The 59,639-nt window shown below is 39.6% G+C and overlaps 3 protein-coding genes and 1 long non-coding RNA gene across 4 annotated transcripts; 1 reads left to right on the forward strand and 3 right to left on the reverse strand.

The window, feature by feature from the left end:
- Window positions 1-2,594: 2,594 nt before the first annotated feature.
- On the reverse strand, window positions 2,595-3,538 carry LOC127652474 (uncharacterized). The gene is made up of 3 exons (XR_007971721.1): window positions 3,236-3,538; window positions 3,116-3,162; window positions 2,595-3,022 (listed from the first exon to the last, which is right to left on the reverse strand). It is a non-coding gene; the product is annotated as an uncharacterized LOC127652474 (long non-coding RNA).
- Window positions 3,539-6,637: 3,099 nt separating this feature from the next.
- LOC127652451 (protein Tob2-like) lies at window positions 6,638-17,895 on the reverse strand. The gene is made up of 2 exons (XM_052138610.1): window positions 17,732-17,895; window positions 6,638-9,826 (listed from the first exon to the last, which is right to left on the reverse strand). The coding sequence occupies exon 2, from the start codon at window positions 9,508-9,510 to the stop codon at window positions 8,332-8,334; it is 1,179 nt and encodes a 392-aa protein (XP_051994570.1). The 5' UTR covers window positions 9,511-9,826; window positions 17,732-17,895; the 3' UTR covers window positions 6,638-8,331.
- Window positions 17,896-21,904: 4,009 nt separating this feature from the next.
- LOC127652460 (cold shock domain-containing protein C2-like) lies at window positions 21,905-25,210 on the forward strand. Its single transcript, XM_052138621.1, has 3 exons — window positions 21,905-22,247; window positions 22,329-22,451; window positions 23,692-25,210. Exons 1-3 carry the CDS (start codon window positions 21,988-21,990, stop codon window positions 23,852-23,854), a joined length of 546 nt encoding a protein of 181 aa, XP_051994581.1. The 5' UTR covers window positions 21,905-21,987; the 3' UTR covers window positions 23,855-25,210.
- Window positions 25,211-25,854: 644 nt separating this feature from the next.
- On the reverse strand, window positions 25,855-39,203 carry LOC127652456 (phosphomannomutase 1). The gene is made up of 8 exons (XM_052138616.1): window positions 38,911-39,203; window positions 35,376-35,493; window positions 34,241-34,317; window positions 31,088-31,179; window positions 30,906-31,005; window positions 30,020-30,095; window positions 28,399-28,514; window positions 25,855-28,311 (listed from the first exon to the last, which is right to left on the reverse strand). Exons 1-8 carry the CDS (start codon window positions 38,992-38,994, stop codon window positions 28,189-28,191), a joined length of 786 nt encoding a protein of 261 aa, XP_051994576.1. The 5' UTR covers window positions 38,995-39,203; the 3' UTR covers window positions 25,855-28,188.
- Between the last annotated feature and the right edge of the window lie 20,436 nt (window positions 39,204-59,639).

Consider the following 59,639-nt stretch of genomic DNA (forward strand, 5'->3'; position numbering starts at 1 on the left):
TCTAGTCGCCAACAGTCGCGACAGCTCGTGTCTCCGGAAGTCGCTGTGCTCGCATTGAAAATGAATGGGATGGAGTCGCTGTCTCGCGCGATGTCACTGGCAGTGTGTACGCAGCTTAAGAGGTTCAAAGTTCAGTTTTGATCTCTTTTTCTGATCTTTACATATAATTAAACCCAAGTATTTGACTTCAGATTTGACTGGGATGTCACAAATATTAACATCAGTGGAATGTTTTACAGATAAAAGTTCACATTTGTGCATATTAAGAACTAAACCAGAAGCAGATGAAAAAACTAATAGAAATAGAGTTGTGTCATCAGCCCATTGGCTTATTAATATTGATCGATTTGCTACAGAGAAAACTTTCAAATGACTATTTTGAATGTGGATGGCTGATAATTGCACAGGAAGCAGAAAAAGGTGAGATTGGACAGCCTTGCCGGATGCCTATCTCTACATTAAACCTAATTTGATTGAAGCATTGGTGTTATTATACAAAGCTTGAATTGCGTTAATAAAATTGGGGCCAAAACCAAAAATATTCAGGGACTTGAGAATAAAAGGAAATCTAAAATATCAAGAACAAGTCTAATATTATTATAAGTCTGTCTGTCATGAAACCTGACTGACATTCATCGATTATATCATCCACAACACATTTCATCTTTTTAGCAGAAATCATGGCTAATATTTTGTAGTCGTTGTTTAGGAGGCTAATAGGTCGCCAGTTTTCTAACTGAGCATGGTTCTTTGGAGGTTTAGGGATCAAATGTATAACGTCCCGAGTCACAGAGGGTGGGACAGAACCCTTATGAAGACTTTCTAAATAAACTTTGAGGATCAAATGTCTTATAAAACTCTGAGGTCAGACCATCATTTCCAGCAGATTTATTTAGTTTCAACTTGTCAATCACCTCAAAGATATCTTTCATTTGATTGGAGATTCACACAGAAGCTTGACATTATTATCAATTTTGGGAATATGGTCCATGTCAAGGGAGTTAAAAAATAAATGCAAGGTATGTTACTCATTTTTATTGGTACTTGCGCTGACAGGACGACAGACATCAGCGTCGTTATTTTCCTTACTCATCAGTTTAAGGCATGCGCAGTGTTAGGGATGGGCAGATCGATCCTAAAAGTATCGATACATTCGATACTGATGTTATATCGAAAATATCGATCATCACACAAAAATATTGATTCTAAATATTTTTGTATTTTTTTACTTTAGGGATATTATTATTTGGTTACCATGAACAATAATCATAATCTTCAAAGTGAAATAAAATGGATTAGGCGATATTAGCAAATACTTGTGCAGGATGGGAACTGTTTCTTCTTCCGCTCATTTTAATATTCATAAATGCTGAAAGACACAAGCAGACACGCGCTTGTGACGTCACAAGACTCCTATCAGTTTTAGGATTTGCCCTCCTGAATTAACTGATGACACGTGTGACCCGGAACTTTTCCAATCTGATAACGCGATGCCGCAGTACCGTTGAGTGACTTGTGTTTTATTATTATTATTGTTTACATGTACAGAGATTCTCTGTAAACGCGCTCGCAGATGCACTGGCGAGACAGACAGTTCGACTGAGCTGATCCACCAATCACAACGTTCATTTCAGACGCGATCGGATATTAACCAATCACATCTTCCGTTTCAAAAAGGGGCGGGACATCTCCAGCGTCTGACACACAAGCATCGCTGCAGAAACTCTCATTTGCATGTTTATTTCCCTGCTAAACGTGAATATATTTATATACATTTAATGTAACTTATGCAAGTAAACTTTGTGAAATACCGCATGTTATTGCACCACTGATAGTTTTTGATGCTCTTGTTTTATTTTTGAGCCCTTTACTGCTGTCCATGGTGCATTTTTCTTGTGATATCAAATAATTTATATTTCTAAGTAGGAAAACAGTTTCAGTGTACACAGAAAAGCACATAATATTACACAAATAAATAAATAAACATTCGTTTTTATGTAGACTATGGTAATACATGTTATAGTGAATATTACTAAACTCATGAATTAACAGTTTATTGTGTATTATGAATTAATTTAATACAATAATAATCAAGTATTAACAATTTTCATAGTAGCATAATAAAAGTAACAATAATGGCACCTATTAATTTAAATACATATTTAACATGTGATTATACCATTGAACCCATTGATTTACTACAGTGATATTGTAGTGGTAACCATGGTTACACTAGAGTTACTGTAGTGAAGTGGTTAATGTTTGTGAGGGTAAACAAAACAGAAGTCTAATCGCTTTCTGTTTAGGCATAAAAAATAATAAACATAATAATAATTACAATGATTAATGACTAAAATTATTATTTTAAGTGACCCATTTTATCCAAAGTAACAGAAGTATCGCTATCGACGATATTGGACTTGAAATTATTGGCATCGGATCAAAAAGTAAATAAGCGGTATCACCCATCCCTAGAGCGAGGACAGGGGCGTCACCCCGCGTCATCAGTTTAAGGCATGCGCAGTAATGGATCGAGTACATTCTACAGTACACATACACGAGCGTTTATTTCATTCAATACGTGATATTCACACTTACTATAATCATAATAATCAATAAACAACATGTGAAATACATTTAAAACCACTGAAAAATGCCTTTTATAACGTCAATGAGGTGTACACGCAGTGCATTGTGGGACAGCATGTGACGTCACTGTGCTGGGATTTTCAGATTAAACAACACATGGATGAAACGTTGCAGCATGGTTGCACAAAGGTTCCCAGAATTTATTGCCTCTCTAAAATCACACAATAAATAACAATCGTATCTAAAATCATCTAAACCTCTTCACTGATACATGTGGACATGCTGGATATGTCTTATATCAGTTTATCGTTATAAACATTATTAACAGTGTTTTTAGAAGTCTTCTTTCAGCTGTTTTTCTTACGAACGATTGACTTGAAGATACGCCGAGGTTTAAACTTCCTGTTGCATTTCTCCGGCTGTGTGTGGAAATCTAGAGAGAGATTAAAAAGATCATAATTACAGTAATACAATAACTGTTATTTATTTCTGTGCTTTAGCAATCATTTAAATGACTATTAAAGACCTCTCCTCTGGATCACAGCTGTCAGTATCGTGTCCTCCTCTTCCTCCCTGATAAACAACAACATTCATCAAATATTCATCAATATAAACACATCTGTAGTGTTATCAGCTGACCTCTGACCTCTGCCTGTCCTGCTCCAGGCTGCTGATGATGTCATTCCTCTGTTGGATGATTGACAGCAGGTTTGACATGAGCTGTTGTTCTCGTCGTCTGTCGTCAGCGCTCCACTCGCGCTCTGAAGAACATCGTCATTTAACAAACATCAACACAAGACGTTTGCTCTGTTGACTCAAACTCAGATTACAATCTCAGATAGAGTTCATTCTCCGCCCGTATCAGACACATAAAAACACGATTATTATTGTTTATCGTCACCTGGTTTATTGAGAAGACATCTGAGTTCAAACTCAACGTCACACTGCTGCTCCTCGAGACGCTGCTGCTTCACCCTGAACACACACACATTATTCTCGTTCATCGATGTACAGCACTCTTTTCAAGACACGATATTCCAGGACATTTTATGTGCCCAGTGGTTGTAATATTGGAGAAACACACACGAGAGGTGATGTATATTGTGGTACTCGGCATTGAAAGAGGTCTCATCAAAAACTTTAAATAAATGAAAGCAGAATTGTCCATTTGAAGCCAGAGTAACATCAAGCTCCTGCAAGAACCGGTCAGAGCGAGATTCGAACCGGGGTCTCCCGCATGGGAAACAGACACACTAACGAAGAGGCTAAACGTTACAGTCGCTAGTGCACCTCTTGAGGACAGAGGAGTGATGTTTACACATACCGCACAGCTATTATGTACCAGCTGCTTCCCGTTACACTCGCAGCACATTATTATTATTATTATTATTATATTCTCCCCAATGTGTAACGCTAAATTCCCAATGCGCTCTAAGTCCTCGTAGTGGTGTAGTGACTCGCCTCAATCTGGGTGGTGGAGGACGAATCTTAGTTGCCTCCGTGTCTGAGACCGTCAATCCGCGCATCTTATCACGCGACTTGTTTAGCGTGTTTCCGTGGAGATGTAGCGCGTGTGGAGGCTTCACGCTATTCTCCGTGGCATCCACGCACAACTCACCACACGCCCCACTGAGAGCGAGAACCACATTATAGCGACCACGAGGAGGTTACCCCATGCGACTCTACCCTCCCTAGCAACCGGGCCAATTTGGTTACCCCATGCGACTCTACCCTCCCTAGCAACCGGGCCAATTTGGTTACCCCATGCGACTCTACCCTCCCTAGCAACCGGGCCAATTTGGTTACCCCACGTGACTCTACCCTCCCTAGCAACCGGGCCAATTTGGTTACCCCATGTGACTCTACCCTCCCTAGCAACCGGGCCAATTTGGTTACCCCATGTGACTCTACCCTCCCTAGCAACCGGGCCAATTTGGTTACCCCATGTGACTCTACCCTCCCTAGCAACCGGGCCAATTTGGTTACCCCATGTGACTCTACCCTCCCTAGCAACCGGGCCAATTTGGTTACCCCATGTGACTCTACCCTCCCTAGCATTTTTTCAGCATATTTCCGTTCATTCAGGTACGAGGGAACCGTCTGAACACGTTTAACCACTGATCAAACTTCACTTGACAAAGTTTTAACTGTGTCACACATTAACACAATCTGACATGTGGGGGATATCGTGTTTACTTGCTACTATATAAAACAAACTTTTAAATACCTTAGAAAGATACAGTGCCAATAGTGTCGGCAATTAACGGAAAATCGGGGCAAAAATGCCACAGAAATTGACAAAAATATCCCGAAATTCAAAATATAGGGGCAAAAAAATTCCATGCAATGAGTTCTCATGTTTTATTAATAATATCTGATATAGTTACAATTAAATACATTATAAATGTTCTTTTGACTTTTCACTGAACATTATTGTTTTTCCCGCCATCCGGTTCCTCGCACCATCACGCTCACAGACGGGCTCTCCACTTCTATCAATCCGCATGAGTTCAGTGTTGTACTCCAGTGTTAAATTCAGTAACCGTTCACCCCTCTTGTTCAAAATAAACTGTTCTAGCGGGTAATACTCTCGCTCACGGTGCTGTACTGTATTACCCTGCCCTGTCTCACCCGCTGGAGGCCAAAAGTGTGCAAGGGATGTTATATAATGAAGGTTTGAGAAATCACAAAACATAATGTCACCAAAGCTACAACTGACTGAATAATAATCTCTCAATATGTTAATGACCATAATGTTAATCAAGACTTTATTATAACTGTAATACAATAATACATATACAGAACATCCACTTTTAGTGTTTGAGTCAATCATATTTCTCTAAACACTAACATTTTTATTTTTGTCTTAGTTTATTCAGTTGTAGGAGTTGATAACAGTTTGCTTAATCTCATTGAGGATACATTTCCTCCTGTATGATATTGCATTATGATAGTTTTGTATTTGATATTTGAGTTTCATTCTGTATTTTAGAGATGATTTAGAGACATTTAGAAAGTTACAAATGGATATTTATATTTAAATAAATGTATTATTAAAATGTTCTGTTGGTCCAAGAATCCTCTTGCTGTAATGCAGGTCTTTGGTATTGAGAAGCTGCTAGTTTAGGACCTGTGAGGAGTTTCTCAAACTAGAGACGGTGATTTTGTCTTTCTGTTGTGCATCTGTCCATCCACTTCCCTCTCTATCCTGGTTAGAGATTAGTTTTTCAAATAGTAATGCATGAATAGCCTTCATCTCTCTAAAATAATAGACTTTAGGAGAAAATAGAATTTCAGCAGAATGGGTTTCTATTTGCCTATTTCTAAAACCAAAATGTTACCTGGAAGTGTAAAGCAACTTGTAAGAACTGAACACCTCAGCAAATGTGGAAAAAACCCACTGTATTGTGATGTCCGCACGGTAGTGCAACGATTTTCAATTATTCTAATAATAAGAACATATTCCAAATTAGCACTTTACAATGCTTTTGTAAGGAATACGCGATTTCCAACGTCATATTTTGCAATTAATGATTGACAGTATTTTTGATTAATTTAATGCATCCTTGGTGAAAGGAATCATCAGTTTTTTCAAGAACATGTATACTATATATAATGTTCATAAAGTAACACAGTTTTTCAGCAAAATACTCATTTACTCTTACTCAAGTGAATTATTTCTTCAGTAGCAGTACTTTTACTCAAGTAATAAAAATCAGTTCCCTTTCCACCACTGAAGAAATCACCAAAATAAGGATTAGGACTAGTTCCAAATAATGCAAACAAAACCCAATACTGTACAATAGTACAACACTGGCTGCAGAAGAACAACAGGCAGCGTTTGTTAGGATGGGTATGAACATTTCGAGTGCAGAGAGTTTTGTACACAATGTTCAGGACACTTCAGTTTTTCAGTAGGACATGGAACATTTCTCCAGCTCATAAACACATTCTCCAATGACCCAAAAAATTACCAATCTTCAATTCAAAGATTTTTGTTGAAGGTAAAATACACATTTAACATTTTGTTAAACATTTTATTAGTCATTTCATCATATATATGTCATTCATATATATATTGTTATTTCTGAAAAAATAACTTCAGCACGTAAGAAACTAAACAAAAGATCTCAAACATAAGAAATATACACATATTCATGTCATTATAGTATACATCTCTTCATTTGTTTTACAAATGCCATAGATAACTCTTTTGAAAAAAAAAAAAAGAGGGGAAAAAAAATAGAAATATTGTAAATAAATTACAAACAAATGTACAAATACACCCAGTCATAGCATTTATAGAGATCTCCAAATCCCACCCACCCCAAATGAAATCAACAGAATTTGAAATGTAGTGACGTTCACATTTCAATGTTTGGGAGGGACATCACAGCAAGGTTAGGACATACATACTGTCTCACCCAACCACCAGCCCATTATAAACTTCCATTTTAATACAATCTTTAAACTACAGGACATAATTGGCTATTAAAGGGCGAGTAACGGACCTTTAGCATGTAGCAGTTTTTTTTTAGCATTGAGAGTTTCCAAAGATCTAGTGTGTAAAGTGCAGCATGGCCAAAGTTCCAAGGGGGATGTGAGGTCATAATGGATACCATAACAGGCTCCTCCTACCTTCAACAAGAAGATTCTAGAATACTAGCTTCAATCCTAGCACTCTAAAGAGACCATACATGCACTTCACAAAACACAGCCAATGTAGTCAGAATATGAGGTAACATTCGAAGTACTTGCTCTAAAGGAAACAAAAGTGTGACATTTTCACTGTAGAATCTCCTCCATACTACAGTTGACAACCTCTGGATTAAAGTAAAAAGAACAATGTAACAATTTAACACCGGTCTCAGTGCTGTAAAGCTAATCTGAGCCTCTCTGCATCAACACTTCCACCATTGTTTTGTCCCATCTCATCACACATTCAGCCGTTTATCAATATCTCCAGCACCTCCCAGTCACCTTCATGCACTGCTGGCCAAGAACCAGTAAGTATTAGAGAAGAAAAAACAATCAGACTCACAAACAACCCTCCATAAATCATTCTGCCTTGTGTCCTTCCTCTGAAATTAATTCACAAGATTTGTGAGAATGAAAACTTCAATCCAACTCTGCATTACAATGATGTGAGAAATGTCAAGTTTAAACACTGGTTGGTGTCATTAGAATTTGGCTCAGTTTATTCACAATGAAAAGCATGTGCTGCCTCTTATCAGCTCAAGAGCATGTGACTTGCGTTGGTTCGGAGAACGTGTCATAAAATTACCATAGATCCTTAATTATGACCAATTAGGTGTGACCGGACTGTTAATGGGACTGTAATCTTCACTTTCCATCAGCTCTATTCCCTTATATGCATCTAGCTTCCTATACTTTTCTGAAAAAATATTAGCTTTTATCCAGAGTTCATTAAATCATTAGTATTTAGAAAGCATAGACCTGAAGAGCATCAGACTATGGAGACAAAGATTTGGGCAATGGACACCCCAATCAAGAATCAATGAAAGCAACAATACCGGTGCAACAGGAGGCTGGTTACTCAAAGTTTAGAAAGTAATAACATCAAGGAACAAAAAATTACAAATGGAAAAGCAACAATCACAAGTAATACTCAATAAGTATTCATAATACTTTTTCACTATGGTAGTAACAACAATCTGTGAGGGGAAAAAAGGTCCTGAAAGGAAAGTGTTTCAGCATTGGGATCTTCAACTCTGAGACTCTTTAGTTGGCCAACACAACAGGCTGGAAAGCCTGGCCAGAATACTGCAAATTGTATCCTCCAAGCCCTTCCACAAATGGAGGTTTATCCATAAAGGAAATCCCACTGGTGCCTCCAATGATTCTCACAGCCTGGCCTGGTGGTGGGCTTGAGAATGGATCAAAGGAGGCATGTGTGGGCAGAGCCTGGAGTGGGGTCATAGGCATTACTTCTGCATCAAAGTAGAGGGGCCTCTGGGAAGGGGGAAACACAAACTCTTTGGCATTGGGAGACAGTTGGCTAGGGATGGGGTTAACCAGGGAGTGCACGGCTATGGAAAGGGGTTTGTGCTTGACCAGCCCTGGTGGGGAGATGGTGTTAGGGGAGTGTGTAACCAGCCTTTGTTGCGGAGTGACGACTACACCAGAACCTACAGAACTTCCACAGTTGTTCTTCTTCATCTTCGTAGAGCCGAATTTTGTTGCGGCGAAGCTGGCTGTGGTGAAGGTTAATACCTGAGCAGGGCAGGAGCTGGGTGGAGCTGCAGGGTGTGGGTATACAAGGGCTGCATTGGGTGGCGACGGGGTGGAAGGGTTGGAGGAATGAGCACTGAGATTGGTGGGAGTGCTGGGGGCAGCATAACCAAACAGCCCCTGGCAAGATGAGGTAGAGATTGGGGTCGGTGAGCTGGAGTGTGGCGGTAGCAAGACAGGCGATGCCTGGCCACCAATGGGCACAAACACCTGAGCCTCTGGGTTAAAGCCCAGACTTTTCAATTCCTCGAACTCAATGTCTCCTTTATTGGGTGCATCCGCATCATCAGACCTTTCACCGTCATCCCTTAAACCTGGCGAGTCCTGCATGTAGAGAACGTTCACTGCACCCTTCTCCCCAATCTGGTAGGACACTTCATAAGGGTCTATCCAAATGCTGAGCTCAGGGGGAACATTAGCATGGACTTCTTCAGTGTCCAGACCGCTCCTCTTGGCTGCTAATTCCACCACCGGGTCCCTATGACCCCCCAGGTTAAGACAGCGGAAGGCAGAACCACGTAAAGGTACCTCTGGATACCAGTGTCCTTCAAAACGGGACACTAATATACGTTCCAACTCCTCACCAAAGAGATCCGCCCTCCGGCGTGGAAGCTTGTTGTACAAGTATGACACGATGAAGTTCAACGCAACCTTGACCTCCAGATGCATGATTATGTCTGATTATGTCTTGAATTTTGCCTATGACAGTCTCAACATCTCTTGCAAAGTTTAAGGTGAATGTTTGTAATAGTCTCTGGCTTGTTATCAATTTGAAAGAAAGGACCTCTGATTTTGGTTCTTTGGTTCAAAAATTGCTTAAATGATTGTCAGAGACCAGTTGATCTTTAAAAAAATGTAATCTTCACCCCATCAACAACTTGAAGTCCATTTAAGTAGGCCAGCGACCAGAATCAGCCTTGACATGTGTGATGCTTGGCCTTGCAGTGTGGAAATGGTTCTCCAAGATACAATTTCTTCAATGCCCCTGGAAAACCAAAACAAAAGACTCATGTAAATGGAATAGAAATACAGAACATGGTCAAAATACGTTGCTACTGTGAATGTGTCAACAGATGCTGAGGCCAAGGTACCAATCCAAGATTATCGTCATGAAATCCCTCATCTGTTCTGCTTGCTAAAGCACCAATGATTACATAAACTAAGAGTTAGTGATGTTACGTTCGTGAACGAATCGTTCTTTTTGAACGAATCTTTTAGGTGAACGAATCATTCTCGTTCACGTTATCCACTGACTCATATTTCTCGTTCACTGAAATTCCTCCCTCCACCACTGCGCGCCGCTATTGCGCGCATGCGCAGCTCAATGAACCGTGTAGCTCTGTGGACCGTTTCATCTGTCAAAGACAAAGAGTGACTAAACCTCGAGCCAATAGCCTTCGAGTATGATACGAGGACGGAGCATGTGATTTGTTGAATCTAGTGAACGAATACGCCCTTTATTGAGTTGCTTTGAGTTTGAACGAGTCAAATGAACGGTTACATACATCTCGTTCGTGAATGAAAGAACCAGTTGTTCGAACGTCAAGATAATAATAACGATGAAGTTAACCGTGCAAGCTGATGGTTTAATTTAATAAAAGACAGCTTAAAATTTTCGTTTTTACTAAAATCTACAAACTACATCAGGTAATCTGCTAACTTCAAAATGAGTGGCACCAGAAAGAGAAGTGTATTATGGAATTATTTTAATGAGGTGTCTCCAACACAGGCTTTGTGTACAATTTGTAAAACACAGTTGTCCTTTAAAGGAGGATCTACAGCTAACCTTAACAGGCATCTAAAGGTAAAGCATCCAACTGTGCAGCTGACACAAAGGGAAACTGAACAAGCTGAGGATCCTGGAACATCCATCAGTACCAGTACTGCTCAACCTCCTCCTACCTCATCTGCCACTACCAGCACACCTCATACAACTGTCCCACACAGACGACAGGCAGGACAGACCACCCTAACACATTTTGTGGCTCGGCCAATTGACCCACTAAGACAAAAGAAAGTGGATGAGGACCTGGCAAGGATGATTGCATTGGATCTACAACCTTTTTCCATTGTGGAGGACAGAGGTTTCAAAGCATTTACAAAGGCCTTAAACCCCTCCTATATATTGCCCAGCAGGCAGACCCTGTCAAAAACAATCATTCCAGAAATGTTTTCAAAGGTTCAGTGAACAAATTATGGACAAAGTTGGCAAGGCATCGGCTGTCTGCCTCACAACCGACTGCTGGACATCTAGGGCCACATGTGGTTTCATGTCAGTTACATGCCACTTCATTGACAATTTTAAAATGGAGACATGTCTGTTAGATTGTTTTGAATTTACTGAAAGACACACTGCAGATAATCTGGCCGACAATCTTTTAAGAATTGCCAGAGAGTGGAACATAACGGACAAAATAGTAGCTTGTGTCTCTGACAATGCTCACAACATAACCCTAGCCATTCACAAAACCTCATGGAAGCATCTGCCATGTTTTGCCCACACAATTAATTTGATTGTGAGGGGTGGACTCCATGTAATCCAAAATACACTGAATAAGGTTAAAGCAATTGTGGAGTACATGCACCGAAGCACAGTGGCAGCTGAAAAACTCAAGGCAACTCAGCAGCAGATGGGCTTGCCAGAGTTAAAACTGAAACAGGACTGCCCAACACGATGGAACTCCACATTTTATATGTTACAGAGATTTCTTGATAACAAGGATGCCATCATCACCACACTTGCACTAGTAAATTCTCGACTGGAAATTCTGACACAGGATGAGTGGAAAGAAATGGAAGAGGCCTGTGAGGTTTTAAAATCATTTGAAGAAGTCACAATTGAAATCAGTGGTGAGAGGTATGTAACAATACTCTCAGAACAATCATTATTATAACAAATTTAATTTAATAATTTAATTTAATTTGACTCTTATTAGCATAACATTAAAAAACTATGTTTTGCAAGCAGCTTTTGCAGACTGTAAAATAAATAAATTATAAGTGGCATTGTTATTGCCACAGTAATGCAGGGAAATTAATATTATTCATTAATAATTATTATACTGTATTTATTAAATTCAAATGTTGTTTTTGCTCCCTATAGCTATGTGACTGCCTCAAAGGTGATCCTGCTTTCACGGAGTGTCCAAAAAATAAGCACAAGATACCTGAGATCGGGAGGGTTCAGAAAACCTATAATGGACATGCTTGAAGCAATTACCAAAGATATGGCTACCAGGTTCCACAAGGTGGAATTTCACCATCTGCTCTCAGAAGCGTCTGCACTGGACCCAAGATTTAAAAAAAAAGGCCTTTTCAGATGATCATACAGCAAATGAAGCCATCCAGAGACTCAAAAATGCCGCTGGGAGAGTGAGATCTTCCTCAGCACATCAACCAGAGCAGCAACAGGCAGCAGCAGCACCAGCACCGCAAGAAACACAAGAAAGCTTAGTGTGGGGTGATTTCGATGAACAAGTTGCAGGTCTTGTGACAAATACAAGTTCTTCAGCAGAGGCTGTTTTGGAAGTTCGGTCATATTCAGAGGAGCCCCTTCAACCAAGGTCCTCAAACCCACTACTCTGGTGGCAAAACCGGGCACTGATTTACCCCAGACTGACCCAAGTTATGCTGGGAAGTAGGGCCGCAACGACGCGTCGACGTCATCGATTACGTCGACTATGAAAATACGTCGACACGAAATGCGTCGACGCGTCACATTCATTATTTACGTTTAAATATCGAGTAATGGCGGCTTCTGCTCCAGCTCATGGTGAAAATGACAATCTGGCTTTATCACATAAAGCCAGACCACGATCATCCAAAGTATGGGAATACTTTAAACTACAGCCGAACAGAAAGGTGCTTTGTTTACTATGCAAAGCGAAAATGTCATACTATGGCAGCACAACTGCTATGAACGAGCATCTTAAAAGGAAACATCCTGTGACTCTGCGAACTCAAAACGACGAGCCAGCTGGGTAAGTAGTAGGCTTTATTACAGTGAGTTTTTGGAGTTGTTGTTGCGGTCATACCTTCTTTTTCAGCTATTACAGTTTGTGTGCTAGTTAATAGTGTTAATTGCTAACGGTGCAGATGTAATTTATTGGCCCATTCGGCGACAATAAAATGGACTTTCATTTATAACTTCAACTTAAATCTGTCAACGAAGCCTTCAGTGCATTTAAATTGCCCGTTTTTAAAAGTTGTGTATGCACATGTAGACTAGAGACATGCACTCCGCGGGACCCAACACAACAGAGTGCGGCACGGGATCTGATGGCCGAGTCTTGGCGCTGGTGATAATGCACTCGTGTGTGTGTGTGCTGGTTGCGGGAGAATAAAAGCGATTCGCGGGACTACCGCAAAATAGAAATCTATAAATTGAACATCTCAAAACAAATAAATTGTCATTCATCTGTTGCACAAAAGCAACAAGAACAACTAAAACAAAATAGATAGAAAAGATTTACAGGCCAGGGTCTATGTATAACATGTTTGCAGCGTTTAACAATGTAGCCAATCACAGACATATGTGTTGATTTCTTGAACGCAATGGCCAATCAGAAGCATTTAAGATGGAATCTCCTCACCGCTCAAAATGGACTTTTTGTTCAGTGCTGAATTCTGCATACTGGCAAATCGATATAATGAAAGATTCATTGTGCAGTCAGTTTCATTGATAATAACAGAGATGTCCGCGTTTTAGGAATTATTAAGGGAGAAATCCGTCCAGCGCATGTCTCTAATGTAGACTTTAAAACAAACAATAACGTTATATTTACATATTAACAGTAGCCTAGGCTGTAATCTAGTGTATTTATTTATTTATTGTTTATTTGAATAGGGACAGATACAAAAAAAAATTCAGAAAATGAATTAATAAAAGTTTGAAATACTAATGTAGAAGTTGTACTTATTATTTATTGGAAAGTTTGCCAATGGATAAATCGGCTAATCCCAAAAATATGTATTAGATTAATCGGAAAAATAATCGTTAGATTAGTCGACTAATCGAAGAAATAATCGATAGATTAATCAACAACAAAAATAATCGTTAGATGCAGCCCTACTGGGAAGGCTTTGCATTGTGGCAACATCTGTTCCATCAGAAAGAGTTTTCAGCAAGATGGGACAGATAATCTCTGAAAAAAGAAGCAGAATCAGCCCCGCTAAGGCCAGACAGCTGATGTTTTTGAATGCCAACTTTGAATAATCCTGTTGTTGTTATACCTGCTTATATGGCAGGGTCTTTTTTTCATGCTGTTCTGTTTTTTTTTTTGTTTTTTTTTGCACTTTATACAGGGATAAGCTACTGTTTACTACTGTTTATATTTGCACTAATGTTTACTAAGTAAACTTTACTTGCTGTTTAGTGCAAATTATTTTTGCACTACTGTGTTTTAGCTTGATTTAACTTTACAGTACTTTTACCTGTTTTTATATTTTATACTGTTTAAAAAAAGAACTTTTGTAGTTTTGCACTACCTGTTTTGTATTATACATTGCACTTTACCTGACTATTTATATAGTAAATAGTGTAAGCACTGGTGTTTTGTGTGCATTTTGTATTATTTATTTTTATTATTGTTGTTTTATGTTTCAACAGTTTTATACTTTTAAAAAATAAATATATATGTTTGAGTCATGTCATGCACTTTTGTTTGTTTAAAAACTGTAAAACATAAAAAAAATTAGAGTATTGATTATTTGCGTCACGTCATTCCATCTCATTTAGCGTCACGTGACTCACGTCAGCTAATAGCATTTCAGCTCGGGCTTAGAAGGGGCATGTAATTGGTTGGATCTACTCTGCTGAATGAATATCATATTGCTCTGTTTTGAGTCTGAACGAGAGAGAGATCTCCCGTTCGTGAACGAATTGGTTGCTATACCCAGTTCATGTACCAGGTCGGCCATTCTGTCAATCTAGTTCCTCAATCAGCAGAAAGTGAATGCAAAGCGCAGGTATCCGTACTGTGCACGCGCAATTCATATCTTACATACAGAACATAACTCCTCGTTTAACTCGTTCTGACCAAACAAATAAAATGTTAACTAGCCTGCCTAGTATGCAAACAAATTAAAAAACACTTGTGATTTGGTCATCCGAAAAGAGTGTAATTTAAAAGATAAAAAGAGTGTAAAGACTTTGATCACTTATTTAGACTTATTTTATCCATTTAATGAGTAGGGCACCATTTTTAATAAAGTCAAATCAGTTTTTATTTTGTAACAAGTAAATACGTTAGTTGAACAACACATTTTGCCGCACCTGCTGCTGACGTATTTGTGTAATATGGAAAAAAAAAACTGAACGAATCAGTGAACGAATCTGAACGAATCATTTTGGTGAACGAACTAAAAATGAACGAGTCTCTGGAAAGAATCAAAATTTCCACCACTACTAAGAGTGGAAAAGTTCAACACCCTCCCCACTCAAACTAGTGCAAGGAAACAAAGAAAAAACTAATTCTATGTGATAAAAAAGGGCTAGTCAACAGACAGTTGGTTGAGTTTAACATCAACATTCAATGGTTGTCAGTTGTCCTGACCAGACCGTGCATGTTTAAGGTTTTCTGGGCATTGTTCAGCTACACTGCAAAACATTACCCATCTACATTTACATTTACATGTATGCATTTATTATTACATTATATATAAAAATTTTTAAACCCGGACAAACAGGAAAATATATCAGCCGATGCGATAATTAAAAAAGTCAGAATATCGGCCGATTTATCGGCCTCAGTGACATTCCTATGCTTTAATGTTAATAAACACACAGCATTAATCGTGTTTAGTTTGGTTTGTTATGTTAACATGCTAGCTAAAGGGCTAGTGAAGACAAATACGGAAAAGTTGTCATGTGGATAATCTAGCACTTGTAATAAAGTAGTTAACAAGTCCGGTGATACGGGGTCTGGGTTGGGCGATATGGAAAAAAATATTATCACTATTGATATTTATCACGATATTCAATCACATTTGCACATTTTTTTGAATTTCAAAAAAAAAAAAAAAAGAGAAAACAAAATCCTAATCGGTCTAAATAGTCTGTACAAAACTGTGTTGGGGTCCCAGACACCACCGATGCAGTGGTGTCTGAGGGATCTTCTGTGAAAATATTACAATATTTTATAGAGTTTATCAATTGAGTGTAGTTGGACATGAATGTTATAAGATGTTTTTGACAGTTTTGTCTTCCATCCTTGTCAGAGATGATGACATCTGAATAATTTCACAAAATTAGAACAGAAATCTATATGTTTATTATTAAAGTCTTGGAACATGCGGATTAATAAAACTAAAAGGCGCTCTGGGGAAACACACCTCATGTTTACTCACATGTGGGGAAAAGAGGAAGCAGGGGCGGCCCGGGCATCAGTGAAGCGCGTTTCAGTGCTAGAGAACAATATTCAAGAATACAGCGCAGAAAGATCAGATATGATGTAACCAGTGCTTCTGTGAGCAGCGCGACAAAACGAGATGATGAGAGGGTGTAACCGTAGTCATGATGTCTTGCAGTCAAGATGGAATCAATCTGGGATCCGGATCGCGGCGACATGCGTAGCGGGGCAATAACAACTACATACAGTCTGAGGTGGCGTTTCCACTGAAGCGGAAGAAATCCGCACAAAGCTGCTCCCAACGCTAGGAACCGCTTGCCCCGCACTGCTGTCAATCTTACAATCCAACTCGCGAGCTTGACACTCGGCTTCCATAGGAAGGAACTGAAAACGCTCGCTCACATTCGCTCAGCACGCGCCAGTGAAAACAATTGATAAGAAAGCCAAACTGCTACAGTTTTTAGCAATGTGCATGTCTAGATGTAGAACACAGGCTAAATATCGAAAATTACTCAAAAGCTAATCGTCGATAGAGTTTTTTTTATCGCGATAAATATTGATATTGTTTTATCACCCAGCCCTAGGTCTGGGTATCTCAGCTAGTATTGACGCTGACCATCACATCTGGAGTCACGAGTTTGAATCCAGGGCGTGCTGAGTGACTCAAGTCAGGTCTCCTTAGCAACCAAATTGGGCCGGTTGCTAGGGAGGGTAGAGTCACATGGGGTAACCTTCTCGTGGTGGTGATTAGTGGTTCTCTCAATGGGGCGTGTGGTGAGTTGTGTGTGGATCGTGGAGAGTAGCATGAGCCTCCACATGCTGTGAGTCTCCGCGGTGTCATGCACAACGAGTCACGTGATAAGATGCGCGGATTGACGGTCTCGGAAGCGGCGGCAACTCGTCCTCCACCACCCGGATTGAGGCGAGTAACCGCGCCAACACGAGGACCTACTTAGCAGTGGGAATTGGGCATTCCTACATTGGGGAGAAAAGGGGATACAAAAAAAAGTCCTGTGATAAACACTCAAGCGCAGTGCATACTTTTCAAAACGTCAGTGGCACAAAGACAGAATCCAAAAAAACAAACAACCCTAATGCCCATTTATCCTCAGCCCCTCTGCAAATGAGTTGGAAAAGTGTATTTAAGTGTAACTAAAATGTTTAAATTAAATATGCAAAACACAAGTAGTTAAAAGAGTGCTGAACGATTCCCTCATGACAAACACCAGAGAACAACACTAATGATCAATAATCAGCTTTTCTAAACCTTTGGCCTGTTCTACTCATCTGAACACACCATTAAAAACAAGGACATCTCACATTCATCATGCACATAAATATACATGCAAACACAAATAATGAGCATGTTTGCAAATGACTCAAATAAACAATTATCTTTTCTATCATCTGATTGTACACCACAAAACAAAAACAAAGACTAGAAATGTGTCAATGCACCATGCTGTGCAATGCATGCAGTTCTGCTCAGAACACTTTATATTTAATTTATTTGAACATTGTGAATTAAACGGGCTACTTACTGATCCAAAAGCTTGCGTTTATAATTCCCATTAATTGCATGAGTAGCGGGAATATTGCATGGTTGCAAAGTTGATGAAATCCTACACAGAGAACCGTGTGCTGGACTGAAACGCACTTTTATGTTTATATTAATATTTTTGTGACGTGTCCTTGCACCCGCACGCGCCCGTGAAAACTTCACGCGCATTTATACAGGAGCGCTCGTTCGCTCCGCCCAGCGCTGTGACGCGGCTCAACCGGAACTACTTTATAAGCGGTCAAGTTTGATTAAATGTTTATGTCAAATGCATTGCCATGTAAAGGAAATCTTTTTTTTTTTTTTAAAGCTAGTTTCACATGTATGGATATTGTGAATAATGAACCAATGTTTACTTTTAAAGTAGTAAAATGTTATAGACAATATCATGTGTAGGCTAATATGGGTTTTACAGTACACCTTTTATTTCGGTGTACTGTAAAACCCACCTATTACAGTCAGTCTCTAATTTAATTCGCGAATTAATATTCCCACGTGCTAGGGTGTGCTGCGGAAGGCTAAAAATAAAAGATGTCATAGCAACAGAGTCGCTATTGGCTACAAAACACAAGGAACGGCTGCCCATTGGACAACTGGAGCATCCACTCAGCAGGGGGCGTAGTGACGAATTAACAGCGTTTCAAACTGCATGATGGGAAATGGAGTTTCTAAACAACATGAAGCGATTTCTTTTAATAATAAAAAAAAACATTTCTTTTTTATTTTGTGTAAACTTATATAAAAATGTTCAGTTTAATAAAGAAATATTATTATTAATATTGATGATTAGGATTGAATTATTATTATTATTATATATATATATTTAAACCATTTTCTTTTTGAAAATGTCTGGTTTTTATTTACATGCACATTTTGCTCTGAATTTGGTGTATGGACATTATTACACAGTTCTAAATGTGACAGATTAATGGACAGATTTTGTTCTGACAGATTAAATTGTGTTAAATCTGAATTAATTCTGAAGCAGTGCCCTCTACTGATATAATAGTATATAATAGAGTCATCAGCCAACATACAGAAGTACCAGACTAGAGTTTGCCCAAACACATTAATAATAACAATCATAAAACATGAACTGCAAATAGAATGCAATATTAAAAACAAGTATTTTAAAAATAAAACAAATATATATATTAACATTTTAATACATTATATATACATAACATATATTTTATATTAAAGTACATTATATATATATATATATATATATATATCTCTGAAAAGAAAAGTGCACGCGAAAATTCCACCTTTATACATTTCTATTATGAATTAAATATTACATAAATTTAATTAAGTAGTCCAGGAGAGAATTTATGCATTAAGTTGAGTTTTGTACTCAAGCTCAATCTGAAATCATTTAAAAATATAATTATGAGACTTCCTGATTGATAATAAAATAAGTTATTAGAGATGTATGACTGCGCATTTATTGATCAGAGAACAACATCTTGAATCTGAACATATATATTATTCTATGTGTTTTTCCCTATCTACACTATGTTCCACAGGTCATGACAGTCTTAAAGTCATAGGCTCAGTGTTTCTGCAAGGGGCTTCAATTTGGCTTTTTCAAATTGAAGTCCTGGAAAATCCTTGAAAATAGCCATTTTTATCAAGAGGTGCTTAAAAAGTGCTTGAAATATAGTACATCTCTTAATACGTTGCTTCAATCATTTAATATATTAAAAGTATCTATTTATTTATGGAAAGAATTGACGACAAAAGGTTATTTCTGTCAACGTTTGGGTCGATATCAAAATATGTTGACAAACATCCCTTGACATTTCAGACATGAAAAATCTTTCAAAAAGCCCAAAAAAATCAATCAATAAATATATATTTTTATTAGGTATTATTCTATAACCTAACCTTTAATAATATGAAATGGCTTGACTCTGTTTTGCCTGAAATAATTCTGGTAGACTGAACAAGTGTGCAAAAAAGCAAAATATAATTATTATTAATAATTTAGGTAATTAAAAATAATGTTTGTCCCTTGATTTCATGGCATTGGTGTTATCAATGTAAAAAAAATAATAATTTATGTTTAAAAAATAATTAAATGCAAAAAGTACAAAATAATTTTAAGGTCAAAGTTCAGAGGCTGCTTAAATATGCATATAGTGATGTTATAAAATATTTAACCTCAGCGTTTATAGACAAAAACTGAACTGAGCGGAAAATCTCAATATGTTTTAAGATGGAAAGTCAATTTCTTTTGAGATTGACCCGTTTATAATTTGGGTCAGTTCCACACATAAATCTGTTGTGTTTTAATGACATGTCCAGCTTGTTTTGACCATGAGTTAGGGGCCGTTCACACTGAACGTGTGTTAGCGTGTGTCTGCTCTGTTTTTCCATTGTAAACATGGTGGACGAATGTCCTCGACTGCTGCATCACCTCTCGCTGTTTCTTCAGTGTCTCACGCAGGACCGGCATATTTTTAGACACTGTGTCAATTTGCAAATTACGTAGGTCTCAAAAACACACGTTGAGACACCTGCATCCATTGTCCATTAATCAATGTATAAATATTAGGGGGGTTACCGCCTAAGAAGGAGTTGTGTGTCTGCGCCTCTGACGTAATATTGCCAGTTTGTGCATCAAGTCTCAATTGCATCTTATCACGTGACTCGTTGTGCATGACACTGCGGAAACTCACAGCATGTGGAGACTCATGCTACTCTCCACGATCCACACACAACTCACCACACGCCCCATTGAGAGAACCACTAATCACCACCACGAGGAGGTTACCCCATGTGACTCTACCCTCCCTAGCAACCGGCCCAATTTGGTTACCCCATGTGACTCTACCCTCCCTAGCAACCGGCGAAATTTGGTTGCCCAATGTGACTCTACCCTCCCTAGCAACCGGCCAATTTGGTTACCCCATGTGACTCTACCCTCCCTAGCAACTGGCACAACTTGGTTGCCCCATGTGACTCTAACCTCCCTAGCAACCGGCCAATTTGGTTACCCCATGTGACTCTACCCTCCCTAGCAACCGGCGAAATTTGGTTGCCCAATGTGACTCTACCCTCCCTAGCAACCGGCCAATTTGGTTACCCCATGTGACTCTACCCTCCCTAGCAACCGGCCCAATTTGGTTACCCCATGTGACTCTACCCTCCCTAGCAACCGGCCCAATTTGGTTACCCCATGTGACTCTACCCTCCCTAGCAACCGGCGAAATTTGGTTGCCCAATGTGACTCTACCCTCCCTAGCAACCGGCCAATTTGGTTACCCCATGTGACTCTACCCTCCCTAGCAACTGGCACAACTTGGTTGCCCCATGTGACTCTACCCTCCCTAGCAACCGGCCCAATTTGGTTGCCCCATGTGACTCTACCCTCCCTAGCAACCGGCGAAATTTGGTTGCCCCACGTGACTCTACCCTCCCAAGCAACCGGCCCAATTTGGTTGCTAAGGAGACCTGGCTGGAGTCACTGGATTCAAACTCACGACTCCAGGTGTGATAGTCAGCGTCAATACTCGCTGAGATACCCAGACCACTTCTTGATACACGTGACGCTAAAGTGGCGCAGTGTTGCATAATGACGCAAGAACAAGCAGCGCGTCAGCGGCTCTGACGTCATACTGCAAGATTGCACGTCACACGTTCTTAAATTAATAACCTGTAATTAAATAATAAACATTTGGCAGTAAATGCAAGTGAAGTACACTTAATTCATGATCTCAGACTGCTAGCATACTGCTTAGAGCGTACTATTCTTATACTTAGCACTATATTTTGTGTATTGTTTTAAATAGTATGCAGAACAGTCAAGGACGGGTTACTGACCGGGCCAATGGGGCCAGTGCCCAGGGGCCCTTCACTGTGATCATAGCTTACCAAACCAATAATGATAACTAGACAGTGTGATCTTACAAATGGTTCCTCATATTTTTCAGGGCCACATTGTCACAGTCTGGTTCTCTTTGCTCACAATGGATGCTTGTCCCTCACGGCCCTGGCACAAAACGTCTTGCATTGAAACACACATGGGGCCTTTGTGCCAACCAGACTGAATGCCAAAGCAAAAGCTGTTTTACTGCACGTCTCTCACAACACAAGCTGTACTACTGCAAATACAAAACAGAGCAAAGTACACGGACCGCTTGCTCAACAACAAATACGTTTGACATTGGTGTCATTTGGATAGTCGGGTCTGCAGAGGGGACATCACCAAATTATACAGTAACTTGTTTTTATATGCCTCTATATGCAGCGTCTGTGAACGTTAAACAGGAGTTTAGAGAGCAAACTAATAAAATCACAACATCAGTCCAACAAATGGCGGAGCCGGAGCTGTCATCCCCAGCGGACTCGTCCCTGCAGTCCCAGCGTTCAGTGCCGCTCTCGTTGTCGTTCCCGTTCCTGCGAGAGGGCAGTGGCACGTGGGAGAGAGGAACTCTGCAGCCGGGAGAATTACCCAGTCCGCTGCTCACCAAACGCACACGTACATACTCCACGTAAGATGAACCCTCACGACACTAGATCTAACTCTGAACCCTACAGGCGACGGCATCTCAGAAATCTCTGTCTCTCTGCAGGACTGTACGTGCTAATGCGGGTCCCGTCTTTAAGGGTGTGTGTCAGAACTTCTGCAGGTCACAGGGTCATGGTTACATCAGACCGGCTCATGGAGGAGAGGACATCTTTGTGCACATCTCCGAGTGAGTCACAACCCTTTTAACTCTGGTGCATTTTTCACACTCAAATTTGAAAGCTCACATTCACACTTAAATGCAAAATATTTGTCTCATTTTTCAGAGAACCACCCAAATGAAAATAAAAAGACTGTAATATTATTCATAAATAATATTGTATGCGTTTATAATCGTATGATAAACAGAAAGACCTTTTTTTATTTTTTTGTGCTAACTTTGTAAACATGTATTTCTGTTCACACTACCTCAATTTGAAAACTCTCATTTTATTCCACTAGATGGCAGTAAACACAAGAAAATAAATGTCTATCACATTCCATCACAATATACAGATGTGAACTGTAGGAGGCGCTCTAACACATTTAATTCCTCACAGATGTGCTCGTCCATAGACATTCAGTCTAATGTTCAGTTCAAGCACCACCATTATCGTTTTATTGGATATCTCGGCCTCTGAGTGGACTACAAGCTTAATCGAGGTGTCATTAGAAAGCTGAGTCCCCCCCCCGTTGTGATGGTGTATAATATTCGATTAATAGTCAAAAAAGTTTTTTTCTGATGATTTGTTTTGCATGCATTTCCTGCTTATCGGCATATTTTGTTCTGGACATCCAAGATATAACATTGGATTATTCACACAAACAAGCTCACAGACAAGTCAACAATGGCTCATTTTCTAGAAAACTGCCTAATGTAAAAGCAGATATAAAGTATTTGGCTATTTGGGGCTTTGCAGCAGCAGTGATCGGTGCATAATAGACATTTGTATTTGTTGACTTACAGATATCATATTTCACTTTGTGATTCTTTAGAAAATCTTTTGAACTGTGTTATTAGTGCAACAAAATACACTATACAATCACATTCCTGAGAGCGAGAGCTTTCATTTGATATATGACATGTCCATTTATGTGTTATGTGACTTTTATTTTTATATAAATATTTCTACCGTTTCCTCTAGGGGGCGCTAATTCTCAACGCGAATGTTTTGAGGCCTTATTTTGTCATTTTAAGTAACATAAATGCAGAAGTGATGATTATCATTGACAAGTTCAGGTTCTAAGCTTTCAAATGATGCTCATACGCCTGATTTATGCATATGGAGACTTTGACCTTTTAAGTGTAAACTTTTTCGCAATATAGCGCACCCGTTTGAATGTTCCACGTTCAATACAAAGCAGCGTTTTCGGCATTAAATTCAACCCAGTAATGTTCTCCGCTGGTTATTGTTTCTATGGTGTTTCAGGATTGACGGCGAGTATGTTCCGATGGAGGGAGACGAGGTGACGTATAAGGTGTGTCCAGTCCCACCCAAGAACCTGAAGGTGCAGGCTGTGGAGGTCACCATCACCCACCTGAAACCAGGAACCAAACACGAGACCTGGACTGGACAGACCACCAGCTCCTAGGACCGCAGCAGAGAGGATTGTGGGGACATAATAAAGGGACGACTGTATAGCGAAGCATCATGGGAGGGTTTTTGAAGGTGGAAGGGAAGACGGAGAATGCAGAGAATGTGTTACATGAGTTTACAAGATGAGATCAGGGCAGACACGTGTTGTGTGAATGCTTTGGTTCTCTATGCAATCATGTAAACGCTGTTGTGTACTTGTGTAGAGTTTGTTTCTATAGGTGGAAACTATAGGAGAGAAAGAGATTATGCAGGATGGTCGCACATCCTCAAATTCATGAACTGTGAAAGAGTTTAAAGGGACAGTACACCCAAAAAGGAACATTCTCTCATCATTTACTCACCCTCATGCCACACTGACTCCAGTGGTTTAATCCACGTCTTCAGAAGTCATATGATCGTGTGGGTGAGAAACAACCAATAAATCAATATTTAATGTTCATTTTTACTATAAATCTCCAAAAGTTTAAAATGTCGAAAAACAAATAGTTTTTCCTGGTATATTTGACATGTTGGAGAACAACACCAGAGTTAATTTAATGACCTTCCATACATACTGTCTTAAAGGTATAACGTCAAACATGAATCATTTTTTATAATTTATATATATTTTATTTATTTTAATTTTTTTTAAGTTATAATATCTTACTTTTGGGTATGCCATTTAAACATTATATCCTTAAAAATGAACTCCGGGTGTAAGTGGTTAAATATTGATCTGTTTCTCACCCACACCTATCATATCACTTCAGAAGACATGGATTAAACCACTGGATTACTTTTATGCTGCCTTTATGTGCTTTTTTGTGCTTCAAAGTTCTGGTCACCATCCACTTGCATTGTATGAACCTACAGAGCTGAGATATTCTTCTAAACATCTCAATTTGTGTTCTGCAGAAGAAGGGAAGTCATACACATCTGGGATGGCATGAGGGTGAGTAAATGATGACAGAACTTATAGTTTTGTGTGTACTGCCCCTTTAATGCAGCGATTTAGAGGCGCACACGTCGCTGTTTTCAGCTCTATTTATTTTTATGCATTAATTGTGGGTAATTTTATGGTAAAAGGGTGAACCTCATGAAACCCGTCAAATGAATGTTCAGCTCATATTTCACAGCAAAATAATAAACTTAAAATAAAATAAAGCCTTTTTTAGTACCATAAAAATGGTACTGTTGGGCCCTTGGCCCTATCTGCTCCAGGAGCACTGTGTCATGGCTGACCCTGAACTCTGACCCCAGCTTAGCTGGCATGTGTGAAAAGAAATACATTTCACTGTATATATGCAAACATGTAAGTGTACTGTGACCAAAATAAAATAAAGGGTCTTGTGAGATTTGCGCAATAAGTTATTTATGCTGGAACTGAAGCATCACGGACGAACGCTGATTTACCCCCCCAGAACTTCTGGAGTGTTTCAGGGTAAAAGCAGCATTTTATAATCCAGCTGATGAACCGCAGGAGGAGCTAAACTCTCATTTCTATTGTATGTATGTGATGGACATGATGTATTATTCGATTGGTCATGTGACCTGTTGCATGTGTGTGCGAGTGTTTTCAGTCATCATGTTTGTTTAGTAAATGTGTTTTTAGTTCCTCTTTCAGTTCACGGGTCAAAGTCATTTTCATGGACATTTTAACGACTAATAAAGATGTTTTGATTCACACTTGCACGTCTGTGGCTGAAAAACTGCTGCTATTATCCATGAAGTGTGCGTAATGTGACTCTAATCAGCCAATCCTGTGGCAGCAGTGCAATCATGCAGATACGGGTCAGGAGCTAATGTTCACATCAACCATCAGAATGGGGAAACCGTGATCTCAGTGGAGTGTGGGATGATTGTTGGTGTCAGACGGGCTGGTTTGAGTATTTCTGGACACACAACGGTCTCTAGAATGGTGAATGGGTCAGTTTTATCTGGGTTTGGTGATGAAACAAACATTAGACCCCACCACAGTTTACTACAAATATGAATGAATAACAAACTCTTGCATTGTTTATATTGTTTCCACTGTCAGGAGTGTAAAAATGTTTGATTCTTTATTAAAGTGTAACAGAAACAATATCCTTTAATTGATGAAGAAGCCATAAAAAATGTGTTTTGTTTGCTTGCTCATCAAAACAAACCGTGAACGTGCAGGAAAACGAAATGCGAGTGGACTGACTCCTGCACTTAATGTCATTCTCACAATGATGTCACAGTTAAAGTGCATTTATGCCATCAGACATTGAACATTCCCATCACAAACTCTCGGATCAGTTCATCACGGCTTCAGAGGTCCAGTGGAGTGTCACAGAGGAATATTTCTGGAATGATTGACAGGTGAAAATCACATCCAAACACACTTTTACAGATGTGACACGACAGAGTGATGAGCGATGAAATCTCTCGTCCTAACCAGCAGCGATCGCTTAAATCGCCACTTCTCGCTGAAAACAAAACAATTACGGTCACTTTTTTGGCTGCAAATCGCACTGAGCGCATTTAAAGTGTGTTCACCGACGATCGTAAATGATGCTTTTTTAATATATAGTAAGTTGGCACATGTACACGTCATTAAATTGTGTTTTGTCGCCACACAGCACCTTATCACAATAAAAGACATTTACCGAATTTAACATTATTATGGTTTCATTTACTTTCTGAAGATGGGTCGGAATTCACGAAATTCACACTACATAGGTCCTCATGGTGGTGCAGTTACTCGCCTCAATCCGGGTGGTGGAGGACAAGTATCAGTTGTGTCCGCTTCTGAGACCGTCAATCCACGCATCTGATCACGTGACTCGTTGTGCACGACACCGCGGAGACTCACAGCATGTGGAGGCTCATGCTACTCTCCACGATCCACACACAACTCACCACACGCCCCATTGAGAGAACCACTAATCACCACCACGAGGAGGTTACCCCATGTGACTCTAGCCTCCCTAGCAACCGGGACAATTTGGTTGCTTAGGAGAACTGGCTGGAGTCACTCAGCACGCCCTGGATTCGACCTCGAGACTCCAGGTGTGATAGTCAACGCCAATGCTTGCTGACATACCAAGACCCTCCCTAGCAACCAGGCCAATTTGGTTGCTAAGGAGACCTGGCTGGAGTCACTCAGCACGCCCTGGATTCGAACTCGCGCTGAAAGTTGTGATAGTCACTAATTATGTGTAATAAGCCGACAACACGTGGTCATGTAAACGCGTTAAACAGCGTTCCTTTGTCGGTGTAAGATCATAACTGCCGTTTTTTGCCCATTACGCCGATTACACGTGGCATGTAAACATGTTTACAAACGTTCTTAACGGCTTATCCAATGTCCGAACGTGCGGTGTGCACGTCTCTACGTGGTTTGACGTCAAAACCAGAGAATAACGGTTATTTCAAGTCTTGTGTTAATGCGGTATTCTTGCTTCGACACATTCTTTAAAGAAGCGGATTTTGGGCGTATTATCTGTACATGTAAACGGCTCAATAACAGCACTACAGTATATTAATGCATTGATGTGTAAAGTTACCTTTAAAGGTGCTGTATTTAGAAAAATGCATTACTTTAAAAAGGCATTATAACGTAATGTTTTAAGGCCCAGGTATACTTCGTTTGAGCATGTCGCCCCTGGCCGAGCGCGGTGTCTTTGCGAGTATACTCTTCTGATTGCGAGCGAATACGAATGTCCACTACAACTGCTTTGTGATGCTCTTTCAGTACAATCAAAAGCAGGCGAAAGCATCAGCGGCAAACCGCCGCGTCAAGAAAATAGTAGTTTGAGGTCAAGCCGCTCGGCTGTGCTGATGACGCATTTTGCATCTCACACATCCTGCGCGCAGAGCGATCCGCTACGTGCACACCCGAAGTACATTTTGGTCTTTAGGTTCATGCATAAAAATTGAAAAAACAACAATAAAACCATTAGAAAAGTCATTAGAAAACACCGCTTCCATTGCACAAGGGATTATTATAACGCAATAAACGCACTGATGCACGCTTAATTAATGCATATAAACACTATATTCAACGTATGATTTGGAACGCACAAATGGCTTGTGCAATGTTTGCTGGTTGGGACTAAACCTCGATTCAAAAAGAAAGCTATGAAAGATTTATAGCTCGTCGATTTATCGTGTCACCTCTATTTATTAACACTTGTTAAATCACATTCTCTCGTCTCTTTCAGCCATGGATCAGACCGTTGATGAGGGCGCATCATCAGTTATATTTACATACAGTCCTTTTAAACTGATCATCAGTAGTGGTCTCGGGGTCTGTCGTCAGCGGACTGCAGTTCCCCCCGCGGCCAGTAGAGGTCTCAGTGTACGCGCGCATGGAAGTGGGCGTCGTCATGCCTCATTGGGCGGAGCACTGAAGAACATTTCTCTGCAGAGTCGTGCCGTGTCGTCAGGAGAACAAACGGTGAAGCCGATCGTTCGAGCGTCCTCAAATATCTCGTAATCATTTCCACCCTGATCACAGACAAACAGGAAACGATCGTTACAATGAATTCAAACAGAACAGCACATCCATACAAACACACTCGTTGATTTCCTCACCAGCGAGGTTTCATTGCCGAAGAAGTAGATGGCATCCAAACCTTCCTGCTCCAGGACGTCCAGACAGAGACGTTTGTCCCAACCCTCCGGGAACACGTCAAAACTGATCAACCCTCCTGAGGAGACAGAAAACCCTTTTTAATGAGGACACATTACCGAGCGCACCTTTAAGAAAAAAGCTTCTTTTTTTCTCATCAAGAAGCAAATTAAAATCTGGCTTTGGCAAATAAATTAAATACTTTATAAATGCCAGTTGCCTTACATGATCTGCTGCACAATACATCAGTTTTATTCTCAAGTGTGACACACACACACACACACACACACACACACACACACACACACACACAAGCAATTTGTCTGACCCTAATATAGAAGAAATTATTATTTTGGAAATGGGTCTAAACTACTGGTGTATCTGTAAATAAAAATAATGCAAAATACAGTTTCATGTAAAGAACTCAACGGTGAAATCTCATTACACCAGTTCAACCAGTTTACAAGCCCTGCGGCTTTACCCACAATAATAAACACTCTGTGTGTGTGTGTGTGTGTGTGTGTATGTAAGTGCGTGTGTGTGTGTGAGTGCGTGTGTGTGAGTGCGTGTGTGAGTGCGCGCGCGTGTGTGTGTGTGTGTGTGTGTGTGCGTGCATGTGTGTGTGTGTGCGCGCGAGTGTGTTTGTATGTGTGTTACTGAAGTAGAAACACTGATATAAGAGATACAGAAGAGATAATGATTAATCATGTGTGATATACAGATATTATATTTGTGTTATTGTGTATATTCTGATCAGTGTGTGTGTGTGTGTGTGTGCGCGAGTGTGCGCGAGTGTGTGTGTGTGTGTGTGTTTTAGGGTCTGTCCTCAGACGTGAGCAATGTGACTGTTTGTCTTATGAAAGATAGACAAACTCTAAAGAACAAAACAACTGTTAAATATTAATTTCCCATCCCAGCAAACACACATATTTGCTTATCTATCTAACCAAGGACATGTCATAAACTTCTGCTTTATATATTATAATGATCAATATAATTACTACAGACCAGCCTAAACCAACCCCTAAAGGAACACTTCATGCATCTTCAGAAGTTTACTTCATGCATCACAGTTGAGTAAATCCACACAAACTCATTAGTCTTCTCAAACAGCCAATCAAAATGCTTGATTACCTCACACACTCCCTGGTCCCTCCCCCTCACACCCTGACTGTTTAACTTTGTCACACTTTGGGACAAAATTGCTGAAAATCTGTGAGCTAAATAGGATAAACCTCACTTTTGGGAGCGTTACACAAAAGTCCATTACATGTCCTCATTTACACAGCCAAGTGTGTGTATGTGTGTAAACACACACACTTGTTTTCTCTGTCAGGTCAGTGATGTGTCATCACATGGGTTAATCCTGAAGTGCTCAATGATCAACTTTAACACAGATACTGTGTGTGTGTGTGTGTGTGTGTGTGTGTGTGTGTGTGTGTGTGTGTGTCTCCTGCACAGGTACAGAGTGTGTTTACAGAGATAAACAGTGTGTTTACAGATTGCTTGTTTTGATGTGTGATCAAACATTCATCTCATCTCTGAGAACGAGAGCTGTGCAGTGTGATGTCACTTCCTGCTCACCTCTGGTGAAGCGCAGTCCTTTTCCTGCAAACTCCTTCTGTAGAGCTGCAACAAACTTCTCGCGTATCTTCTCTCTCTGTGCGGGAGGAGAGAGTTCAGATTAACGATTATTAACGATAACTTATAACCATTAATGACAGACCTGCCGTGAGCATCTCATATACACTGTACTTCTGTTGAAGCCGTTAAGGCCCTGATATCCTTCTGGAGAAGATCTTTCTTTCAGGGGATAAAATACGTTCTAAACAGCTTTTTCTCCCAATTATGGAATGTCCAATTCCCAATGCGCTCCAAGTCATCGTGGTGGTGTAGTGACTCAATCCGGGTGGCGGAGGACGAATCTCAGTTGCCTCCGCGTCTGAGACCGTCAATCCACACATCTTATCACGTGACTTGTTGAGCATGTTACCGTGGAGATGTAGCGCATGTGGAGGCTTCACGCTATTCTCTGCGGCATCCACGCTCAACTCACCACACGCCCCACCGAGAGCGAGAACCACATTATAGTGACCACGAGGAGGTTACCCCATGTAACTCTACCCTCCCTAGCACCTGTAATTAGGGGGGCCAGAGCGAGGTACAAAGGTACAAGCAGAGGGGGTTCTAGTCAAGCCCCGCCCCCTGGCCCCGCCCCTGCTTGTACCTTTCTCTTTTGTGTTATTTTCAAACATGTTTTTGCTTCACATCAGAGTTTATAATGCTGTGATTCACCTCGGAGCAGTTTGGTTCATGGCTAACAATCCTGTTATAAAGGATTTTATAAAATCCCCATAGAGTAAATAAACGGGAACAAACTTTGGGAACAAAGTCAGCTAAAAAAAGAGGCTTCATGACTTCTCTCTTGGTTTGAATCGACTGTATGTTGGTAATAGTAGTTCTAGAATACCTTGTCCACTTCAGAGAACTCGATTCGTTCCTCTAGCGTGCAGCTTCGTCCGACGGGTGAGATGTTGAGCATCCCGTTACGAAACTCAATGAACGTCCCTCTGAAAGAGACATGGACAGGTTTTGCTCTATTGGAATGACATAAAGAGGACATCCGCTTTGGAGAAAGAAAGTGTTTGTTACCGTTTCTTGGGTAGTTTGAGAAGCCCCATGTATCTGAGGCAGAAGTTTATAAGGTCCTGTAGTAACTCCTCCCCCAACTGATTCTGAATCGCCTGAGAACAGATGAAACTGCATCTTTAACTATACATCACAGACGCCAGGGACGGACTGACAATCTGTGCGTTCGGGAAAAGTCCAGAACGGCCGTCCAACCGAGGGCCGTCCGTCGGCACAAAAAAAAGTATAATAAAGCAATATGAACAGCCAACAGTAGGGACACTAATACGATCACTTATATGCAACGTGTAAAAAAAGAAAAACTGAGGAAGAAGAGTCGGCCTACTAGCCAGTTTGTGATTCGTCAGATTTGTAATGGAAGCAGGTCAGTTTAGAAAAATGTACAGTTTTGTACATGAGCTGCAGCCAGGACGAAATTAACCCTTTCGCACGTACGATCACACACACACACACACACACACACACACACACACACACACACACACACACACACACACACACACACACACACACACACACACACACACACACACACACACCAGTGTGATTAGAACGGTCAGTGCACCGTGATTAGCTGCTAATATTAAATGTGCTTTCGCGCGTTGGCTGGCGCTGAGCCAGAGACGGACGCGCTCAGCGCTGTCATATCACAACTTAGTTTTCAGTGTTTTCAACCACATAATGTTTCTTTTAGGTTTTAGGTTTCAGACATATAATTTCATTTCACATACGTAGGTACTAAACAAACAATACAATACATTTAGAGAGACATAGAGTTTGTAAAATACACACTGATGTCTATGGAAACGGCAATAATATTCCTTTCCATAATAATTAGACACGTTTTATTCATATCAATCAGATACACATTGTGAAAGTAACTTTAAAGTTTACTCTATTCTTCTCCCAGTTCACCGGTCACTTACTTTCATGTATTTTGGGAGAAGTGGATGAATTAACGTGTTGTAGCCTAAATCCAACAGATCCGATTCTCTGAACTGTGGCACTATGACGGCGCCCATCGCTCACAGCTCAACTAACGCGATCGTTATAAAGGTGTTTAGACAACAAAACTCACCCACTTGCATTTATTTGACAATCTGAATATCAGATATTTCATGCTAACATGCTAACAAATGTGTGAATATTTTTAATAAAAAAGGAAAAACGGCATAAAGCATATCATCATTCATTCAGTGCTGTTGTGGCTGCGGTGTGTCACGTGACAAGCAATGACGCGTCACCATGGAAACCATAAAGTAAATAACGGTCTAAATAACAGTCAGCCAGAATATTTTACATTTATGTGAAAGGGTTAAATCGCCGGCAGAATGGCTAGCAGAAAACGTAAGGAGAAAGGTGGATGGGAAAAAGTAAAAGAAAAGAGGGCCAAGTTTCTCGAGACTGATGCAGCAAAATGTAAAAAGCTCACAGAGCTTATCAGGACATCCTGGCTAGTGTCTGTTGCGCGGCTAGTGGCGAATGGCCGGATGATGGGCCTATTTGGGAGAAAGTCCAGGGCTGTTTTTTAGCCCCAGTCCGTCCCTGACAGACGCCATAAACATCAAACGAGACTAACACAAACCGTTCCACTTGGATGGCACAAAAGGGATTGGGGTGGGCGATCCATCACGACATGAATCATTTTATATCAGAATAACGATATAAATCACAATTTAGTATACAATTCTGGAGAATCAATTAAAATTGGTTTATATATGAAATTCTCATATTGGAATGCCTATTTTTGGATAATCCAGTCCGCAAACTGAATATTTTAGGTACATGACACAGTGTTTTAGCTGTTTTCCTCATCAGTGGTGGTTATAATGTCGACTTGAGATGATTGACTTCCTCCATAACTCATTAACCCTTGTGCATCAATTTAAAGTTACTCCACGATCCTTAGAGGACAAAAACGTCCACATCAAAAAACTGCCACTTTCCAATATTTTCCTCTTTCAGTGAGTTCATATTTTTAACCAACATCAGTCCTGATCATAACTACCAAATATTCATTCATATTCAGGATTTTAAACCTTTAAATGACAGTTTGTTTATATTATGCCACTGTTGTATTTTACACACACACACACATGTAGTGTTTCCATGTTTTATGGGGACTTTCCATAGACATAATGGTTTTTATACTGTACAAACTTTATATTCTATCCCCTAAACCTAACCCTACCCCTAAACCTAACCCTCACAGAAAACTTTCTGCATTTTTACATTTTCAAAAAACATCATTTAGTATGATTTATAAGCTGTTTTCCTCATGGGGACCGACAAAATGTCCCCACAAGGTCAAACATTTCGGGTTTTACTATCCTTATGGGGACATTTGGTCCTGTGAGCGTGATAAATACACGCTCACACACACACACACACACACACACACACACACACACACACACACACACACACACACACACACACTTGTATCTGCATCATGTATTCAGTTGTCCAGCAGGTCTCTATAATACAGTAAACAGAGACTAGGGGAAAAGTTTGTATTTGCTCCACAGGATAAACATGAGGAAAATGGCGCCATCTGGTGGAAAATATTAAAAATGTAAATGTTGAAGCCAGAGCTCTGGAATGAAAGTATAATATCATATAATTCATGATTTTATGCTTTAATGGCACTGGGATCAAGTATTGCAGTTTTAATGGGTTTCAATGGGGACATTTTTGTCCTGAAGGTCCCGAGTGTGACTATTGTCTGTACACAGTGTGTTATAGATGTATTGTATTATAGGAACTGGTTGAAATATCAAAATTTCCCCCAAAATACACACCTTTGGCCAAATGTATGCCATTGGTATTAACACAGCTGAAATGATTGAAAAAGACAAAAAAGTCCCGAAGGTCACACAAGGTTTAAGGTAAAAAACTCAATAATCCAAATGTGTCCCATAAATATTGTCTGCGGCGCAATATTGAGAGAAGCCGGATTGATTAGCGCAACTGATCCCGCTCTGTGCGAGGCACATGGATATTTAAATATCACGATATACACAATATAGCAAAATCTCCATCCACGATTTACATCATCATATCGTGCAGCCCATAAAGGGATGTTTGACAGAAAATCAGCTCACCTTTGGAGACAATTTTGTACCGCTAAATAAATACACAGATTCACACACTCACCTGTTTGGAGAGAAGTTTGCCGTCTTTATATTGCACTGTTCCGTTTTCAGCAAAGACGTAGTCAAACTTGTGTATGACTGCAACGATAATAAACAACAACAACAACAGAATGAGTTACAATCAAACACTTCCAGAGTTTTACTCGTCTAATCTCTCCTAGAGGTTACCCGATATATCGGTTTTACCAATTAATCGGTGCCGATAGTGGCTTTTTGGAACTATCAGTTATCGGCAAAAATCTATGTTTATCATTTCGTCATTTCAAAATAAGAGTCCCTGGTGTGTTTTGGACTTGTTTATACTTAAAAGTCCTGCGTTATGCACCAAATCTTATTTTCTCAGGCTATTTTGGTTGAACTTAAAACTGCATCCACTCTCGGTCGACCTCTGATCTCCTCTGGTAAACATCTTAGCCTCGCCCTGATGTACTTTACCTGGATTACACAACACACACACACACACACACACACACACACACACACACACACACACACACACACACACACACACACACACACCACACACGCCTACTTCAGACGTAAACAAGAACCTCATTCACAAACGAACAGCTTCACTGCTCTGATTGAACATTAAGATCAGTCTTTTATCTTTGGCTTAATTTGTTTATGCTTCATTATAACTCACATTTCTAATCTCGATACAGATTGTGCATGAATGCGGCTGTAAATACATCGTTACTTCTCAATCAACTCTATGTTAATCTAATCAGTCCAGCACAATTATAATGACAAACACAAGCTAACAACACTGATACTGCCACATTCAGCTAATCTCGAGAAGCTGAAGAACAGCTGTTGAGTCGACTGGTGGTCATTTCAGTCATTTCCACCATTTCAATGGACTCTTTCAATTGAATTATAAGCAAATATTAGGCTAGCATCTCACAGTTGTATTGAATTGTGAAATCCTCCAAATATCAGCTGTTGTGTGGGTGTTGGAGGTGATTAATGAATGTTTGCACACACGGATCCAGTCAAACCAGCTCGTCCACATTCAGACCTGAAACTTGCTTTAAAGCGGTTGTCCAGTTGATTAGCACGACCGAACGCATCAGTGTGTGAGTTTGTGTGTTCATAATGCGATAGGAAAGCCTTTAGATGAGTGTGATTTTAACCTTCATCTCCATCTCCGAGCTGTTCTGCGATTTTGGAGTAATCTGACCCGCCCACCACTCCAATCTTCACCTTCTGTCGCAACGCCTGGAAAAATTCATCCAACTGAGGGTTGATTTTCTGCAAACACACAAACGGTATATTAGTCATTGAGTCAAGATAAATAAAAGAGAATCGTATGTGCAATGTGCGCTCACACACACAAGGAATATGGTTTGGTAATGGCTGCTTTCATTAAAAACCTTTTATGTTTGTTATTTTTAGGAATAAAGTGTGTTACAGTAAAGCACTTACAATGGAAGTCAATGGGGGCCAATCGGTAAACGTTCAAATACTCACTGTTTCAAAAGTATAGCCACAAGACATATACAACATGCATGCTAACAGTTTGTTGCCATGACGACGTAACGCTGTAAACCCTAAAACCCCAAAATTACGATTTAAACAACTTTACACCACATTATAAGCTTCCCATTGATATGATGTTCTTCTGAGATTCACCTAGTCTCACAAACACTTCTTGGATTCTATCTAAATATTTGACTACTGAACATTTATAGGAGCCTTATGAACATCATTTCAGCAATCCTGTGTATTATATTTCACATATAAGACGTTTAAAGTGCACGTTAATCACATGAGCCCTTCAACAGACATAGAGATTTTCCATTAATATAAAGCCATTAAATGGTCATGACGCAGGTTGGGAGTGTTTGTATGACAGATTTTACAGCAGTGTTCTTTAGTGATCGGTTGCGTAACACAACTAGCAGGATCTCTCGTTCTCTACAACACTTTCGTATTACAGTAACACCATTTCACAATACATTCAGATTTTGAAATGATTTACAGCAGAATCGCTAGACTGAATCAGTGTAATTAATCAGTAATAGTAGCCCTGATAGCACACATACATCACCCAGACGTCTATTGGATGTGTGTGTACATCTGGATAACATGTTTCGGGTTGTTCGCTCATCTGCATGAATCGGTTTGCATACCGCGAGAGCCGTGATGCATATAGCTGAAACCCAAAAAGCGAGCTCAGCCGATACTAATACCTTTCTATTATAAAGACTTACTGTACATTTCAGAACTCAAAACGTATTTATTGAACCCGCCATGTTCTCTACTTCCGCGACTACCCTACGTCATTTGTGGTACATTCATTCGTGTTCGCCTCTACAGCGAGAAAACATTAACGCCTACTTCACATCATCGCACGCCTGGCCCCGCCCACTGGTGCTTCAGTTCATAAACATGGAGAGAAGGACGAACAAGCCTACTGTGGGATAACTATTCCTGAACACCGAAGGGGAACCATCTGGACTATTGTAAATGGTTTTTGTATTTAAACATGCGCAGAGAGACGTCTTTGACCGCTTGATTCATATCTCACGCCGCTTATAAGACGCGGTGTCAAGTTACAACTCTGAAGAGGAGAATCCACTCATTCATTGGCTGCCTCTTGCTATTTTGAGGACAAACACATCATGGACACGTTCTTTTTCATTGCCGATGTATGAAAGCATGTACTGGACGTCTTTGACAGTTTAGATGCGTTTCTATGTGCATTCAGTGCAGGATGATCATGACACTGGATGTGGATGTGTCTCCAGTGTATGTCAGCGTGGATTGCTTAAACAATCATAAACGATTCAAGCTATACAAAGGAACTGTTATTGAAGGATCGGACAATTAAAAACACTATTGGACCTGATGGAAAACAGGAAGTAAACCGTTTCATTGATGAATATTTCAGATGTCATGACTGTTTGATAGTTTATGGTGCTGATATCCTGCTACACAAACGCTCTAAACCGTTTACTTGTGTTGTTGGCAGTAGTAGCGCCACCGCGTGAAGCACAAAATGGAACGGGACATCTGGGACATCCAGCGGACGCTTCCATCATCGATTATAATGTGTTTTAATGCTTTTGACATGACGTGACTCTCGTGTCCGGTGTAGACAGTGTGTGAGTGTTATCAGTTGTGCTTGAGATGAACAGTTTAATGCACTGCCTGGACAAATAAAAGGTCACCGTTTGGATTTAAACGAGCAGATACTGAAGAGCCTGTGAGTGGATCATTATTATTAATAAAATACTGTGTTTCAGAAGGGGCAAATTAGTGCCATAGTGCCCACTGTACGAGCCTCTGGAGGCGGTGTTATGTCAGTCAGCTGACTACCTGAACATACTGAATGACCAGGATATCCCATCAATGGATTTTATCTTCTCTGACGGCACGGGCGTATTCCAGGATGTCAACGCCAAGATACATCGTACTCAAATTGTGAAAGAGTGATTCAGAGAGCACGAGGAACCATTTTCACCACAGAGTCCTGACCTTTGACACCATTTAAAGTCTTTGTGATGTGCTGGAGAAGACTTTACGGAGGGGATCGACTCTCCCGTCATCAACACAAGATCTCGGACAAAAACGAATGCAACTCTGGATAGAAATAAATGTTGTGAGGTTGCATAAGGTTGTCGAAACAACACCACGACAAATGCACACCGTAATCTAATGGCGGCCCAATGAAATATTAGCATGTGCAACTTCTGTTTTGGCCAGGCGGCGTATATTCAGATGCAACGTGTTAGACGTGAATAAGGTGTAAACACTTCAATTTAGTTTTATAATGTTGTGGTGCTTTTTCGTTCTCTTCCGACGGAGTTTCAAATATGGCTGTGCATAAAGGGGCTGCACAATGTTATCCAATCAGAACAGTTGGTGTTGAAGTTTTAAGGAGGTGTTTAAGCCAAAACCAAGTGTTTCAGACAGAGGGCCAGAGACATGGGATCTGAATTTGACTGTTTTAATGCCAAAAAAACGTTACTAACATTATCAATGGACCTCAATGAAGATGATAAAACGATGTAAAAAGAAACAGCATTTTATGACCCCTTTAAAACCAACTGTTCAAAACAAGCAATTGTCGGAAATGACTCTGACTTCTAATTACTATCATGGAGGTGTGAAAGCTCCGACGGCGAGGATATAAAGAAATCCCGGAGCAGTTGAGGGCAAGATGATGTAACACGACACGGATTCCTCCAGTCTGCTGAACACATGCACCATCTCAACGTAAATAAACAAACTGCATGAGTAGAACAGCATGTTCAGAATCAGATTTCAGGATGTATTTAAAACCGGTCACAGCGACCCTACAACCGAATGTTCTGCTAACGTTACTGTATGCTTCCCGTTCGGTTTTGATGTTTTGTTCTGGGAACGTTTATGGCATAACCATAAACTAACGTTCCTAGAACGTTGAGAGGAATGTTGCCTGCATGTATACGTGCAGAACGTGTACACACATACGCGCACGCGCACTAAACCCCATCAATAACACACGCGCGCGCGCACACACAATCATTAGAGTAACACTACAACCAAACACACACACGCGTATATATTTATATATAAACACACATTATGTTACATAAGAACAGAAGTACCCTTCAGTTGTTATGCATCATCAAACACGTTTAAAGCATGCAAGATGAAACATAAACACATATATGATCTTACCTCTCTGGGTTTTGTCAGAGTCCCGTCCACATCAAACAAACACAAAACATTTCGACCTCCGCCTACATGAGTCTTAAAATCCATTTCTTCTTGTCCCGCAATTAAAACAAATTAAAAAAAAAAATTCAAATAAAATGAAATATATACAGATCAGACTTTATATGACTCAAGGTGATAATGTTTAATAAATATCACGAGACACGGTCTGTATTCCTTCTTTTGAGCTCGAAAGATAAAACAGCAACAGAAGTGAGTATTATTCATATAGATCAGTATTTACTATTGCTATATGAACAGAGGAGGGGTCCGCCACAGCCAATCAGAAGCCCGGGATCTGGTCACATGAGCGAGGGGGCGTTGACTTACGGTGGGACGGAATTCGGCAGAAGATATCTCGACCTCTCACCTACATCAAATCATACTGATATGATTCAGATCACATTCTCAAAACAACAACACGACACAAATACACCATAAAAGAAATACTAAAAATATAAAATTACACAACGCATTAACAATGATACTAATACAAGAAAGTGACACGTTTCAATATATATTTTCACCTGGTGCCTCTCATCTGCTGCTGGTACATTTGTGTTGTTCCAGTTATCGCCACTAGGGGGAGACAGAGGGGAACTGTCAAGATTAAAACATCTCTCTAGAACAAATGTTTTCTCTCAATTTTTTTTCTTTAACCAAATGTTTTTTTTTTTTTCTCTTCAAAGAAATATTTTTTCTCCATAAATAAATAAATGTAAAAAAATCCACTCAAATAATAATTTTTTCTCCTGAAGAGGCAACACAAAGATGTTTTTTGACGGCTCTCGCTGTGTTTTCAGTTTTAAATACCGTGTTTAGAGGCACGACTCGTGTTAGTGTTGCCCAAATCACCGCTTCAGTGCCGAAGATGAGTAAATGATGAGCGCTTTCTGTTCATGCTAACTGATAGTGGGACCTGGAGGTACCGTATGCTAATTGTTAGCTAGAAAGCAAAAAAATAATAAAAACATTGTTTTGCCTCATGAGAAAAACAAATTGAGGAAAACAATTATTGAATTTTTTATGAGGAAAAAAATTATGAGAATTTTTGAGTGACAAATTCTTTTTTTTAAATTAATGAATACATTTTTTTGGAGGACATTGGCTCAGGAAGGCACCAAGACACGAAAAAAAATTCACCTATTAAAAAAAAAAATCCATCTATCTATCTATCTGTCTGTCTATCTGTCTATCTATCTATCTATCTATCTATCTATCTATCTATCTATCTATCTATCTATCTATCTGTCTGTCTGTCTGTCTGTCTGTCTGTCTGTCTGTCTGTCTGTCTGTCTGTTTATCATCTATCTATCTATCTATCTATCTATCTGTTTATCATCTATCTATCTATCTATCTATCTATCTATCTATCTATCTATCTATCTATCTGTCTGTCTGTCTGTCTGTCTGTCTGTCTGTTTATCATCTATCTATCTATCTATCTGTCTATCTGTTTATCATCTATCTATCTATCTATCTATCTATCTGTCTGTCTGTCAATCATCTATCTGTCTATCTGCCAATCATCTATCTGTCTATCTGTCTGTCTGTCAATCATCTATCTGTCTGTCTATCTATCTGTCTGTCTGTCTGTCAATCATCTATCTGTCTGTCTGTCAATCATCTATCGATCTATCTATCTATCTGTCTATCTGTTTATCATCTATCTATCTATCTATCTATCTATCTATCTATCTATCTGTCTGTCTGTCAATCATCTATCTGTCTATCTGCCAATCATCTATCTGTCTATCTGTCTGTCTGTCAATCATCTATCTGTCTGTCTATCTATCTGTCTGTCTGTCTGTCAATCATCTATCTGTCTGTCTGCCAATCATCTATCTGTCTATCTGTCAATCATCTATCTATCTGTCTGTCTATCTATCTGTCTGTCTGTCTGTCTGTCAATCACAGTGGGGTTCAGGGCTTCTGTACTAAACATAGAATAATATATAAAAAAAATAACTCGTAAAATTGCAAACTGTTGAGGTTATTTAAACATTAGTACTGTCCAGGATTTAATGTACCTTATAGCAGGTGTGAGCTTGCTGGAGCTTCTGCTAGAAATGTGTCTGTGATTTTTGCAATTTGGGAATGATGTGGAGAACTGTTTATAAATAAATTACAGACACTGTAATATGCTCTGGTCCCCTCCCTGCTCGACGTGGTGACGAGGTTTATAGTAGATTAGTGTCACTGAATGGCTGGATGTCTGAGTGGTGTCTGCAGAATAAAATAGGATTTATAGACAATTGGAAAAGTTTTGGGGTAGACCTGACCTGCTATAGAGAGACGGACTCCATCCCTCCAGGGAAGGTGCCGCTCTCCTCTCTAGTAATTTGGCTCATAGACTTAATGATATTAATTGACTAACTGGGGCCCAGGTCAGGAAGCAGACAAACTGGTTAATCCGAACGTCTGCTAGCTGCCATGAGACGTCACACAGGTCACATAAACTACAACACATAGAGACAGTATCACCTAGATATCTCATAGAGACTGTGTCTGTTCCCCGAACTACCAAACACAATACCCTCACTAAATCATTTAGAAAAAATTTGATTAAGGTCAAACTTGAACAAAACAAACAAATTAAAAATAAACATCATATAAAAATAGGGCTACTAAACATTAGATCTCTTGCTACCAAAGCACTAATTGTCAATGAAATGATTACAGATCATAGATTGGACTCTGTTTGACTGAATTCTGGCTTAAACTGGATGAATATATTAGTTTAAATGAATCTACTCCCCCAGGTTATTGTTATAAACATGAGCCTCGTCTGAAGGGCCGAGGAGGAGGTGTTGCTACAATTTACAGTGAAGTTTTTGGTGTTACTCAGAGGACAGGATATAAATGTAAGTCTTTTGAACTAATAATGCTTAATGTGACACCGACAAATATAAATAAAAAATCTCTGTCGTCCTTTACCCTTGCTACAGTGTATAGATCACCGGGCCTTATTCAGATTTCCTTAGTGAATTTTCAAATTTTCTATCAGATCTTGTAGTTACTGTAGATAGAGCCTTAATTGTTGGTGACTTCAACATTCACATAGATAATGAAAATGATACATTGGGATTAGCATTTATCGATATTCTCAACTCTCTCGGAGTCAGACAAAATGTAACAGGACCAACTCATCGCCATAATCATACGCTAGATTTAATTCTTTCATATGGAGTTGATGTTGATAATATAGAAATTCTGCAGCAGAGCGATGACATCTCGGATCATTGCCTCGTCTCTTGTATGCTGCGATCAGCTACTGTTACTCAATCTACACCACGCTATCGTTCAGGTAGAACTATTCTTTCGACCACTAAAGATAGCTTCACTAATACTCTTCCAGATCTATCTCATATACTCAATAAACCGCAAAGCCCAGAAGAACTTGATGAAATAACAAAAAATTTAAATGCAGTCTTCTATAGCACCCTTGATGTTGTCAGCCCCACTTCGATTAAAAAAATTAAAAAATAAGCCCTGCACCATGGTACAATGATCACACTCATGCTCTCAAGAGAGCTGCTCGGAAAATGGAGCATGTGGAAAAATACAAAATTAGAAGTATTTCAGGGTGCATGGAAGGATAGTATCTGTAGCTACAAACACGCACTAAAAGCTGCCAGGTCAGCATATTTTAGTAAACTCATAGAAAATAACCACAACAATCCTAGATGTTTATTCAGTACTGTGGCTAAATTGGTTAGGAATAAAGCCTCAACCGAACCAGATATTACGTCACACCTCAAGAGTAATGACTTCATGAATTTCTTTACAGATAAAATTGAAATAATCAGACATAAAATTGGAATTATGCAATCATCTGTCATAGCACCTCAGAAATCAGAGTCGACTAATTTCCCTCATGTGCATCTTCAATCCTTCGCTATCATAGGTCATGAAGAGCTAACAAAACTTATCGAAACATCAAAAGCCACAACTTGTTTGTTAGATCCAATACCAACTAAGCTCTTAAAAGAGGTATCTCCTGTAATATCAGAACCTCTTCTTAATATCATTAACTCCTCGCTATGCTTAGGACATGTCCCAAGAAACTTTAAAATGGCAATTATCAAACCGCTAATTAAGAAGCCACAACTTGATTCTGGAGAACTTGCTAATTATAGACCGATTTCAAATCTCCCGTTTATGTCAAAAATACTAGAAAGGGTAGTATCCTCCCAAATATGTTCATTTCTACAGAAAAATAGTATATATGAAGAATTTCAATCTGGATTTAGGCCTCATCACAGTACAGAGACTGCACTTATCAGAGTTACACATGACTCTTATCATCTGATCGCGGCTGCATTTCTCTTCTAGTGCTTTTAGATCTTAGTGCTGCATTCGACACGATAGATCACGACATTCTCTTGAATAGGCTGGAGAATTATGTTGGAATTTGTGGAGTGGCATTAGCATGGTTTAGGTCATATTTAGCAGACCGTTACCACTTTGTCTATGTAAATGAGGAATTGTCAAACCAAACAAAAGTAAAATATGGAGTGCCACAGGGATCAGTTTTAGGGCCTCTGCTTTTCTCCATGTATATGCTTCCCTGGGAGATATTATCAGGAATCGTGGAATAAGTTTCCACTGCTATGCTGACGATACACAACTTTATATTTCTTCAAAACCTGATGAGATTTCACAATTATCAAAATTAACAGAGTGTATCAATTAAATAAAAGATTGGATGGCCAGAAATTTCCTTCTACTCAATTCTGACAAAACAGAGGTTCTAATTATTGGACCAAAAAGCTCTAAAAATAAGCCACTAAAATATAATTTGACTCTAGATGGATGTTCTGTTACATCATCTTCAACAGTGAAGAAATTAGGTGTTATATTTGATACAAATCTGTCCTTTGAAAATCAAATTACAAATGTTTGTAGAACAGCATTCTTCCACCTAAGAAATATTGCTAAATTAAGGCAAATGCTCTCGGTTGCTGATGCCGAAAAACTAATTAATGCGTTCATGACCTCAAGACTAGATTATTGTAATGCATTACTGGGAGGATGTCCAGCAAGATCAATAAATAAACTTCAATTGGTTCAAAATGCAGCAGCCAGAGTGCTGGCGAGAACCAAGAAATATGATCATATTAGCCCCATTTTATCATCGCTACATTGGCTACCTGTTAAATTTCAGTATTGATTTTAAAATTCTGTTATCTACATACAAAGCTTTGAATGGTCTAGCTCCACGAGTACTTAAGTGATCTTCTAACACGCTATATTCCAACACGTTCATTAAGATCGCAAAATTCTGGCCTATTAATAGTTCCTAGAATATCAAAATCCACAAAAGGAGGAAGATCCTTTTCATATTTGGCTCCTAAACTATGGAATAATCTCCCAAACACTGTTAGAGATGCAGACACACTCTCTCAGTTTAAGTCTAGACTAAAGACTCATCTATTTAGCCAGGCATACACCTAATTTATACCACACTTAGGCTGCTTTAGTTGTGTCTGCGGAACTAGAAACATTAAGCATGATCTCAAACTCTGCAATAAATTGAATGGCATCTACGCTTACATCTTTTTATTTGTTTCCCTGTCTCAACCTCGGGACTCCTATCCTGAGGTCACCAGAACCGGCTGGATCCAGCACCATTCCTGCTTCATGTTGGACTCCACTGCTACATGTCGCTGAATGATGATGACTAAATCGCGGTCGATTGATGGACTACGATCGTGAAATGGAATGCATAGACTAACTATTGCCCACAAAAGCCTTCGTCGGCCAATTGACAGGGACACTTGCATCTATGTGAACCTCTACAATTAATCTAGATGGACTTCAAAGACTTTGGTCATTAATCTTTCAGTTCAAACACAATCGATTTTTACTCACTGACACCTTAACACTTAGTTTAATAATTTTAAAACATGATTTTAACTATACACAAGTAATATTTACATTATATTCATGATGTTAGCCAGAGGGGAACTGGCCCCCACAGTAAGTCTGGTTTCTCCCAAGGTTATTTTTCTCCATTAATCTACATCTTATGGAGTTTTGTGTTCCTTGCCACAGTCGCCTACGGCTTGCTCACTGGGGTTATTAACTCTTTCCCTGCCAGCGTTTAAAAAAAAAAAAAAAAAAAGTTACCAGCCACGCCAGGGTTTTTGACGATTTTCGTAAAACTTTAATGGCCCACAGAATATTTAATTCCATGAATATATGAAGATGCTATATATCAAAATAAAGATCTGAGCCTCACTTTTAGGCAAATAAAAAACGATTTTATTTTATCTTCATTTGTTATTTTTAATGCCATTAAGGCATTAAAGGTAGGCTTTGTCAAAAACAACATTTCGGACAAAAGCTGAGAAAAAGGCATTTCTATCTACATTTTGAGCTACATTCTCAAAACTCCACTTTACGTTTAAGACGATCGCAGTCTGTTTCTTTGATCAAAGAGTTGCGTACTCTTTCAAACATGCGTGCGGGTCTTTCTTACCGTATTCCACCTAAAACACGGATACCAGGAAAATTCCGTGTTTGGCGGGAAGCTTTTTTCATAAAACCCGGAAATTCCGTGTTTGGAAGGGAAAGAGTTAATATAATTATCATTTAATTATTTTTAAACCATTAAAATCAAATTTTGTCTAAATTACACAATGATGATTAATCGACTTTATGGACGTTGCAGTTTTTGTCGTCTGTTAATGCTGATGTTCTGTGAAGCTGCTTTGAAACGATGTGTGTTGTGAAAGGCGCTATACAAATAAAATTGAATTGAATTGAATTGAACTGCAGATCTATTTGCCTGCAAACCACTCTCAACACGCCAGAGACAGACCAGCCCGAATACCTGCAGCTGACGTCATCATTTACCCACTCTCATGTCGTTCCAAAGCCGCATGACAGTCTCAGTCACCATCCACTTTCACCATATGGACAAAACAGGCCATGAAAGTGAATGGTGACTGACGCATTCATTTTTGGGTCATTTGTGTTATTCAGAACAGTTTATTAACCAAACGTATTATTAACATATGACACTGTTTTATGAACACATTAATACACAAAAAAGAAGAGCAGAGGAAATATATGTAGACGAATGATGAAAAATCTCCCAAAAACAAATATGCAAATGAAAATATTTCAAATATTATAATATAAAAAAAAAAAGGTTTTTTTTAGGCATGACAGAGGAATGACAATTAAAGCATTTCAAAACTGATTTCAGCCCATATGATGGACTTTAACTGTACTTAATCAATCCATTATCTACACTGAACAAATATATGCATGCGCTCGAAAACTTGAATTCAGGATATATAACTGGCATTTTGAATAAAGCTGGTATTGATGGGGTTTTCCTGATTTGATTTGGATATTAATACAATTTGATCAATTCTGATCAATTTTGGCATCTTTCAGTTTTAATGTTAATTTTGCTTTCATACTGTATGAAAGAAATTCTGATGCTGTTTAAAATATTAATTTTACAAACTAACAAAAGCGCCCAAACTGCAGTTCAATCGCTGTTATTCAGCAGATATAATAATCAACACAACACTTGAAAGTGATATTTATACAGCATTAATATTGAGGACTCTTAAGGTCTTCAGTTGGTGTATTTAGTTGCCGTTTAGATGTTCTGTATTTTATAATCAGATTATATTCTTCAATCATCAGACGTCAACAGGTTGTCCAGTTTTGGTGGTGACGAGGGCGGAGTCTCCCAATTCTGTTGCTGGAAGCGGCAGTCCATGCTCCGCCCACCCATTACACATGCTCCGCCCACATGTCCCCTCACTGACTGGCACTTCCTGTGTCTTTCCGTTGAGGTGCAGACAGGGAGAGAGCACTTCCTCTTCCTGTTGTACGGCTGCCGTGGTGCGAGATGTTGAGTCTTTCTCACCTGCTGATAAATGAAGGAGTTACTCATAACAAACATCATGTTTGCACAGCTCAATTCATTCAGTACTAATGAGTCATTTAGATAACAACTGACAGTTTAGTCCCGCTGATATGTAATGTCACCTGCTGGAAGACAAACTTACACTGCCTTCATATGCTATCGAATATTTGAATATACAGCAATGTGCATGTGAACAGCCCTTATAACTGTATAAAGTGTGTAGGGATGGTAATTACTCATTGTTTGTTAGTTGTTGCAGTGTTTGTCATTTGCATTAATGCATATCTCTGTTTCTTGCATACTGTATATGTGTATCATTGTATAGTTTGTACATGGAGATATAAAAATATCCTGAACGTGACATACTCATGACTATAACTTCAGTGTAACCATGACGATCAGCAACAAAAACGATCCGCATAACCAACAAAACTAGGTTATTCTGGTTAACATGGTCTTTCTGGTGTCCACATCTGGCTTCGTAGTTTAACCAGGAAGCATTGTTGGTTAACCACTAGCGTTACCAAACAGAACACAAACTCTGATAATGGCTCGACAAATGCTTGACTGGAAGATTAAAATAGTTTTAAAGTTTGATGCTAATACAGACAGACAGACAGATAGATAGATAGACAGATAGATGATTGACAGACAGACAGATAGTTGATTGACAGACAGACAGATAGAGAGACAGACAGATAGATGATTGACAGACAGACAGATAGATAGATAGATGATTGACAGACAGACAGACAGATAGATAGATGATTGACAGACAGACAGATAGATATATACATAGACAGACAGATAGATAGATAGACAGACAGATAGATGATTGACAGACAGACAGACAGACAGACAGATAGATAGATGATTTACAGACAGACAGATAGATAGACAGACAGATAGATGATTGACAGACAGATAGATAGATAGATGATTGACAGACAGACAGATAGACAGACAGATAGATGATTGACAGAGACAGACAGATAGATAGATAGATGATTGACAGACAGACAGACAGATAGATAGATAGACAGACAGATAGATGATTGATAGACAGACAGACAGACAGACAGATAGATAGATAGATGATTGACAGACAGATAGACAGACAGATAGATGATTGACAGACAGACAGACAGATAGACAGACAGATAGATGATTGATTGACAGACAGACAGACAGATAGACAGATAGATAGATGATTGACAGACAGACAGATAGACAGACAGATAGATGATTGATTGACAGACAGACAGATAGACAGACAGATAGATGATTGACAGACAGACAGACAGATAGATGATTGATTGACAGACAGACAGACAGATAGATGATTGACAGACAGATAGCTAGATAGATGATTGACAGACAGACAGCCAGACAGATAGATAGATAAATGATTGACAGACAGACAGATAGATAGATGATTGACAGACAGACAGACAGACAGATAGATGATTGACAGACAGACAGATAGATAGATAGATAGATGATTGACAGACAGACAGACAGACAGATAGATGATTGACAGACAGACAGATAGATATACACATAGACAGACAGATAGATAGATAGACAGACAGATAGATGATTGACAGACAGACAGATAGATAGATGATTTACAGACAGACAGATAGATAGACAGACAGATAGATGATTGACAGACAGACAAACAGATAGATAGATGATTGACAGACAGACAGACAGACAGATAGATGATTGACAGACAGACAGACAGACAGATAGATAGATAGATGATTGACAGACAGACAGACAGATAGATAGATGATTGACAGACAGATAGACAGACAGATAGATGATTGACAGACAGACAGACAGACAGATAGATAGATAGACAGACAGATAGATAGATGATTGACAGACAGACAGACAGACAGATAGATGATTGATTGACAGACACACAGATAGACAGACAGATAGATGATTGACAGACAGACAGACAGATAGATGATTGACAGACAGATAGACAGACAGATAGATGATTGACAGACAGACAGACAGACAGATAGATAGATAGACAGACAGACAGATAGATAGATAGATGATTGACAGACAGACAGACAGACAGATAGATGATTGATTGACAGACACACAGATAGACAGACAGATAGATGATTGACAGACAGACGACAGACAGATAGATGATTGACAGACAGACAGATAGACAGACAGATAGATGATTGATTGACAGACAGACAGATAGACAGACAGATAGATGATTGACAGACAGACAGACAGACAGATGATTGATTGACAGACAGACAAACAGATAGATGATTGACAGACAGACAGACAGACAGCTAGACAGATGATTGACAGACAGACAGATATATAGATAGATGATTGAAAGACAGACAGACAGATAGATAGATGATTGACAGACAGACAGACAGACAGATAGATGATTGATTGACAGACAGACAGACAGATAGATGATTGACAGACAGACAGACAGACAGACAGATAGACAGACAGATAGATGATTGATTGACAGACAGACAGATAGACAGACAGATAGATGATTGACAGACAGACAGACAGATAGATAGATGATTGACAGACAGACAGATAGATATATACATAGACAGACAGATAGATAGATAGACAGACAGATAGATGATTGACAGACAGACAGACAGATAGATAGATGATTTACAGACAGACAGATAGATAGACAGACAGATAGATGATTGACAGACAGACAGACAGATAGATAGATGATTGACAGACAGACAGACAGACAGATAGACAGATAGATGATTGACAGACAGACAGACAGATAGATAGATAGATGATTGACAGATAGACAGACAGATAGATAGATAGATGATTGATAGACAGACAGATAGATAGATAGATGATTGACAGACAGACAGATAGACAGACCGATAGATGATTGACAGACAGACAGACAGACAGATAGACAGACAGATAGATGATTGATTGACAGACAGACAGACAGATAGACAGACAGATATATGATTGACAGACAGACAGACAGACAGACAGATAGATAGATGATTGACAGACAGACAGAGAGATAGATAGACAGATAGACAGACAGATAGATTGACAGACAGATAGATGATTGACAGACAGACAGACAGACAGAGAGATAGATAGACAGACAGACAGACAGACAGACAGATAGATAGACAGATAGATGATTGACAGACAGACAGATAGATGATTTACAGACAGACAGATAGATAGACAGACAGATAGATGATTGACAGACAGATAGATAGATGATTGACAGACAGACAGACAGACAGACAGATAGACAGACAGATAGATGATTAACAGACAGACAGACAGATAGATAGATAGATGATTGACAGATAGACAGACAGATAGATAGACAGAAAGATAGATGATTGATAGACAGACAGATAGATAGATAGATGATTGACAGACAGACAGATAGACAGACCGATAGATGATTGACAGACAGACAGACAGACAGATAGACAGACAGATAGATGATTGATTGACAGACAGACAGACAGATAGACAGACAGATATATGATTGACAGACAGACAGACAGACAGACAGATAGATAGATGATTGACAGACAGACAGAGAGATAGATAGACAGATAGACAGACAGATAGATTGACAGACAGATAGATGATTGACAGACAGACAGAGAGATAGATAGACAGACAGACAGACAGACAGACAGATAGATAGACAGATAGATGATTGACAGACAGATAGATAGATGATTGACAGACAGACAGACAGACAGACAGACAGACAGACAGACAGACAGACAGATAGATAGATAGACAGACAGATAGATAGATAGATAGACAGACAGATAGATTGACAGACAGAGAGATAGATTGACAGACAGAGAGACAGATAGATAGATAGATAGATAGATAGATGATTGACAGACAGACAGAGAGATAGATAGACAGACAGACAGACAGACAGATAGATAGATAGATAGATAGATAGATGATTGACAGACAGACAGACAGAGAGATAGATAGACAGACAGACAGACAGATAGACAGACAGATTTGTATTAACGCACATCCAGTTGGCCTGTTTGAACATTCGATCAATGTAAGCCTGTGGGATTTTTGTCAAGTCAACATAATAATGATTATTTTCAGACATATTCCACAAAACTCGAACAAACAGACAGTCCTGCCCCCAAAGGCCATTGGTTGAGTCAGTCTTGTTTTGTTGGGCTGGACGGTTCGCTCACAACAAACAGAGACCGCTTTGAGAGCATCATACATCACTTTTAGCTGAATGGTTTGCTTATAGTTGAATCTGAGCTGGGACAGATGTTTGACTAACACTCAGAGATCTTCTGCGTCACAGAGTGAAGATGACTTTACTGTGATTCTGATTCATACAGTGATTCAAAATGAGACACATTTCTCACCTGAGTTTCCTGTAATCAATGTCAAACTACTGACGCGGACACTCGTGTTTGTTTACTGTCCGTGAAGCTTTAATCATTACTGCAGTGTCAGAAAAGAATACGGCTCGTCAAATCCTCAAAGATAAAACAACTGCGTCATTTCTGTTGAGTTTTTGTCCCCTTATGACTTCTGAACTCGCTGGCCTCTTACTGTCAAACCTTCAAACTGTTGAGGTTAAATTTAACACAAGTGTCGTTGTGTTCTTCCTCTGAGAGCTGCAGACCTGCGTCCTGAGGATGTGTGTGTGTAACGGAGACATGAGAAATGGGGGCGTCCCTGAAGACCCCAAATTACACACACCCGCCGGAGGAACAGAAACTCACTATAGTTTAGCTGTAGTTTGGGGAAAATATTGTTCCCTGAAGTGATTTGGGGACGTCCTCAATTGGAAAATTGATTTATAAATAAAGCAAATACTTCTTTTAAATAACCACAAATTAAACTGTAGTATATAGTGATCATCTTTACACACACACAGTACTGTATGTTCTCATTAGCACAATGTGTTTTTAATCCTTGTGCGACATTCAAAACATTTTTGTCTTTTTCATTTTTGTTATTTCGATCATTTCGGCTGTGTTGATGCCAACGGCATATAGTTTGCCAACGCTGTGTATTTTTGGGGTAATTTAGATATTTCAACCTCAGTTCCTATACTGCATCTATAACACACTGTGTACACAAAATAGTTTCACTCAGGACCTTCAGGTCAAAAAAGTCCCCATTGAAACCCATTAAAACTGCAATATTTGATCCCAAAGGAGACTCACAGCATGTGGAGGCTCATGCTACTCTCCGCTACTCTCAGAGTGTGTGTGTTTGCGCATGTGTGTGTGTGTATGCGTGTGTGTGTCGCGCGCGCGCGTGTGTGTGTGCGCGCATGTATGTGTGTGTGTGCGTGAGTGTACGTGCTTGCATGCGCATGTGTGAGCGTGTGTGAGTATGTGTGTGTGTGCGTAAGTGTGTGTGTGTGCGTGAGTGTACGTGCTTGCATGCGCATGTGTGAGCGTGTGTGAGTATGTGTGTGTGTGTCAGTGAATGTGTGTGTGTGTGCGTAAGTGTGTGTGTGTGCGTAAGTGTACGTGCTTGCATGCGCATGTGTGAGCGTGTGTGAGTATGTGTGTGAGTGAGTGTGTGTGTGTATGTGCGTGAGTGTACGTGCTTGCATGCGCATGTGTGAGCGTGTGTGAGTATGTGTGTGTGTGTGAGTGAGTGTGTGTGTGTGTGTGTGTGTGCGTATGTGTGGGCTTGTTTATGTGGTTTATGAGAACATTTTTTAGGTTACAAATTAGTAATTACAAGGTTATTATGCTATAAATGTGGTTTATGAGGACATTTCTATTGTCCCCATAATTCAAATCGCTTAAAAATCATACTAAACAATGTTTTATTGAAAATGTAAAAATGCAGAAAGTTTTTTGTGAGGGTTAGGTTTAGGGGTAGGGTTAGGGTTAGGGTATAGAATCTATAGTTTGTACAGAATAAAAATCATTATGTCTATGGAGAGTCCTCATAAGGATAGCTGCACCAACATGTGTGTGTGTGCGTGTGTGTGTTAGGGTGTGTGTGAGTGTCAGTGTGTGTCTGTGTGTGTGTGAGTGTGTGTGCATGTGTATTGATAAGTGTGTGTGTGTGTGTATGAGTGTGTGTGTGTGAGTGTGTGTATGTGTGTGTGTGTGAGTGTGTGTGTGTGTGCATGCATATTGATGAGTGTGTGTGTGTGTGTGTGTCTGTGTGTGCGTGTGTGCATGCGTATTGATGAGTGTGTGTGTGTGTGCATGTGTGTGAGTGTTTGTGTCTGTGTGTGTGAGTGTGTGTGTGTGTGAGTGTGTGTGTCTGTGTGTGTGTGTGTGCATGCGTATTGATGAGTGTGTGTTTGTCTGTGTGTGTCTGTGTGTGTGTGTGAGTCTGTGTGTGTGTGTGTGTGTGTGTGTGTGTGAAATACAACAGTGGCATTATATAAACAAACTGTCATTTAAAGGGTTAAATCCTGACAATGAATTAATATTTGGTAGTTATGATCAGGACTGATTTTGGTTAAAAATATTAACTCACTGAAAGTGGAAAATAATATTAATAAATAATATTATTGTGGCAGTTTTTTGACGTAGACATCTTTTTCCTCAAAGGACTTCTGAGTAACTTCTGAGTAACACACAAGGGTTAATTTGTGTTCTTAGTAGAAAATATAGTTTTGCGCTGTAAAGTTAGTTAGGTCAGTAGTGTTGTGTCTTACCTGTGTTCTGTGAGGTCCTGTTGTGATGTCTACAGATAATGAACCAGAACAGCAGAACCAGAAACGAGCTGCTCAAGACTAGACCGACACAGATCCACACGCTGGGACTAACGGCAGGCCAGGACTCGCCTGGACCTCTGGTGCTCACCACGGGCTTCAGAACATGCTGAGGAACTTCTGCAGACACACAACAGAACATCTGTACACACATCATACATGACCGGCGAAAGACACTTAAGATCAGTGAAGATTCAAACAAGCCAAACATCTAAGCTAGCCACCAGGCAGGTCTAGTTGGATGGTTTTAAAGGGTTTTGGGCACTTCTGATCTGGACTAGCCTCTGGTCTTAATAATGGACATTATAAATGGCATGTAATGGTCATTACTCACCGGTGACGGGTGAAGGTGTCAACCCCAGGGAGTTGTGAGAAATGCAGAGTTTGAGCAGAGAGTCCCACACAGAACCAGAAGGACACGATCTCCTCTCCATCACAAACACTGAAGACCTGATACAAGACTGAGAGTAATGACACTGATACTGACAGAAAGAGAGAGAGAGAGAGAGCAACAGGAATGTTTCACTTCTTCATTTATGATGTAGGAAAGAGTGAATCACTGACAGAGTCTCTAGAGAGACACAGAAGAAAAAAGGACAGAGATACAGCTAGAGTTTGAACTTTAATTTAGGTCAGATTATTTTACATTCAGATAAACACACCAACGGACAGACAGATAAAACAAGATCAAATATGGCGTGGTGTAGCGGTCAGACTCAGGTTACTGGAAGGTTGCAGGTTCAGCCTCATCAACCCAACGTCACACTAAACAAGCTATTTTCAAGTTTGCGAATGAATCACTCTTTTGATTTGGTTATTTTCAGTGAATGCGTCAAACAGGTTTGTACTATATCGTTCGGACATCTCTCACACCTGGAGCGATTTCTCACTCAGTAAAACAACAACTCACAACAAAGAGAACAAACTGAGCAAAACCTGCAAGAGCATTGAATAAACAGATAGTCCCGCCCCCAACTCACGCCATTGGTCGAGTCAATGTTGCTGTCTCACTTGAGACGGGTCACTCAAAACAAACACAGGAGTTTTTCAAGCACCACAGAGACAGTGTTGTTTACAGTTTTTCAGAAAATGATCCTATGAATGTCTCATGGTTGTTTCTGCATATTAAGATGGAATAGAAGAAAGTATTTTAACACCATAAATTAAAGTTTTCCAACCAAAACAACAACAACTGTAGCTACATGAATGTACTTAAAATAGCTTTTCATTACCATGTTTTTTTGGACATGTACACTGCAATCACATGTACGGTAATCATTTAGTACCCCTGCTATTACCATCTGACCACGGTAGTGCCAATGCAGGCTACTTATGCCAAAGAAACTTCAACTTCTTACTAGTGAAAACTATGTAAATAAGTCTTTCGGAAATGCTTTGTAGCCCTTAGTTGTCCAGATTAGAGGTAGACTGATATATCGATTTTACCGATTAATCAGTGCCGATAGTTGCTTTTTTGAACAATTGGTTATCTGAAAAAATCTTTGCCGATAGTTTCTCGATAGCTGTCGGCGCTAGACGATTCTACCGTTAGATCAAGGGGTGCATTAATCCACGGGCTTATACGGGCTGAAGCCCAGGGGCCTATAACTCCCATGGGGCCCAGCGGGAGGAGCGCGTTTAAACGCTTTCAGCGGGACACGCAGTTGTTGATGTGGTGACTGTGCGCAACCGTTAAAGGCATCCGTGTAGTGCTTGTTCAATGCACAGCAGTTCCGATTTGCTGTGTTCGAAATCTTTTATCACTGACCATATTCATCCATATTTCTATCCTCACGTCAATGCATATTTGGTTATTTTGATTAGATAAGCAAGTGCACTGAATTGAACAGAGGGCATGCAAATAAAATACAACTTTATAGAAACATTATATGTCCAACTTCATAACTTGTGAATAATAATAAATCTTATTTATTAATATAAATATACAATTTTATTTGATATATACCACTCAGCCACAACATTAAAACCACCTGCCGAATATTGTGTAGGTCACCCTAGTGCCGCCAAAACAGCACCAACCCCCTCTCAGAACAGCATTCAGAGATGCTGTTCTGCTCACTAAAATTGTACAGAGCGGTTATCTGAGTTACCGTAGACTTTATCAGATCAAACCAGTCTGTCCAATCTCTGTTGATCTCTCTCATCAACAAGGCGTTTCCGTCTGTAAAACTGCCCCTCACTGGATGTTTTTGGCACCATTCAGAGTAAATTCTAGAGACTGTTGTGTTTGCAGAATATGCTCAAACCAGCCCGTCTGACACCAACAATCATGCCACGCTTCAAATCACTGAGATCACTTTTTCTTCTCCATTCTGATGGTTGATGTGAACATTAACTGAAGCTCCTGACCCGTATCTGCATGAATTTATGCACTGCTGCCACACGATTGGCTGATTAGATAATCACATGGATGATTGTTGGTGTCAGATGGGCTGTTTTGAGTATTTCTGGGATTTTCACACACAACAGTCTCTAGAATATATAGTCAATAAAAGCCTAATTTGGTAAATAGCTGACTTAACTTTGTATGAGTGTAGTAACGGAAAATAACAGTCCCTGGGGTGTTTAGTGCTTGTTGATGTTATTCACTAAATCTGAATTTTTTCTAGTTATTATTGGAATTTTATTTGAACAATAAACAACATCTTGGAATTTTTTATTAATTGTGGACTCTTGTAACCTTAATTTTTAAATATAAATATATCTTATCTTAATTGATTTAAAAAAATATTGGGCCAATTTATCAGTTATCGGCCGTTTCCACCACCTTAGTTATCTGTATCGGCAAAATCCACTATCGGTCGACCTCTAATTAATGCTATCATGTTTTGCATTAATGCCATTTTGAAATCAGCACACAAGAGAGCAAAAATAAATAATAAAAACAATACTTCAAATTCAGACAGCTTTGCTAACGAATCATTCAGACCAATTTGTGAATCTGTTCCGATTCATTAAAAGTAATTCACTCAAAAGAAGTTTGACACTCACAAATATTTCATCTCTAAGGCTTGTGAGCAGAAGAAATATCTATTTCAGAGTTAAAGGTGCTGTTAGCGATTTTAGCCGTTCTACTTCCAAGAGACTGAGCCGTTGGATTAGCCACGCCCCCTCTTTCCAAAACCCCGCCCTCCAAAGCTTTATTATATTATATAAGCTTTATTGAGACCGACATTGCACAAAAATGATTGTTTAAAACAACAGCAGCACAATAGCACCCTCACCTGGCAACTGTTATGAACAACATGCCATATAAATGGCATTAAGCCTCAATAATTCACTGCAACTACAACACTATGAGAACACGCAAAATGATTGACAGGTCGAAAGAGTCATTGTCCGCGGACACATTTCTGTTTGTTGTTTGTGAGTCTAGAGCGGTCACAGAGACTGGTGAGATATCTCACAACACTAATTTCAGTAATATCTTTCAGGGAAAAGGAAAATGTTTTGCATACATTTACACGCAAGCAATATTTTCCAGTAAATTACCATTTTAAAATAAATTCAAAACCTAAAAACACAATCACACAGAAACAGCAGTAAGAGAAGTATTGAATCAGCTTGCGATGTAGAGCAGCTCTTTTAAGTCTCAGGACAGTAATAGAGGAACAGAGAAAGACAATCATGTGGATAGAGAGAAAGAACGACAACATCAACAGCTGGAAAAAGATATGAGCAACAGAAATGACCATTAACCTTAAACATCCTGAACGCTTTTACCTTAAAACCAACTTCCTAAATATGTTAATCTGTTAACAGCTCCATCTGTTATACTTTATTTTCATGTATGCAAATGTATTTGCTATAAATCAGTATGTGGTGACCAGATGGCTCATCTGAAATCTACCAACCTTCATTATTTAAATGTTTATTCTCATTTCTTCATCAATCACAAGATCTCTGGTGGATTTCTGAGGAAATCACATTAAATGTCGTGACTAATCACTTCTCCTGAAATCTTGTTATATGCATCAGAACTAACAGAAAGTCACATGCAGTCATCAATGATCTGACACATTAACAAACAGATCTTCATGAAGAATCGGACAACAGCTTTGAAAAATGAAAGTGTGATTCTAGAACAGCCACCGTTACACTCACCCCCCTAAACCTCACTCCCATCCGGGTCACGGCACCATTGTGACACTCCTGTTCTACCCTCTCCATACGGGACTCGAACTTGCATCTCTGCCATGGGAGGCGAGTGCGCTAACAAAGAAGCTAAAGGCTACAGCTTCTAGCGTCAGTCGCTAGTGCACCTCTTGAGGTCAGGAGAGTGACGTTACATACTCATTGCACAGCTATCTATCAGCTGGTCACCGTTACACTCACCCCCCTAAACCTCACTCCCATCCGGGTCACGGCACCACCGTGAAGCTCCTGTTCTACCTGCTCCGTACGGGACTCGAAGGAGTCCACTTGAAGGGCACATATATCAGAATCATCAACAGTAGATCATTAGTGATCACTTGTCATAGATTTCCGATATGGCTTAATGATTGTGAACTGCTTTTAAGACATTTTAAGGATCCGCGGGAACCCTGAAAAAGTGTAGAAATATCTTATAAACACCTTGTACTGCCATGACGTTAAACAGCAGAAGATTTCATGTTTAACTGGACTGTACAACTGTCATGGGGTTGTTGCTATGGTTACCGTTGTATCTCATGATGTGTTTGAGGGAGGTCATGTTGCTCGACGACGAATGATCTCGACGGAAGATCATGGCACGGGGGCAAAAGTATTAGGAGTACTCGTCGCCGTACTTTTTCCACTTCTGCTGGTATCTGCTCTGAGTGTAAACCTTACATTGAAACGCACATTATGGGACGGCCAGTAACCTACAGATCAAACAGAATTACCTCAGTAAATTATTTTTGAGGTTATTTGCAATTCTTATTATTTTCTTATTATTATTATTATTTTCTCACTTGAACACTTTTTTTTTTAAAGTAGAAAAATCCTATTGTAAGGCTGACATCAAGATGTCGTACAAGTCATAAAAACTCTCACACAGAAGAACATTTTCACCTGAGTCAACACATCCTACTGAGCAAGGACAATAAAACACAAATCTCACATCTGACCCCTATCTCACCTCAGGCCAATTTAGGCCTAACAAAGTTATAAGGTCTTTGCCAAATGCTGTATAATTCTGGAGGTCTGTCCCCATCCCTGCCTGTATGTTAATGGGGTGTGTCCCCAGGACTTCCAAACCTAACCACTCCCAAAATTCCCTTTGTTCATGGTTTGGGTATTTAAGGAGATGTGACACAAATGTTCATGGTTCTCTGTAGTCAGACGATCCCACACAGTTTACTGTGTGTAGTTTACATCAGGTAATGGCAATTTGAATTTCTTCAAAATGTCAAAATTTGACTTATCAATGTCTAATTGGAATTGATGAATTTATTATTTTACCTGGCCAATAAATTGTTACATTTGAGTTTATTCTGATTTACTCTATCACCGTGTCCTAACTACACGCGACGCCACGGCACGCGATAAAAGGTATCTTTTCCATGTTAATCACAGTTTTTGTCCTAACCAGACGCGACGGCGACACGCGAAGTTTCTAATTTAGAAACGGTTCCTATTTCTGCGACGTCGCGGCTGACAGATCCGCCCACACAGAGATCTCATTGGATGGAAGTTCTGCGTCTCATTAATATTTAATCATCAAACCTGGACGACGAGGAACTGACTGTCGAAGTTCAAAGGCATTCAATTCTCTACGATAAATCCCACAAATTCCACAAAGACATCAGGAAAAAGGATTCCGTCTGGAGAAGTATAGCTGAAGCATTGAATACACATGGTAAGTTAAGTTTAGACTTTCATCTACAGCGAATGAATGAATGAATGAAGCATTTAGCTATAGTAGGGTACTAATGACGCATCAACCTGTGTAAAACAAATTCCGCTTTATTTTCAATGTAAAGTAGAGTGAATAGGCATGACGATTTGTGTCCCTGTATCCAGGGGTGTCATTCCAGACAATCTACT

Source organism: Xyrauchen texanus, chromosome 12 (assembly GCF_025860055.1).
Source record: "Xyrauchen texanus isolate HMW12.3.18 chromosome 12, RBS_HiC_50CHRs, whole genome shotgun sequence".
Classification (NCBI taxonomy): domain Eukaryota; kingdom Metazoa; phylum Chordata; class Actinopteri; order Cypriniformes; family Catostomidae; genus Xyrauchen; species Xyrauchen texanus.

Bases quoted from the DNA above. Each gene is read 5' to 3' on its own strand.
- LOC127652456 (XM_052138616.1), bottom strand. From the start codon at position 38,994: ATGGATTTTAAGACTCATGTAGGCGGAGGTCGAAATGTTTTGTGTTTG. The intron at 31,006-31,087 runs GTAACAAACACT...TGTCTCTTTCAG, and splicing joins CTCAAACTACCCAAGAAACG to AGGGACGTTCATTGAGTTTC. The intron at 28,515-30,019 runs GTGAGCAGGAAG...CTGTCTCCTCAG, and splicing joins AGGACTGCGCTTCACCAGAG to GAGGGTTGATCAGTTTTGAC.
- LOC127652460 (XM_052138621.1), top strand. From the start codon at position 21,988: ATGCCTCTATATGCAGCGTCTGTGAACGTTAAACAGGAGTTTAGAGAG. The intron at 22,248-22,328 runs GTAAGATGAACC...GTCTCTCTGCAG, and splicing joins CGCACACGTACATACTCCAC to GACTGTACGTGCTAATGCGG. The intron at 22,452-23,691 runs GTGAGTCACAAC...ATGGTGTTTCAG, and splicing joins ATCTTTGTGCACATCTCCGA to GATTGACGGCGAGTATGTTC.
- LOC127652451 (XM_052138610.1), bottom strand. From the start codon at position 9,510: ATGCATCTGGAGGTCAAGGTTGCGTTGAACTTCATCGTGTCATACTTG.